Raw genomic sequence first — 72089 nt, 5'->3', positions numbered from 1 at the left:
GGGACCTTACCCCTTAGCTAGGCTCTAACCCCTAGTGCACCTAGTAGGCAGGCAGGATCACGTCCTGGCCGGAGAGACTATTATATGGCTCAAGAGAACGGATACGCGTGTCGGTATATTAACAGACGGAACCGTTTAATCGCTAGGACGGTATGCCGGTAAGACGTGCTTATAGAGCAAACAGGAGTTACTCAGGCGGAAAGGTTTTGGCTAGGCCTTAACCGTAGAAGGTGCACCTAAGGCTTTCTATATTGCAGGATGCAGCTACAACGCCCTTATAGGATTACGCCAGTAGGCATGTAAGACGGAAGTTGCGACCCCTGCAAATGGCAGCTTATGCCCGTGCCGGCAGAAACAATAAAGAAGGCGTAAAACTAGAGGCTATGGAAGGCTCCCAAGCCGTACAAAAGCATACCAACTCTAGGAGGAAACTCTTATATAGACCGCTGGGGGGCAGACTGGTACTTGGGCTAATCCCGTTATAAGATATCCAAAAGAACTGGTGAGAATCCCCGTGTTAGGTGGTAGCAAAGCCAACTACTTATAGAAAGCCCCCCTAGGCCTAAGGGCCTAGAGGTCTAGGACTGTTACTAGAAAACTGGGGTAGAGGCCTAGATAAGTAGGCATGTAGAACTCTACTATATAACTACCTGCCTAATTACAGGCCAAAAGGACCAACCTCTAGATACCTTCTCTATACGAAATAAAGTCAATCAACTATTTACATCAAAACTACAAGTAGAAAAACCCGTTTTAGCATCTATAGCTAGAACTAAAGGAAAATAAAATATTCTCCTTACGACTACGGAAGAGTATAATGCAGATTTCTTAGTCAAATATAAGGAAATCTGGCATAACTGCTTTACCTTTCAAAGAGAACAAAAACTAGAACCATGGGTTCAAATTATAGCCCATAGGGTTCCTACACTACCTTTCTTAGGAGAAGGAGGCTCTAAGCTTCTAAAAGAAGAAATTGAGACTTTTAATCCTATAAGGATACAAGGACTACCTAGATAGATCTCATTTAGTGTAAAAAGACACGATCCACAGACCAGATTTGGCTCTATAGTTTTTACTATAGAGAACGAAGAAAAAAGACAAGAAATCCTTAAGCAAAAAGAGATATCAATTGCAGGTACAGCTACTAAGGTAGTAAAATACCTCGAAGTCTCTCCTACTACGTAGTGTAATAGCTGCCAAAAATTTGGCCATACAGGAGACAGATGCTCTACTAGGGCCTGTAGATATTGTGCGGCTGCACATCTATCTAAAGACCACTGCTGTCCTACCTGCTTAATAAGCGGCAGGCCTTGCAAGCATACCACTCCTCTTTGCATTAATTGTAAAGAAAAACACTTTACTAATAGCAGAGACTGCGAGAATCTTAGAGCAGCTAAACTAGTACATAGTACTAGTGTAGAAGATTCTATAGAAGAATAAAATTAATAGGAGTCTAGAAGGAGGTAACTCCTACTAGGCTTTTAGGTTAAAAGATAGTAGAGAGCAAAAGGACAGAAATAAATTGCAAAAGGACAGGGACAGGGGTTAGGATTTCTTACAGTTTTTCTTACCATTTTCTCATTCCCTAGTAGTTGTAGTATCTTAGTATTTTTACTAGGAAACTATAAACTCCTAATTTAGGGGTTTATAAACTACTAGGACATAGCTACTAGTATATATTAAGCTGCCTAGAAAGGATTTATGTATATAGAACTATAGCGCCATAGCCCAGAGGCTGCATGCGCAGTATTGTACGTAGTATAATACAACGGATATAAAAAAAAAAAAAAAAAAAAACAACTAAGCTACGGACCGTAATTAATAAGAACACTGAAAAATCGACTATAGAGTGCCTATAAATTCTTATTAAAGACCTCCGGCACCTATAACACGGCCTTAACGCTAAGCTTTAAACAGACAACTTTCTATATAATAAACTTATTACGGCCTACTAGGAAGTAGAGCCCTATAAGTACGCCTACTACAAGCCTACAGATACCTTAGCTGGCCTTATTAATAATTTACGCTCCTCTATTATAATGTACGAAGTCTTAAACCCAACAGGTAGCACTTAAGCCTTTATTACGGATATTTAATATCTATAAATAGACTCAGACGTCTACTTTATGGACCGCCGCTACTGCTAGTAGCACCTATACTAACTAAGTCCTACCTGTAACCCCTATAGCAACCCCCGTATAAAAACATACCCCCGTAAATAAACTAGCCAGAAGTGCTTTATATACGGTAAGGAAGGATATTAGTCTATAAGGCATACCTAGGAAGAACGTAATAAGTCCAGGAAGAGACTTAATAGCTGTATTAACCAGTTTATTTTGGAATATAAAGGAGAGGAAGTAGAAGAGCCCCCTAATAAGTTAATAGAAGCCCTTATAATTAACTTTAACTTAGACGCTTAGGAATAAGAGACCTTAGAGACATTCCTAACCACTTTTAGACCTTTTACGGATAGCTAAGCCTTTAATATTACGACCGTATTAGCCGACCGTTCCTTCCTACACTTAGTTACGCCTAAAAACCATTCCATAAGTACCCCCGTTATGGACGTTATAGATTATAAGTAGGACCTATTTACATATATCACTACAGAACGCTATACCCCCAAGGAATTCTATAGTGTTATAATTAACATAAGTGCCTCTAAGAAGTCTACCGTAGGCTATAGACAATACCTTGCATATAGGACCACCACAAATAACAATACGGATATTAATATTACGTAAACTGGGGCCGTAAACGTCTAATTTAGCATCAGCTTAACCGCATTAATTAGATTAGTTAAAGTTAAGACTCTAATTAGCCTAGTTAACTTCTATATAGTAAAAGCGGACACCCCCTTCCTACTCTGTCTTATAGACATGGATAGGTTATAGGTTTACTACAATAATGTTACGGACACCTTAATAGGCCCTATAACTGCCCTAAGAAGTAAGCATATTACCCTACTAATTACACGACAATTTAGATACCCGTTCCTTATATAGGAAGAGACTTTACAGACCTATATTTAGGAATCTTTTAACTATAACCTATACTACCTTACCAGTACTAAGATCTACCGCCTATACCGCCGTTTTAGCTACCTATTAGCCGAAAAGCTGTATAGAGTCCTTAAACGCTTTGGATATGACAACGTTAATAGGAAGGCAGTTAACCACCTAACTAAATACTACTCCTTCTGCTAGAAATACGGACGTTTCCTAGGCCGATTTAAGTTCACCCTTTATAAAGACCTTAATTTTAACCACTTAGTATACGTAGACATTATATACATTAACGGCAGCCTAGTATTATATATAATTGACAAGGTAACCCACTATTAAGCCGCCCGTTAGTTGCAAAATATATCTATAAAATATACTTAGGACATTTTACGGACCTACTAGATTAATATATATCTTAGACCTCCTAAGTATATTACCTATAATACTAGTAGGAACTTTATTAGCAAGGAATTCTAATAGTATACTATAGCCATAGCTATTTTAACAAAAGCCGTTCTAGTTAAGGCGTACTAGTCTATTAGGCTTATTAAGCGAGCTTACCTAGCTCTATAGAGAGCTTACTAGATTATTACGGACGAGTGTAAGGACATCTAAAAGAAACTGGCTTTATAGATAGCCGTAAAAGCTATTAATAATACCGCTAGCCCTAATAGACTGGTACCTACCTTTTTAGTTTACGGAGCCTATCTAAGGATAAGCAAACTAGATCCTCCTACCCCGTCCGTTATAGACCGAGCAGCTATAATACAGAAGGCAATAGCCGAAATAGTTAAATTACGGGCTAAATAAACTATTAATAACGCCCTATACTATCGTAACGGACCTAATACAACCTTAGTATATAACCTCCTGCTTAACTCTAAAGTCCTTATATAGCGTAAAAGCAGCTGCTAAAATAAACCCTATTATCTACTAGCTATAGAAAACAAGACGTGCTGTGTATAGCTTCCTAGCGGGCTAACTAGCTTTAGAAGCACGTCTGTAAAACCCTACTTTCGGCCCAAAAACACCTATAACGTTAAGCTAGACGAACTAGAAGTAATTACTAAACCAGATAAACCAGAAGCGACTACTAAATTAAATAAACTAGAAGCACCCTTACCTACCCTAGAAGTCCCCTAGAAACCCACTAAACCTACTAAACCTACTATAAAGCGTGGNNNAGGACGCCCCTAAAAGCACNCTATAACNAAGAANNCNATAATANAGAATTACCTAACCTCCGCAGGAATACCCGTAAGGCAATCTCCGCCTATAGATATATTAGTTCTAGTATAGGAAACCCCATTTACGGACTTATAACGTAAAGAGATTAACGGACTACTTAAAAAGGGTGTCTTTACGGTTATAATAGAGAGAGACGTTCCACAAGGCGTCCGTATATTCAACTTATGCTTTATTAACAAAATTAAGCACCCTAGTACTAACAAAGCTTTTAAAAAATTAAGGCTTATTATATAAGCCTATAATAACCGAGGAAAGGACCTAGTCCTTACGCAATTGCCCACGATTTAACGAGTCAGTCAATAGATTATACTTGCACTTACGCCTGGACTACAGCAAAGCAAACCCGTAGTACTTTACCTACGGGATATCTCGTAAGCCTATGTGCAGTCTAATACCTACTTAAGTAGGGATATCTTTATACGGCCACCCCCTAAGCTTAACCTATAACTAGAAACAATCCTATAGGTTATAAAACCCCTTTACAGAGTACTAGAAGCCGGAAACTATTGGTTTAAGATATACCACCAATATTACGTTAGTAAGCTTAAAATAAAACAGTTAACCTATAACCTCTACCTCCTATACAGCCCATTAAACGGCCTTGGTATTGTTAGACTCTAAATAGATAATACCCTATTCCTAGCAGACCAAACCTTTACGGACGCTGAAGAAACTAAACTATAAAAGGCCAAGTTCTTAGCAAAGCTGTAAGAGCAGTTAACTGAGCAGAATCTAATTAAGTTTAATAAAGGCCTAATTACACAAAAAGGTAACCTAATTAAGCTGACTTAGGAACGCCAAGCTTAAAACCTAAAGCCTATTACAGTAAAGCCTACGGACCTCACTAGTTCCCGCGAAGAGACCTATAAAACCGTAAATACGAAGGACCAATACGCTGTATAGCGTGCAAGAGGCGCCTATATTGCCATAGTCTGTCAACCTAAATCTACCTACAATTTATCTTTTGCGGCCCAGGCAATAGACCTATAAGAGGAAAATGTTAAACAGCTTAACAAGCGCATTTAGTAGCAAATTAACAATACAGTAAGGGGACTTACTTTTATACCACTAGACCTAAATTCCCTTAGCTTACTAGCATTTACGGACGCCTCCTTTACTAATAATAAAGACCTATTATTACAAATCGGCTTTATAATTGTACTTACGGACCGTAATTAGGACGTAAATATACTGCATTAGTCTTTAATTAAGTATAAATAAGTAACCCGCAGTATACTAGCTTCTAAACTATATACACTAGCTTATAGATTTAATATAGCAGCCGCAATTAAATTAACGGTCTAGAAGATTCTATAACTAGAGTAGTTACCCCTAGTTTTATGCACTAATTTAAAGTCCCTTTATAACTGCCTAGTTAAACTAGGTACAATATAGAAGAAGAGGCTTATAGTCGACCTAATATGCTTACGTTAGGCCTATAAATGACATGAGATTATAGAGGTTAAATGGATCAGCAGCGGAGACAACCTAGCAGACGCTATAACTAAGGCAAAGCCGTATCAAGCTCTAAAAACCCTAATTAACATAAATAAGCTCAATCTAAAGGTTATAAAATAGGTGGAACATAACTAACGGAGCACTTACGGTTCATTTACGGCCCGTTAGAAGGCTGTATAGTTTACTTTACGGACCATAAGTAGGACTTACGGCCAGCTTAAAGCACCGTCTAGAAGGCAGCCTAGAAGACACCTTAGGAGGGATTTCCTATATATTTCTTTTATATTTTACGGTTCTATTAAAACAATTACGGAGGCCGTATACAGGTAGTTTCATTTTTCAAGTACCGCCAGTATATAATTACAGCCTGTTATACCAACCGCGTGCTTATGCGTTCGGTACACTAACTACACGTTTACGCGTTCGGTGCACCAACCACCCGCTTACGCGTCTGGTGCACCCCTAAAGCACTTACTAATTAGGGGGAGGTCTTATCAGTATATAGACCACGTAGTCTGCTTTAATATAAGAAACAGTCACTATCATCCAAAAGAGCATACGATACTATATGTATTTCGTGCCCCTAGATCTAACTTACTTATACTATTAAGTTAGTACGAACAAGGTATAATAAGTAAAGATATTAACCAAATTAATTAAACGGATATTATACCTCTAGTAAATAACTTAGAGATATTAGAAATCTTTAAGGACGAAAATAAAGAGGAGGGAGATAGTGTTACAGACGCTTTAAGTATAATATTATAACTACTTAGAAAAGAGTCGAAAGAAGCTAGTTAGTTAATTTAGGTATAGTCTAGAATAGAGCCAATAAAGCTATATAACGAGGAATGGTAACTAAGGTTATATAATATAATCTATATAATCTATATAATCTATAGGATTTATAATAGAGTAGATAGAGTATACATACCTTACGTACTAAGGGGATTTCTTAGAAGTACGGTTATGTATTTAAAGGACTATAGTCTCTACCCAAATAGTTCTCTCCTTTATAGTGAATCTTAGAATATAATTAGAGTTAATCTATTAGGCAACCACTCCACCAGTTATTATTACGTTGTTGACTTCTTGTTTACCTATATACCTAGCCTATTAATAAGTCTACCGTAGTTCCTGCTATAAGGCTTCGTTACACCTTAGGGTAAAAAAGGGACGCTAGGCGGATAATACAGCAACTATATATAAGATAGTAAAATAAACGGAACGCCTTATATTAAGACTTAAGATTATCTAAATCTAATGGCTTTAATAGGAAAATATAAACTAAGTATATAATAAGAATAATAAAAGAATATAAGGGTTACCAGAGACTTGTTAGGGAAACGCTAGTTAAACGTATAGCTCCTTTATTGTTAGTATATATATACTAGGAATATAAAAACTCCTTATTTAAAAAGGTATTATTATAAATGGCCTTATATATAACGTAAGGCTCTATAACTATAGACTTCGCCTAGAATACTATTATTACTGTGTATAATAGGGGCATACTTAATCTATATACGCAATATAGGTATGCTGCGGCCACTATATAGGCCCCTATAATATAAGATACTGCTTAAATTAAGACTAAATAAAATGCGTAAACTGCCACTAAAGCATATATAAGGCGTAGGAGAGAGAAGATTGTATTAAATATAGGAGATAGAAGGTTAGGGCTTAGCAGCTACGGGAATAACTATATACTAGGTTATATAAATAAAAATAACAGGTAATAAGCTAGGGGGGCATAGGTACCTTTCTAGCATTTCCTACCTTTAATACTAAGGGGCTAGGCTAGCTATCCTAAGCCTTAACGGGCTAGAAGCGACGCCACGCGATATTACTAGACTATATAGGAATATAAGGGTTATAAGGGATATAAAAGAGAGGACGCCCTATAGGAAGACCCTTATAGACAGCTATAGTAAGCTTAAGACCGGGATAATTAAGAATTAGACTTAATGTGGTAAATATAACATTTATAGCCGACTCTTAAAGGGTATATAGCTAATTAGTAAGAACAGGGGAAGAACTAAAGATAATAATAAATTTAGATATAAAAGTGCTAGTAAGAATATAAAATATAGGTATAGAAAGCTCTATATAAAATAAGTAGTAACTAAGGTGCAGATATAAGAGATAGAAGTCTTAAATATTCTAGAGAAAATAGAAATAAAAGAAGTAAGGAATAATAAAAAGGCGAAGGATCCTCGCTAGGGGTCTGCCACCTATCTATTATATAGTATAACTATAGTAATACAAACTACTATCTTACAAGGCCCTTACTAGACAGTCTAGACCTAAAGAAATACTATATCCTTACTATATAAGAGCCGTACTATAATACCTATATATAATTAATATACTGCCTCTAAGAATTCCAGCTCCTATATAAACTAAAAGTAGCCATACGCGTATACTTTATAATTAGTAAGACTATTAGCCTATCTTTATAGTTATAGCAGGCAGTTAATCTAAATATTATAGTTATAACAATCTAGATATATAGAGGACTGGTATAAATTATTAATATATATAACCTTAGGGTTAAAGGGGTCCTATAAATAGAGAACATTATATTAGTAATAAGCTTACTTAAAACTAAAGGCATAAAGTCTATCCTATTAGGAGATATAAACCTCTACTACCCGCGGTAGGAGGGTATCTACGTCGCTGCTAAATAATAGGTAAAGTGCTTATTAAAAGTTATAGACACCTAGGGCCTTAAGCTGGCTACCCTCCTTAGAGTAATTATATGGTAATAAGGATCCGCTAGAAGTATAATTAACTTTATATTTATAGACGAAGGCCTATACTAGAGACTTAAAAGGTGCAACCCTAAAGAAGAATAGGTACTTACCCTAGACTATATCCCTATCTAAATACAGCTAGACTTAGATATTAAGGCGTAACTAAATAGTAAAAGATACGCAATAAGGATGCTTAAGGCAGATAGTTTCCTTAATATAGTTAAATAATAACTCTAAGACCTAAAAGAAATCTACCCAATACCAAATAAGTAAGGCTTATTAGCTACCCCTAAGGAAATTAACTAAAGACTAGAAAGGATCTAGGCAGCAATTAAAAATAGGCTAAAAGAGTACTGCCCGGTCTTAAGACCGGGCCCCTATATACGATACGCTTAGTCTGCATAATATATAGTTCTTATAGCTAGCTAATAACAAGCAAAAAGGAAATACTTAAGTAGCTATAACCCTAAAGATAAGAGACAATATAAAGATATAAGAAACTAGTTAAAAAATACCCTAAAAAAAGAAGTAAGGAATAACTAGAGACAATTTATAAATAAGCATACTTTTAACCCGAGCCTCCCCTATAATAAGGGCCTGTGGGCTATAATAAAATAGGCAAAAAAAAGGTAGGGCGATTAGTAGAAGATCTATACCTACTACCCCTATAAAGAGCAGGGGAATTATAGGCTACTAATAATAATAATAAGAAGGTAAAGATCCTTATAAAAAGGTTTTTTCCCTAACCGGCTCTAGTAGACCTTAGTAATATTATAGGTAAAGCACTAGTAACTTGCCTATAGGTTAACAGTAATATAATAATAAAGGAAATAGCTAAAACTATTAGCCGCCTTTTAAATAATATAGCACTAGGTCTAGATGGGATTCTAAATAAGGCCTTAAAGACCTATGGACCATTTATAGCACCCTAGCTTACAGATATAGCTAGAGCATACTTTGCTATAGGCTATTACCTATAACTTAGAAGATCTATAATAACGGTTGTTCTATAAAAAGAAGGTAAAGCAAATTACTTAATCCCAGAAAGCTACCGCCCTATTGCCTTAGAAAACACCCTTAATAAGATCTTAGAAAAGGTAATAGCGGACTATATAACAGATATAGCTAAGGAATACACCCTACTACTATAGAGCTAAATAGGGGCAAGAAAGAACCGCTTAACACTATTAGCACTTACGCTACTCGCTACTACTATTAAATCTGCATAGGCGATATGAAGGGACTTTATAGTATTAATGCTTAGCCTAGATATTAGTAGCGCCTACAACAACGTACCCTATAAGCGTCTCCTATATATCCTTAGGGCAAAAGGCTTCTTAAAATAGATTATATAATTTGTCTAAGGGTTTATAGGTTTAAAAAAACATTACTAGTCTTTAGCGGATACCAGAGCCCCCCTATTACAGTTATAATAGGAATACTATAAGGATTACCCCTCTTACCTATACTTTTTCTTTTCTTTATAAGTAACCTACTTAATTTCTTTAAGGAAGGGGCGACCTAGGGGATAGGCTTTATTAATAATACAAACCTAATTATATACGGGCTATTAGCCGTAGAGAATTGCAGAATGCTAGAAAAAGCTTATAATACCTATATAAAATAGGCAAGATAATATAGAGTCCAATTCTTACTAGAGAAATACTAGCTAATCTATTTTATAAGAAAATGTAACTAATCTATAGATCTCTAGCATATAATCCGTATCTAAGGCTTTAGGGGTTAACTAGTTTAGGGCCTAAGGGTATTAGGAGTATAGGTAGACAGTAAGCTCTAGTGGAGCGTATATATAGCATAAGCGGTCTATAAGGGCTAAGTATAGTATATTGTATTATTTAGGATTATTAATTCTATATAGGGCCTATACTTCTAAAGGTTACGCCTATTATATATAGTAGTTATCCGGCCAACCATAACATATAGGTCCAGTATTTAGGCCATTAAAGAATCCAAAAAAGCCCCCCTAAGTTACTCCTTAAACTACTTTAAAAGGTCTAAACAGCCTACCTTTAGAGTATAATAGGCGGATATAAGCAAATGGCCACAGCACTGCTTAAGAAGGAAGCCAATATTCCCCCCCTATAACTATATATTAAAGCCGCTGCAATATAAAGAGCCTAAAATAAATATAACCTTAATGTTATAAATTATATTAAGATACGCCTAAATAAACTATAGAGGGACCTTAGGGCGCCCTATAAGAGAATAAACTAATAACCCTAAAGTAGGGAAGACATATTAGAGAAACAGGTAAAGAAAGTAGAAGAAAAATAGTGCTGCTTTAGGGCCTAGGCCCATATAGAGGAGAAAGGGAGACGCGTAAGAGGCTAGTAAAGATAATAGTAAGAGAAAGAAAGGAGCCAAAGCAAAGTATAAAAAAATGCTAGGAAACTATCTACTATAATATAATACTAGTTAGACCAATGCTAGAGAGGTATATAGGAGTTAAAGGTATAGAGGCTAACTAAGGTAAGAGGAACCTAAGCCGTAGTATAGTTAATGCTATAGGGGGTAAATACTTTAGGGCTTTAAGAAGGCCTAATAAAGGCAGAAAATATAATAGCGATACTCTTAAGAATAGGAATAATAGGACTAAAAGACTAGCTCTACCGGGTAGGTGTCTTAATAGGTAGCCTAAGATGTAAATATAGCTAGCTAAGACAGATACTAAAATATATAATACTATTATGCCCCTTATATACCAACTAAGAAGTAATGCTTTTAGTAGCTAGCACAGAGAACTATAATACACTGCTCTTAATATAAAAAGGCCTTAAGGCGGTTACCTAGTGGCTTATTAGCTAAAATATACTAAACCAGTTCTGGGTTATAAGGGAAATAGTAATAAAGGGTAGGGGGGTAAGTAACGGGCGCCCCCTAATAACTCTATAGTAGTAGAGTAAAGTTTATAATACTAGCGCATCTATAAACTTATTACGGTAGCAGTGGTTTCTAAGGGGGTTAAAAAGTAAGGTAGTAGGAGTACTATAGGTGACTTATAGGCGCCTTGTAGGCGCTTTATAGGCGAGTTCTAAAAGGCGGGGAGATAGATTATAGGGTTTTCTTAAATAGAGTTTTCTCCCTATATGTATATAAGGAGTAGTCTGCGTAGGCCCAATAGGGATCCAAATTAGACGTTAAGCAATAAATTATTATTATTATTTTATATATAAATTAAAGCTTAACTACTAGAGAAGCTCTAGCCCAAGGCCTTTAAAGTAGCAGCGTATATAATAAATAGGACATTGAGTAGACGGCTTAACTAGAAAACGCCTTTTAAAAAGCTTTAATTAGTAATAGGTCTCTTACTAACTAAACTAAATATAGCTTACCTACGCGCCTACGGCTGTAGAGCCTATTTACTTAAATATAACATTCTATATACTTGAAAACTTACTTCTAAAGCCTATATTAGGTATTTAGTAGGGTATAATTTAATAAACATTTTTTAAATATATATACTAAGCGAAAAGAAGGTAATTTAAATAAGAGACGTTACGTTTAATAAGCGACTTATCTATAATAATAGCAAGCTAAATCTTATAAATTTACTTTAAGAGAAAGCCAATTAAATGCTAGAAGTAATTAATATAATTAACCCTAATAGGACGCTTTAAGAAGACTTAAATAAGGATATAAATAAGGAAGATAAGATTTTTAATAAAATTTAGGTAAACACTAATAGAAATTAATAGGTGGATTTTAGTAGATAAGTTGTTAATTATAAGCAACTAGACGCTTAAGGTAATAACTTAATTATAGCAGATACCTTAAAGAACGATCCTCTACCTAGCCTTCCTATACTAGAATTAATGCTAGAACCTTAATTAAATCTAACTAATATAGGTTCCCTAAGCTCCTTAAGCACCCTAAGATCCTCTATACCCTCTACCCGTTAACGCCCTAGATTTAAATATATTAAAATTAATCCGGAGGAGCTAAAGGATAAGAATAGCGCAGCCGTTAATAAGGATAATATTATATAAAGCAAATAGTTAAAGAAGCCAGTTAAAAGATATAAAGCTTATTTAACTTACCTTAAAGAGGTAGATACCTTTTAACCGCTTTAAGCAGCCTTTTATATAGGGCTTAAATATTAAAGGAAAATACACCGCAATAAGCTTCTACTTTTACTTAAGAACTAAAAGGAGCTTATAAGATATTAGTATAAGGTAAAATTTCTAGCAGTTAGTATAAAGGAGTATACAGATCTAGACAATTATGGAATATTTAAAATTATAGATAAGACTTAATCTATTAAAACAGTACCTATTACCTAGGTATTTACTTATAAGATAAATACTAACGGATATTTTATAAAGTTTAAAGCTTAACTTTATATAAGAGTTAATCTATAAGGACATATATGCAGTAACTTTGGCAGCTAAAGTCTTTAGAGATCTTGTAGTAATTATTATAGCATTTAATTTAGACGTCTAGTAGGGTAACGCTATTAATACGTTTATAAACAGCCTAATTAATAAAATCGTCTATATTAAATATCTAAATAGATTTACTATTAAGGGCAAATGTTTACTACTACGTAGAGCTCTCTATAGACTTTAATAATCGCTATATCTTTAGTATAACGACTTTAGCAATTAACTCGTTAAATTAGGGTTAAAGCCCATTAGTGGTAAGCTGTATCTTTACTATAATAACTCACTAATCGTATTCTTCTATGTGGACAATATCTGCGTCGCTTTTACTAAAGAAAATTAATTAGAGCTCTAAAGCTTTAAGGAAGCACTAATAAAGAAGTATAAGATAAAGGATTTAGGTAAACTATCCTAGTTTCTAGGAATTTAAGTCTTAAGAGATAGGAGTTAGAGGAAGCTATAGCTCTATTAAGACTCCTATATTAAGAAGATTGCTAATATATTTCACCTAACTAATATACGCTTAGTTAGTATATCTATAAGCACTAATAAGCTCCTACCTAACCTAGAGGAAGCTTTAAAGCAGAAGATCTACGTCTACTAAAGGATAGTCGGATTACTACTCTATATGACCTATATTATAAGACCTAATGCAACTAAAGCTTTAGGCAAGCTATTAGAGTTTCCACGTAATCCCTTACCTCTATATAACGCCACAGCTTAACAAGCAATTACCTACCTATGTTAGCATAAGACCCTTATAATTAAATACTTAGGTTAGAATATAGGAAGCTAAGCTTTTATAGGAGTAAGCGACGCGGTATTTAAAGATGATTTAATAAGCAGACGTAGTATAGAAGGATACTTATTTACCCTATTTGGAGGGGCAATTAATTAGCGCTCTACTAAGTAGATAATAGTAATAAAGTTAAGTATAAAGGTAGAGCTTACGGCTCTGTCTTATATAGGAACGGAGTTAATCTAGTAGAGTTGCTTCTTTAAGGAAATTAAATTGTCCTTAGATAAGGAATAAATAATTAGCTGCGATAATTTATAAACAATTAGACTTCTTATAAAGGACAGATAAGAGCTTACTATAAAGCTTTAATACGTTAATATATACCACCACTAGCTTTGCTAAGAAGTACGCAATAGCCGAATTAAAATTAATTAGACGCCTATAGCTGCTATAGTTATAAACGGCTTAATAAAGGCCCTACTGCGTTAAAAGCATAAGGCGTTCGTTTAATAGTTAAATCTTATTAATATTAAGGATCTAATTTAATTTAATTTAATTTAAATAATATTAGGTAAGGTAACTATAAAGAATTTCCTTTAAAACTTAACACCAAATTACCTATTATAACTTTTTGTTCTATTTTTCTATCTAGCTGCTTAGTCTTAATTAAGCAGCTAGGGGAGTATATTAACCGTTAAGGTTACTCTCAGGTACTACTTTATGACTTACCACCCTGTTCTTATATATCTTACTACTATCTCAGTCAGCGACTCGGTTAACGACTTAGTTAATAACTTAGTCAATAACTTGGTTAACAACTTAGTCTCTAACACGGTAACCAAATTAGTCTACTACCCTTTTTCTTATGTATTTATAGAGGCTCTAGAGCCACATTTAATAGACAGAGTTCTTCTTAGTAACTTGTTCGTCCGACAGCTTCCTAGCCCGCCAATACCTCTATTTAAAAGCTCATCTCCTACTCTATATATTGCATTCGTAATGGAGCCTAACTGTGCCCTACAAACGTCTCTATAAACCTGCACGAACGTATATATAAACGCCTGCACAAACACCTATATAAAGCTCTGCTTAAAGCTTTATACAAAGCCGTTTACGAGGCCTTTAAAAACAAGCCTAAATACAAGGTCTATATAGGGACGCTCTCTACTTAAAGCTCTGCTCCGCTTAAAGCTCTGCTTAAAGCTCTGCTAAAGCTCTACTTAAAGCTCTATATAAGGCTCTACTTAAAGCTCTATCGAAGCTCTACTTAAAGCTCTGCTTAAAGCCCCGCATAACGCTCTGCTTAAAGCTCTACTTAAGGCTCTATACGGAGCTCTACTTAAAAGCTCTACGTAAGGCTCTGCTTAAAGCTCTACTTAAAGCCTAATACGGAGCTCTAAAACTCTCCTAATACGCAGCACTAATATACTAAGAAGTCTCTATAGTTGTCTATATAAACGGCACTATAAATGGCTTTATAAACGTCTATACAATTAATTAATTAATTAGTCACCCACATAAACGCCTATATAAATGTCTACACGTTTACACGTTTGTAATCTACTTGTCTATACGCCTATATATAGCTCTATATAAGGCTCTGCATAAAGCTCTATATAAAACTCTATATAAAGCTCTATATAAAGCTCTATATAAAGCTCTGCACAAAGCTCTATATAAAGCTCTACTAAAGCTTTCCCCCTACTGCGAAGTAAATCTATACCTACTAGTATAATTAGGTGAGCTGTTTGTAATAGGGTATAAGAGGTACCTTAGGAAGTTTTAGAGTAAATAGAGGTGTAGTGGTGGAGTATAGTCGCTATATTGATAAGGCTAGTCGGGCATAGCCAGGTTTAAAAACTCGTCTTTAAACTTTAAGGCTATACTTCATCCCCTAATACGTTAATTAGCTAGTTAAATTTACTAGGATATACTAATAGAGGATATTGTAATTTAATTGTATTGGGAACTGTAGCTATAGCCACTATATTAACCCCGTTATAGTTACTTAAAGTTAGTATACATTAAGAATCACGCCCGGTTTGTAGTAAACACGCGCCTATAATCTTTTAGACACTTTGTAGAGGAATTTTAGGGTTATAGGGGGGCTAGGGGGTAGCGCGACATTCTATTGGCTTAGGAGTTCACATAAGTTAGTAGAGTAGGACCATGCAACGCCATAAATTCCTTAGAGAAGCGGCTGAGGCACCTAAGATAAGACATCCTTACCTCTACACAATGGAGCCTTTAAGCCTATAGCCACGTGCTAACCCAACCCTCCATTTATAAAGAATTTTCTATATATTTACCGCTTAAGTCAAGCTCGTTCTTATAATGCCTAGCGGTAGATTAAAAAGTTAACTAAGATACGGAGGTCGCTGTTATAAGTTTTTAAACCTTCCTAATTAGGAAATTATCATTTACCGCCTAATGGCAAAATACTTCTACACCTTAATTGCCTCCGTTACCAGACAACTTTGCTAATAATAGGCTTTTATTAGCTCGTAACTAGGGCTTAGGCCCTGGCTATAAAGGCTATAAAAGCAACCCTTAACTATATCGAAAATATCACTTAAATTAAGCGTTGTACTTTGCAATATATCTTCTTAAAAGCCCGCAGCCGTAGCTAAAACCCTATCTCTTATCCTCTAATTCTTAACGGCTATATTATTAATACTTCTTATACCGGAAGAAAGATTAAAATTACCTACAAGTTTAAACTATAAATAATTAAGAAAGCTACCTCCAATTAATATAGAAAAGAAAAGTCTTCCGCGTATATTAGTGCTAAATATAGCTACTCTGTAAAAACTATCTAGTAAGTTCTTCGCCGCTATAAATATCGCAAGATAAAGCTAATAAGAAAGCCCTGCCTTTTACTAGAGATAAAAAAAAGCTTATCTATAGTTCGCCTTATAGTATTAATACTAGATAATTAAGAATTAAAAAAATATTATCTAAACCAATTGTAACGGAACCTTATAGCAGGTACTACGATAGGCTTATTATTAGGCTAGGTATATAGGTAATATAAGTTAAAGTTAACAACGTAATAATAACTAGTGGAGTAGTTGCCCAATAGATTAACTCTAATTATATTCTGAGAATTACTATAAGGAAGGAACTATCTAGGTAGGGACTATAGTCCTTTAAATACACAACCGTACTCCTATAAAATCCTTCTTATATATAATATACATGCGCTCTATTTACTCTATTACGGATTATATAGATCCTATAGATTATACAGATTATATTATATAACCTTAGTTACTATTCCTCATTATATAGTTCTACCGGCTCTATTTTAGACTATGCCTAAATTAACTAACTAGCTTCTTCTAACTCTTCTCTAAGTAGTTATAATATTATACTTAAAGCGTCCGTAATACTATCTCCCTCCTCTTAATTTTTATCTTTAAAGATTCCTAATATCTTTAAGTTATTTACTAGAGGTATAATATCCGTCTAATTAATTTAGTTAATATTATTGCTTATTATACCTAAAGTAATTTCTCTATCTTCTACGGCTCGTTATACCCGCACTATTGCTGCGATATTATCTCTTAGTGAGATTATACCGTCTCCGTATTCTTGTTATTTAAAAAAGGGGTTAATCTATATTATATTAGCGAGTTTATCTTTATAACAACTATCTTTTTACTTAAAGTATACTTAAGTAAATATTTATTTATCCTATAATATTCGCTCCATCTTTAATACTAAATATATATAACCTATTACTCTTAATAGTTGTCTAGTTCCCTAATTAATTTATCTTAGGGTCTTATATTTAATCTACTGCTACACGGCTAGATAATAAACTATCTTTTACTCTAGCGAAGTTGCGCCATTCTTATAACGCAGAACGGGAGGCTGCTAATACTTAGTAACGGGCCGTCGAGTCTCGTCTTGCGGCATCCACTCGGTTAATCTATCTTAAGAAGGTTTATAAGAAGGTCCGTTTTAAGGAGTAGAAACTTATAGAATAGGGTTTATAAAAACTTAGTAATAAAAAAACTAATCCTTTTCTAGCCGAGAAGGAAATAGATCTAAGTAATTCGGTAACTGCTCTTCTTAGGTCCCCCTTAGGTGACTTATTTTTTTAGTAATCCTTTTTTATTAATACTACCTAACCTAATTTCTTCTAATACTCCTATACCTTTCCTATAGCATTCTTTAAATTCTCTAGTAGCTCCTAGGTAGTCTTAATATAGCCTATCCACTTAACTTTATACTATATTTTATTATTGACGTCCTTATAACTAACAATCTTTAAAACTTACTATTTATCTTTCTCTTACCCTCTATACGTGTCTACTTTATAGACTAATAGCTTAACATTCCTATATACTGGCTCTAGCATTGCAATATGCTATATAGGGTAGATCTTTATCTTAGCTAGTAGGTTTAACTTAAACGTAACTAGTAAAATCCTTTAAATAATTTTAAAGGGTCCTAGTCTGACGTAGTCTAATTTCTTACTTAGTCGTTAACTCTTAAAACTTTTATATAGTAGCCATACTTTATCTCCCTCCTTAAGATCTAGTCCCTTAGATCTCTTATACGTTTTTTGCTAATTCTATAAAGTTTATATAAAGATTTATTAACGTCTTTATTCTCTCTTTAGCTGTGCTACTTATTTTCTTTACTTGTTATAGTAATAATAATATTCTTAGCTTATACCCGTAATTTGCCTTAAATAGTAATATACCTATTTCTTCTTAAGGTGTTATATTATATATAAACTATATAACTAGTAATAGTAATACCTAATTATTCTATACGTAATTAATATAGTGCCTTAAATACTGCTCTAGTATCTAATTTAGTCTTTCTATTTAACCGTCTGTCTGCGGATAATATATAGTAGAAGTTACTACTTTAACTCCTTATTCCGCTAAGAATACCTCCTAAAATGCTACTACGAATCTTAAATCTCTATCTAATATAATCTTATTTAGTGCTCCGTATCTTACGAACACTTCCTTAATATAAATCCTAGCAATATCTTCCGCTAAGATTTCTTCTATATACGCTATAAAGTATCCCCACTTTATAAGCTTGTCTACTATTACTAAGATTATATTTTAATTATATCCAGTAATAAAATCCTTTAACTTTAGTAACTTAATAATAAAGTCCCATAATATAACCTCCTATGGTCTCTTTAGTATTTTAATAGGTTATAGCCCTCTATATAGCTTATGCCTTATTAGTTTATTTCTTTAATAATCTAGATATTTCTTTATAACTTTTTATGCTAAGCCCTAGATTCTATTAATAATATACTCCTCCTAAAGTCTTAATACTAAGCCCATAGCTCCATTATGTCCTTAAGTTATTCCCTTATAAAAAATCTTTCATAAATTATTCTGCTATACTTCTTAGGATATACTTTACTTTACAATTTTCGTATATATCCGTTTATAGATCTTTTAGTTATACTTTTAGAATTCTTTATACCTAAAAGCTTTCTAGTAACTTATAAACTCTATCTAGTTCTTCTTAAGTTACTATAATTTTTAGGTAATTATACCTAATTAATCCGTCTATATCTTTTTGTAGTAAAGCCCCTAATAGCTTCTTATTACTTTATAGTTTAGCTTTTTAACTTAGAGCGTCCGCTCGCGTGTTATCTATACCCTTAGTATACTAAATCTTAAAATAGTATTCTATAAGCATTTCTGCCTATCTAACCTGTCTTTAGTTAAGTTCCTTTATTATTAGGAATCCTATTAGGTTCTTATAATCCGTTTTAACTATAAATAGTTTCTCTATACTTTATAAGAATGCTCTTTATTTCTTTAGTGCTATAACTATACCTAATAACTCCTTATTATAAATGTTATAGTTTAACTCTAATAGTGTTATCTTTTAACTATAGTATGCCACTAAGTGCTATCTATTTTAATATTTCTGTATAAATTATATCCTTAGTATATAGTTTAATATATCTATTTCTATAACCGTCTCTAGACCTAGTTAATAAATTTTAAGAACTGGCTCCTAGGTAAACAACTCTTTAACTTTTTTAAATAGCTCTTACTATTTCTCTCCCTATACCTATAGTTCTTCTTTCTTTATTAACCGCGTAAATAGTTTAATATCCTTTAACTACTACGCTATAAACCTTTTATAGTAATTACAAAACCCTAAAAATAATCTTAACTGCGTAATGTTCTCTAGTTCTTACTAATTTACTATAGCCTTAATCTTCTTTAGATCTATACTAAGTTGGCCTAGTTTAATAATAAATTTAACAAAATTGGTCTTTCTAGTAAAGAACTCGCATTTCTTAATTACTACTAGTATCTATTCTTTCTATAGTTTCCTTAAGACCCATTTAATATATTCCCCGTATTCTTCCTTAGTTATTAAGTAAATAATAATATCGTCAAGGTATATTATAATAAACTTATCTAAGTGTTCTCCTAATATATTATTAATACGCTTTTAAAACGTTGCTAGTGCATTTATAAGCCTAAATTATATAACTAATAGTTTATATAGTCCTTCCTTTAATTTAAAGGCTGCCTTCTATTTGTCGCCCTTTTTAATCCTAATCTAATAGTACGCCTATCTCAGATCTATCTTTATAAAGATTTATACGTTACCTATCCTATCTTAGATTTCGCTAATTAAGGGTAAAAGATATCTATCCTTTTTAGTGATGCTGTTTAACTATCTATAGTCAATATACAGCCTTAGTTTGCCGTTCTTCTTTAGTATAAATAGTACTAGATAACCTGCTAATAACTATAATGGTCTAATATATCCCTTTTATAAATTTTCCTAAATAAACTCTTTTAATACTCTACCTTCTTCTTCGGTAAGCTTATAGATTAAAAAGAACCTTAGACTTATTCCTAGTTCCAATTCTATTTTATAGTCCTATACTATATACTTTAATAGCTTCTTACTTTCCGGCGACTATAGTTTCTTACTATATTTATAGTATCTCTTTAGTATATAGCTTAGTCCTTTTTCTATCTCTTTATAGGTTGCTCCTACTTAGTACTATACCAACTTGGCTTATTATCGCATTTTATAGCGTTAAGTATCCTTAATATTAACCTGACCTATAACCTAATCGATCTTTAGATTGTATTCCTATAACTAAGGCATTCCTAGTACTGCCTTATTATTCCCTAATAGTAATATATCGAAAGATATCTTAATTTATCTCCCTTTAATGGTTAACTAAATAGGTCCTGTTTTAAGATTAATAATGCCTCCTCCGTAGGCTATCGGATCTCCTAAAATTATTATTAATAAATAAGGGTGCTCCTTTTTCCTATATAGTAATCCTATTTTTTTTAACTGCTGCTAGTAAGATATAGTTCCTTATTACTCCACTATTTATTAATACTTTAAACTATTAATCTTGCTACTTAACTCGCAAATTTAGGTATTGACCTTAAATTTCTTTAAGGGTCTAAGGCTCTACTACTGGCTCCCTCTAGTCCCATAGGCCTCTACTTTTCCCAACTATTAGCTGCTTAATCCTATTTATACTTAGTCTAACTTTAGCTAATACTTAATTTACTTTTTATCTTTAATATACTATAGATACGTATTCTCTAGGCATTTCTACCACTATTATCCATCTAGGTATTCTTCCGTAAGGAATCTTTCTAGCTAAAGTATTAAGTTTCCTAACTCCTAAACTTCTACTAGATGCTAGCTATATATATACTTAGCATTTTAGTACTTCTATTCTTCCGTTATCTAATATATTCTTATAAGGTATTTCTTATACTTATCCTTAGGTGCTCTATATATATTATATATATTATCTACGTATACAATTTATGCCAATATATAATATGCTTAATATCTTAGGTTAACTCTTAGCTTGTCTTTATTCTTAAGTTTAAACCTATATTATATTAATCTAAACCTTATAACTTTATTCGCAGGTACTAAGATACGTTTCTTACTTCTCTAGTCCTCTAAACGCTCCTCTAGATCTTTTAACGTTATAATTAAGGCCCCCTTAATATAACTTATTGCCTTTTCCGTAATAGGGTAGTCCTAGATAACTTTTTCATCCAACTATATATAGAAATCTTCCCACTTATCGTTATGCCTTTGCCTATACTACTTTTAGTATAGCTGCTAGAGTGTATACGGCTCGTCCGTAAGGAAGTATCTTTTTATTACTATATTATAATAGCCTTTTATATATTGTTCTTCGAACCTAGTTAAAATCCCTAGATCCTCTTCATTTTCCAGTTTAGTAAGCCACTTAGCTCTTAGTGTGCCCGTTCTAGGCCTATTAGTAACTTTTTATATAGGTGCTCTATCCCTTATACGACCTAGTGTGCTAGATCTCTTATCTAGTTTCTACTCTTACTATGCGATAATTCTTTGCCTAAATTCTTCTATAGTTTCTTTTAGTTTACGTCTTATAAGTAGATCCTTAAAGTTTTCCTGCTTCTTAATCTCGATATTAACTTTTCGATTCTTAGGCTAAACACTTTATTTACCTAGTAAGTCCTCTAGGTCTATGTATCTATCTCCTAGTCTAGCTGCTATTTACGCCACAGATTCTCTAATCTTGTTAATAGTCCTTATTTATATCTTGAAGTCTTAGTTCTATAGGATTCTTAATCCTAAGCTTGCTTTTAACTTAAGCTTTACTCCTACCTTAGTCTAACTAAGCTTAGGTATTCTTATCTCATCTTAAGAGTTTTAAATCTTACTTATCTCGTCCTAAGAGTCTTATGCCTATAGGAAACTCTATCCCAAGCTTATTTATATATCTTTAAACTAAGCTACTACCCTACTCTATCGGTTTCTGTCCGTTATAGGTCCTTAGGTATACCTTATCTCGTCTTAAGAATCTTAGTTATCTCTTATCTTATCTTAAGAGTCTTAAGCCTTTAGCCTCTTGCCTTTATTAAGTGCCAAAGTAGTTTATTACCCTACTTCTCTTACATCTTGCGAAGCGATAAACATCGTATCTAGTAGGGTCTTAATCCCTACTAATGTTCCCTATTCTATAGTGGAATTATCCTTTACCTCTTATATAACATCTTTAAGGTCTACATACTCCTAATAAGCTGCTTTTATTACCTTATTATTATAGAATATTTCGCCTACGTTAAATTTATCGTCCTTAATATCTAATCTGCGAACTAGTTTATTAGTTCCCCTATACTCTAAGGATTTTAGCTCCTATAGCTAATAGCTTACGCTATACTTAGCGTTTTTATAAATTTGGCATATATTATTATAATAGAACGTAAAACTTCTAATTAAATATTCTTTTGTTCCTTATAGTACACTATTATCCCTCTATACGTATATATCTTTTACTATTAGTCTAGTTCCCTTTATTATATAGTAACTCTAACTATCTCTATAATCTCTTATAAAGTAACCTTATTTTCCGCAATTTATATAAGCTCTATCTTTAAACCATTAACTTTGCTATAAAGTCCGCCTAAACGTCTTCTACTATTAAGATCCCTGGTTTAGCCTCTACTTCTTAATCCTATAATTACTAGATCCTTAACCTCTAGGTTTTTATAGTTTCTTACTCCATCTCTTATAGGCTTCTTTAGTACTACTTAGGTCTATTAGCTCTACGCCATACTATAGTTTCTAACTTAGCTTTAGTCGATGCGTACTTTACGCCTTATATAATTATAGAACTCTATCCTAACCTCTCTTAGCCTGTTCCCTTTAGTAGATCTAATTATTAATCTTAATCGCTTAATCTATTAGCTCTTTTAGGGTGTCCGTATCTTCTATTAGGATAATTACATCCTAGACTTTAGCCTTAAGTCCTTATTTATACTGTACCATAAGCGCCTTATTATTTCACTTAACTTACATTACTAACGTCTGGAACTGTATAGTATACTTAATTGCTAAGGTTCGTTGCGTAATGTCTTAGAGTTTCCTTTCCGCTATAGTTACCGCCTCTAGGTCTCTAAATATTTATATAAGTCGCTCCGTAAACTCTTCCTAGCTTAAGAACATAAACCGTACCTCCTAATTGGTGGTAGTTATTCCATTTGCCTATATTTCCGTAAGGTAAGGCTTAAACTATTTAAGTGCTCTTCCTAATAGAAACAGTCCTATATATACTATTCGATCCATAGATATAGGTAACTTTACTCCTTCCTGTGTAACTTTAAAGTGCATTTATATAAGAAACCCCTTAAGCTTTAATCTCTCTCCTAAGTACCTCTTAATTGACAGTAACTTAATCTTTACTACTTCTATCCTATTAACCCTTTCTTCCAACGCTATATTGTTTATTATTAACTAGTTAACTATCTCTTATAGTTGTCTAACCGTTACTAGTTGCTAAGAGTTAGTGTCTGCTATGCTGGTGTCACCTCCTAACCTCAAAGTAGTTGCCGCCGTTAATGGCGTCGTAGTGGCTGCTTTTGGTAGCATATTGTTCGACTTTTTATACTTAATACCATAACTAGGTAGTAATTGTGTAACGGAACCTTATAGCAGGTACTACAATAAGCTCGTTATTAGGCTAGGTGTATAGGTAATATAAGTTAAAGTTAACAACGTAATAATAACTGGTAGAGTAATTGCCTAATAGATTAACTCTAATTATATTCTAAGAATCACTATAAGGAAGGAACTATCTAGGTAGGGACTGTGGTCCTTTAAATACACAACCGTACTCCTATAAAATCCTTCTTATACATAATATACGTGCGCTCTATTTACTCTATTACGGATTATATAGATCCTATAGATTATATAGATCACATTATATGACCTTGGTTACCATTCCTCGTTATATAGTTCTACCGGCTCCATCCTAAACCGTGCCTAAATTAACTAACTAGCTTCTTCCGACTCTTCTCTAAGTAGTTATAACATCGTACTTAAAGCGTCCGTAACACCAATTAAATTAAGATAGTTTTAGGCTATTAAAGAGGTAGCTATTCGTGGTCTGTGTAGCTTCGCCTTGACCACCTACCTAAAGGGTAGGTAGTGGACATCTAAATTGCCAGGACACCTTAATCGCCACTATTAATCCTACTAAAATTTAAAAATTTTATACCTTAATATCTTAACAACCACTAAATAATAAATTCTAATAATTTGGATTTAGGCTTTTATATATACCCTATAGCTTCTATTAAAAGTATATAATAAATAGTTTAGTAGTTTTAAAGATATAGTATTTTGGCCTCATTTAAGCCTCATTTTAGCCCCCAAATTTTAGTATCTTAAAAACTACTAAACTATTTATTTTATAACTTTAATAGAAGCTATAGAGTATATATAAAAGCCTAAATCCAAATTATTAAAATTTATTATTTAGTGGTTGTTAAGATATTAAGGTGTAAAATTTTAAAATTTTGGTGGGGTTAATAGTAGCGATTAAGGTGTCCTGGTGATTTAGATATCCACCACCCACCCTTTGGGTGGGTGGTTAAGGCGAAGCTACGCAGGCCACGGATATAAGCTTTAGCGCCTAGCTAGTAAGAAGGTAAATAAAAAGGTAATTTAGCCGCGCTTTTCTAAAGAAACAGAGTTTATATTTTAGGGCGCTTTCTTATATAATTGGAAGTTACCCTACTATATAGAAGCTAGAGACTATAGTATAAAAGGAGACCGTAAAGCGTAAGCTTAAAGTAATTAATAATGCAATTAAGCTAGAGCTTTATAAAGCTTAAGAACTTAATACTAGTATATAATAACTTAGGCTTCGCAATAAGCTAGGTAGAAAGCCTTAGTTCTATATAATAAAAGTAAATAGCGCCTTTAAATAAACTAATAAAAAAGGTAGTATTAATTAATACCACTATCTAATAACAACCCCCCTACTAATCCTTATTTCTTTTAGTATTAAATATTATTATTTAAGAGAACAAGGCTCTATTTTACGCATTATATTATTAATAGATTTACTTTAACGCAGTATACCTTTAGCGTCTTATTTAGCTTGGTAATTTACCTAATTTAAATATAATTAAGCTAGCTTAGATATATCTTAAACAAATTACTATAAAGGATAGAGCACTAAAGTCTTAAGTAAAAGCTAAATAGGTATAGCAGCAGGCTTAAGAGAAGCTTAAGTAGTGGTAAATTTAAGCTTAGATTGTCACGGGACGGGGCAGTGGCTACAAGACGTATGTATTCGAGGAGTCTACAAGACGTTGCGCGATCGATCGTAAGGGTCGAGGGCGTAAGGAGGTGATATACCTACGCGTAGCTGACATAAGCTGTACGCGAGGTGTACGCGAGAGCACGGGGCTCTCCTATGGAGGCCCCTGCGGTGGGGTTCCGTGACATAGATTAAGCAAATACCATAAGATATTTAAAAGGTAATTCGCTATAAAGATGGCAATAACTACGTTAAAGGCGCTGCTAACTCTACTTGTAATTAGAAGGCTTTAAAGCGCATAGCGCGATGTTAACGCGATATAATTGCTTATATGCAACAGCAGGTGCTTTTAGGGCTTAATTAAGTTAATCCTGCAGATCCTTTACTAAGAAAACCGCAGGAACTAGAGCTTCTAAAGCGTATATAAATAGGACCTTAGCTTTTAAACAAACTCCTAGATCTAGAGCCTTTATATAATAATCCTAAGCCAACGCAGCGCCGCTAACGTTAAGCTAAATAGGCGCCTACCTAACTAAAACCTTCCTCCTAAAAGCCTTCCTCCTAAAAGCATCCTCTTAAGCCTCTACCGCCCATTAAGCCTTCTCCTTCTCCTTAGCCGTAAAAGCCTTAAAATTAACTAAGTATAAAGGGTAGAAATACTAAGAAGGTAATATTTAAAGTCAGCTTTATAGAGCCTTAAATTAGGCAGCCGTAGAATAGGTATAACGGCGCTAGAGCGCGTTACCTACCAAATTCTGCCCAAGTTCTGCTATATTTTACCACCTACTACTATTTTATATTATCGCGTACTGTCGCGTACTATCGCGTACTATCTAGTACTATTTTCTACTATTAGCTTGCCTACTACTAGCGCCTTAGCGGCTCGCGCTACTTATTTATTTATACTAGCCCTAGTGACCCCCTTTCCTTTTCCTTAGCTTAGTATCTTTATAAAATAGAATTCTATAAGCTTTAGTTTAGAGGCATTTATATAAGCCGTTATATTATACTAAGCTTACCCTATCCTACCTAGGAATGCCTTAATAATATCCTATTCTAAAAGAAACTTTGTCTATAATAACGCGTTAATATACTATACTTAGACACTAAAATAACTCTATATTACCTAGGAAGGCCTAGATAATATCCTACCTTATAAGCTAGATAGGACTAAACCTATACCCCTAGAATTAAAACTAAAGCGTATAATACCGATAAACCTTAGGAAGCCAATAATAGTACCTAAAGCAAGCTTATTTAAGAGAGCTACTTTTACCTAAGAGGAACCTAAGATCTAATTAGGATTAAAAATTAAAGATAATAATAATGTTATAGACGTACGCGAGCAGATTTACGCCCTTATAGCTAATTAGGAAGCTAATTATTTAAAGGTAAGGAATATATAAGAGACCCTATAAGAGATCCTAGAAAGCCTTACAGCCCTATAAAATAGCTTAGCTTTCCCTTTTTAAAGCCTTAGCTAACCTATTTACTTTACTAAATATAATATATTAGGGAGTACGGATATAATAATAAAGCAATTAAAGTCCGTTAAGCTCCCTAACCCCCTACTACTATTTAATGGGATAGACCCTACCTTTAAAAATTAGAGGATTTAAGTATAAGGAAAGCTCCGTGTTAACTATAACTATTTCGTTTCTAAAAAAGCTAAAATACTCTACCTCTTTAGTTAAACTACTAGGGACGCCTAACGGCACCTTTAAGCCAAGTTTAAGGATAAGTCCCCTATTTAATTTATATCTATTAATAAGATAATACGGCACCTAGCGGCTATTTATATTAACCCAAATAAAGTACAGGACGCCTAGTATAACTATAATCGCCTAATAATAAAACTAAACTAACCCTTTATTAAATTTTAGACTTAATTCCTATACCTTACAGGAGAAGGCTAGGTTCCCCTTAAGAACTACTAATTAGACCTATATAATTGGCTAATAATTTAGCTATAAGAGAAGATTGCTATAACCTTAAACAACCTACTAACTTATAATAGACTCGCAGCTTATTACCTATTATTAGACTTAGAACTAAAGCGGATTAAAGCCCATCCTAATTAGTAGAAGTAACTCTATAGTAATTAGAACTCGCTAGCTATACCTATAGAAGCTAGAGTAGGAAGATAAGCTATAACTACTCTTATACTAAAAGCGGTTATAACTATATACTAGTAAGTAACGCCTAACTAATTATATATTACGCTATTAACTAGTATTCGCCGCAATACTCCAATTAACCCTACCTTAGCTATATGCTATAACTGTAATAAAAAGGGTTATTTTGCCTTATCTTACCTAGAGCTAAAGGATATAAGCAATATTAAGGAGATAGAGGTAGGAGAAATATCTAATGAGTTAAGAAAAGAAGAACCCTAGGGAAAGACTCCCCCCTAGGGTACCCGATTAATCTTAAAAAGATTAATCTTAGTTAGTTAATAGGTGGAAAGTATTTTATAGTTCTATATATAGTATCTTAAAATGGATATAGAGTTAATATAACTACCCTAATTAACACTAAAGTAAATAGCTTTGCCTTTATAAATACTACTTATATAAATAATATTGCCAAGTTTTTAAATACAGAAGCTATCCGACTAGAGAAGCCTATTTAGGTAAAAGGCTATAATAGATAAGCCGGTTAGCCGGTTACCTACGTCTTAAAGTTATATATTGCTCTTAACGGACAACGCTAATATAGTATCCCTTTTTATATCCTAAACTTAGGGTCTTATAATATAATCCTTAAACAAAAATAGATATCCTATTTTAATATTTAGCTAAATATATAATAAAAACAGTTTATTTAGCCGGAGGATAGACTAAAATTGCCCTCTTTTATTAGGGAAATCTAAACTAACCGTAAGACACAAGCCGTAAGGGCTAACCCTACCTACTAGTAGGATGCCTAGGCCTATAACCTAGCCTTTACTTAAGAAAACGCCCGCCATAAAGCTAGAAAGAACTCTATACTAATAAAGATACTCTCCTAAAGTGCTATATTTAAGGAAGACTTTATATACAGAAGCGGGACAGATAGTAACGTAAATAATATCCAAATCGCGTAAATCTAATTAGTATAGAAAAGAACGCATTAATAGGATATAAGGGATAACCTCTAAAAGATACAATAGGAGCTAAAAGGAATAATAATAACACTAATACCCTAGAAGTTTATAAAGTTATATACGCCCCTATTATTATACAACCCCCTTACCGTAGACATCGCCGCAATTAGCGCTATAGCGTTCTACTTTAATATATACTAGAAGGATAACGAGGTCTTTATAACGAACCTATATAAGATTAACTAAATTATTAATAATAGAGAGGAAGAGCTAGCTAAGGAAACTAATAAGAAACTAGTTAAACACCTTCTTTTTACTATTTATATAAATTACAAAAATGCATTCTTAAAGGCGGCTTTAGATAAGTTACCCCCTTACTAGATATATAATTATAAGATTTAATTAAAAGCTAATAACTCGCTAAGTTATAGCCCCCTCTACTAATAATTAATAGATAAGCTAAAAGTAATAAAGCAGTACTTAATTAATAACCTAGATAAAGGGGTTATCGAGCTAAGTTAAGCCCCTTTTACTTCTCTTATCCTATTTATAAAAAAGCCTAATAGAGGCCTTCGCTTTTATATTAACTATTAAAAGCTAAACGCTATTACTTAAAAGGATTAGTATCCTATTTCTTTAATTAATAAAACCCTTACACGTCTAAGCTAGGTAAAGATCTTTACTAAACTTAATATCTGTTAAGCTTTCTACTAAATTAGGATAGACCCCGTATCTAATGTTAGGTAAAACCTAAGTAAATAGTTATATAGCCGTAAGGTATAGGCGACCCTAGGGTAACCTAGGGATGACTTACCTGTAAGGCACGTGCTCTATACGTGCCTAGGGAAAACCCTTCCTACCTCGTATATAGACTCCTCCTTTTCCCTTAAGGATTCGTCTCTATCTATACAATATACCTATTGTTCTATTATTAAACTCCCTATTTATATTCTTACCTTATATTCAAATCCTTACTAATTCCCTTAGAAGGATATCCGGTTTAATTTTTCTATAATACCTCTAAAAAGAAAACCGACGCCTACACCCGATAGTAATACGCTGGCGATATAACTATAGAACGCCTTAAGATCTAGTGTAGACGAAACCGCTAGAAGCATACTAGTAGTATCTAAGCCATTTTCTAAATCTTAAAACGATTAGATATTTATAAACGCTAAAGACTAGTTTAACTTATATACCTAGGCTTAACAGAAGCTTAGTAAGGTTACTAGCGTCCTACCTAATACTGCTAATATAAAGGAGCTAGATAAGCTGGCTAAAAAAATAGCTAACTTACGGAGCATTATTGATTTGATAAAGCCCTCTTATTACCTCTTTAGTAAAGAGTATAAGTTATATAGCGAACGCATACACTAAACAAATCTTAATGTCCTAGTTAAGAAGTTACTACCCAATATTAGCGGTACTACTTAACAGTATTTTAACTGGTGGATTGCCGCAGTTAAGAACCAATTTAAGGTTAATAACGCTAACTATAACTATAAGCGACGCACACGCTAGGCCATTAAAGGTCTTATAAAAAAGAAGACAATTACCTAACTAGTTTATTACCGGTTAGGCACTAAGGATAAGGGTCCTTTACTATAGGATGAATTTAAGACTATAGTCTAAGACTAGATTAGGAACCCTATAGTAAGACGCTTTAATAATACTATAATATACTATACGGCTATTATAAAGGAGAACTAGAGGTTTAATATCTTCTTAGCCCGTATATATAGCTTAGAGGACCTCTTCTTATATACCCCTTTTATTAATCCTAAATAATAGGTAGACTTTTGGTTCTTATATCTTCTAGCCTACCTATAAGTAGAGCTCTTTTTCTAGAACTTCGCCTAATGGGTAAAAACCGCTAAAGATTTTTTTAACGAAATCCGCCGTATAGAGTAATTACTCGATACTATAAAGCTCGCGAAAGATTACGTAAGTAGTAGCGGTAAATTATCGCGTATAAAGCGCGGTTATAGTATAGGCTTTATAGACTTAGGCTTAGGAAACAGAACCTAAAAAGGGCAACGCTTTTCTAAGTAAACTTTTAGGGAGACCACCTAAAAGCCAGATGGCTTAGGAGACCCTTTAGACGCTAGTGCTATACAGGCAAGTTAAAGGACCGTAGGCGGCCACTATAAGAAATACTAAAAGTAGGCTAATAGAGAGAAGTTAGCTCGGCCTTTAGAAAACCTAAAGCCTTAGTAGCGTATCTCTCTTAACTGCAACTAGGGCCTAATATAGAGGGAGAGAAGAAACGTATTATAGTATACGTTGTGATAAATACGCCCTAGGGCGAAGTCCGTCTATATACCTTATATAATAATAGGTGCTAAATTAACCTTATTAATTAAGATATCGTCTATAGGTTTAACCTGCCTATATACTACGCGCTATATTTACATAAACCTATTATATATTTCCTTAATAGCAACTAGATAATAATCTGGGATACTTATAATCTAACGGTTACTACTAGCGACTCCTAGGGTACCCCTCGCACTATTAGCCCACAGACCTTTTAGGGCGGCTTATTTAATAGTTATAATATAGTTCTTAAATAGGATTGGCTTACGGAAGCAGATCTATTAATTAGCTTCTATTTTAAACAGTTTATCTAGGGTACTTTAGATCCTAAACGCCTTTAGATAGTTACCCTTAACGCTCTCCTAGTAGATATTAAGGCTGGCGAAATAGTCTATTCGCTATAGCTAGAAGACTTCTTTTCTACGCCGGTTATAAATATAATAGAGGACCTATTATTACTAGTAGTAAGTACCTATATAGATCCTTTAGATATAGAGATACCGGTTATAAATATAGTAGAGGACCTATCGTTACTAGTAGTGAGTACCTATAGAGACCCTCCGGTGCCAGCGCAGATCACCTATATATAAGGGGGAGGTGATTAAAACCCTAAAACTATTAAGTATACTATAGTAGAGCTATATATACTCTCTATATAAGTATACCTACGAAACGCATATTAGCTATACCCTTCTCTTTACTAGCTCCTAGAAGTATACTACTACGTAATAGTTGCTTTAACCTCCGTGGCCCCTAGCCTACTAGATATATATAAGAAGGAAATTAATATCTTCTTTAATAAACTAGTAAGCATACTACCGCAGAACTCTAAATACGACTATACGATCGACTTAGAAGAAGGTAAGACGCTACCGTAAATACCCCTCTATAACCTCTTATAAAAAGAGTTATAGATCTTACGGGAGTACCTAGATAGTGCTCTTAAGAAGGGCTAGATTAGGCCCAGCAAGTCGCCTACTAGAGCGCCCATCCTCTTTATACTAAAAGCAGACGGTATAATGCGGCTATGCGTTAACTATAGACGCCTAAATAAGATTATAATTAAAAATCGGTACCCCCTACCGCTAGTCGGCGAACTCTTTAATAGGCTTAGCTATATAAAGATATTTATAAAGCTAGATCTTTATAATACGTACTATAGAATTTATATTAAAAAGGGAGACGAATAAAAAACTGTATTTAAGATATACTACGGGCACTTTAAGTACCTAGTAATGCCCTTTAGTTTTACTAACGCCCTTATAACTTTCTAGAGCTATATTTATAAAGCTCTAAAAACCCTAGTGGATACTATCTATATAGTTTACCTAGATAATATTCTCATCTACTTAAATAACGAGGATAAGCACGTCAAGTACGTTAAGTAGGTACTGCGACAGCTCCGCGCTTAGGGCCTATACGCTAAACTGTTAAAATGCATTTTTTATACTAAGAACGTTAAGTTCCTAGGCTTTATTATTACCCCTAGGGGTATTATAATAGACCCTAACTGCGTAAAAGCTATTAAGGAATGGCCTAAGCCTAAGTCCTATAGGGATATCTAGGTCTTCCTTAGCTTTACTAACTTCTATAGGCGATTTATCTAGAACTACTCGGATACCGCATACCCCCTATATGCATATCTTGTATAGGTATATTACAACCCAATATTAGATACGGAGAAGAAGAAGAAGCGTAAGTTAAAAGGGCCTACTAAATAGTATTAACCCTAGTCCTGGCCCAATAACGTATAGTAGGCGTTCTATAAGCTACGTGCTATATTTATATAAGCTCCTCTACTTCGCCACTTTAACCCTAATTTACCCCTAATAGTAATTACTAACGCTTTTAATTATACCTATAGTAGTATACTTCTACAGCCTTTAGGGTAGAAAGATTAACTCTACTAGCACCTAATCGCTTATTGTAGTTAGAAGCTTACTAGCTTAGAAGTATAGTATAATATATATAATAAAGAACTACTCGCTATAGTATAATGCTTTGAAACGTGGCGCTATTACCTTAAATACGCCGCGTATATAACGCGCGTGCTCTGCGATTACAATAATTTTAGGTACTTTATAACCACTAAAAGCTTATCTGCTTACTAGGCCTAGTATATTAAGAAACTAGCTAAGTTTAATTTTAAGATTAAATATAAGCTAGGTAAAGTAAATCCCGCTAATACACTATCCTGGCGCCCGGATTATGCTAAAGGCTTTAAAAATAGTAGTAAGAGGACGCTCCTTAATACTATACTATTTATATTATAGTAAAAGTTGCGGGTTATAGGCCTTATGGGCGGCCCTAGTGCTACTATACTAAACTAGTAAGTAGTATACGTATAGTATGCGAGCGACCTTTATAAACTTAGCGCTGGCGGACTAGAGCGTCCTACTATTCTCTTTAAGACTACCTTAACTAGCCTAATAGCGCTTAACCCTAGAGAAGACCCCTTAGCCTAGGCTATAGTCCCCCGTAATAACCTAGTAAGTCACCTATATATTATACGTTACTTTGCTAGCACTAACTTTACGCAAAGTCTCGTACTATAGCAAGAGGTAGTAGTAGCTACTTTAGCCAAAACGGCGTTTATAGAACACCCTCTTAAGTCACTAGTTAATTTTATTTATAGAGTATAAAAAAGGGACGCCTTTATACGCTTTATATATAATTAGTTAACCTAAAAATAAGTTCCCACTAGTAATAAGGACTATACCCTTAATAATTAAGGACTCCTAAAGTAAAATAATAAGGTCTAGATGCTAAATTATATACTATTATAATAGGAGATCCTTAAGCAAAATTATAACGATCCTATAGGCGGCTACTATGGTTTTAACTATACCTTTAAGGTAATTACGTAAAAGTATACTTAGAACGGCCTTACCTAGGACCTCTATAAATACCTAGATAATTATAATGCCTACTAATGCTCTAAATCGCGCCGCTATAAACCCTATAGTAAGCTATAGCCTCTCTAGGCCCCCACCCAAGCCTAGCGGCATTATTTACTTAACTTTATTATAGATCTCCTAGAGTCTAAGACTCTTAATAGCGTAGAGTATAACTCTATTCTTATCCTTATAGACCGTTTTATAAAGCTAGTACGCTACTATCTAGTGCGTAAGATAATTAATGCTACGCAACTCATAGAACTCTTATTTAGAGTCTTTATATAAATAGGGCCTCCAGATAATATTATCTCTAATAGGGGTAGTGTATTTATAAGTAAGTACTAGAGCACTATATACTACTATCTCCACGTTTAATATAAACTTAGTACTATATTTTACCCGCAGATAGATAGTTAGACGGAGTATTAGAACTAGGAGCTTAATATATACCTATATATATTTACGAACTAAGAACAGTCTAATTAGGCCTCCCTACTTAAAGAAGTAGCCTTTACCTATAATTCTAAGGTCTATACTATAATAAAGCGTTCCCCTATTAAGCTTGCCTATAGCTAGCTACTAAACGTTTTAGATAGAGTTCTAGACAGCGTCTAAGACGCCTAGTAAGGTAGGGAGGGGTCCAAGTTAACAAATGTCCAACTTATAGAGACGTACTTATAACGCCTACGCCTTATATATAAGGCAGCGGCGGCGTTAATAATGTATACCTAAAAGCTTTAGGTAAAATACTACAATCGTTACCATCTAGCTAAGCATTTCGCCGTTAGTAAACGAGTCCTACTCTCCTCTAAGAATATCTGCACAAAACGTCCTTATAAAAAGCTTAACTATAAGTTTATAGGACTGTTTTAGATCCTAGAGCGTATAGGGTAGTAAGTATATAAGCTAGAGCTTCTACCTACTATAATATAGCTCTACCTAGTCTTTTATATCTCCCTACTAGAGCCTTATAGGTTACGCCCTAGGTTTTAACCCCCGGCAGTAAAAGAGCTTAAAAAAGGCAGCTAGGAAGTAGAAGTAATTATCGCCTACTAAGATTAAACTAGATAACTATAGTACCTTATTAAATAGCTAGGATAGCTAAATAAGTATAATAAATAGAAATACGAGATAGAACTTAAGAATTATTAATAACTGCTAGATAAGTACCGTAAGCGGAACACCCTAGCCTTATAGCTGAAGCGCAGGCGAAAAGTAAGCGCCGCTATTAAAATATAACCTGCATTAAAGCAGAGTAAAGAACGTTCTAAGGGATTAAAGAATAAGCAATAATTGCTATAAGAACTGCGGCGTATATATAGGGTGAAGTTTTAATTTATTAATATCCTATATAAGCCACACTCTAACGTAACCCAATAATGCTAGTAACTTATAGGTAAGGCTATAGTATATACTAGTAACAAAGCTTAATTTAAAAAGTACCCTTTCTAAACCTAGTCCGTTATTCTATGCTAGCTAAGTAGATTACTTATATATTAGAGAATAGGCCCGTTTATAACTAAGGTCTATTTAACTAGGGTCTATAACCTACTAGTAACCCGCTAGTAGTAACCTATACTAATAACTTATACTATTCTATGCATATAATATATAGATAACGCATAAGGCTAAAGCATAGGTTAGCGGCGGATTTAACGGGTATATAGCCTTACCGTCCTAAACCTAGCTATATATAAGTAACCTATAACCTACCCGCGAAGTATATACACCGCTACACCAGTATAGTATAAGGCTAAAGCAGGGTTAGCGGCGGGTTTAATAGGCATATAGCCTTACCGTCTATAAATCTAGCTGTATGCGAATAACCTATAACTAACTCGCAAGGTACTAGCGACCTACTTATATAAGTAAGCTTTTAGAATATTTCTAGTCTACCGAATTCAGGCGACGGTATTAAGCTCCACTAGCTCTACCTATTAAATAGACTAATTAAGATTTTCTATACCGGGCATATAAAATTACTACTAGCTTGGTTAAATGCGGGGGAGTTTTAATAAGGCAAATCTAACTAATTAGATAACTTTAACCGCCGGTTAAAGTTCCTTAATATCTTCGCGCCGCGTATATATACTACCCGTCTCTCTATACATAAAATTAAAACGCTCTTTCCCCTTTAAATTTTCCCCTTACTAAGGTTTTTTATAGGGTTTTATTAAGGCTTAAGTATATAAAGGATTGGGGACGACCCTTTTTAAAGAGGGGGGTATTATTAGGTAAAACCTAAGTAGATAGTTATATAGCCGTAAGGTATAGGCGACCCTGGGGTAACCTAGGGGTGACTTGCCCGTAAGGTATGTGCTCTATATATACCTAGGGAAAACCCTTCCTACCTTATATATAGACTCCTCCTTTTCCCTTAAGGATTTGTCTCTATCTATATAATATACCTATTGTTCTATTATTGGACTCCCTATTTATATCCTCACCTTATATCTAAAGATTTAATAACGTTCCGTACCTATTATGGTTCCTATAAATATAAAGTTCTTCCTTTTAGACTAATAAACGGACTAGCTATGTACTAAAGGTATATAAATAACGTTCTTTTTAATTACCTAGACGAATTCTATACGGTATACTTAAATAACATTCTTATATACTTAGATAATAAACTTAAATATTAAGTTTATATTAAGAAGGTCCTAGAGAGACTATAAAACGCAAGCTTATAAGTTAATATTAAGAAATATAAGTTTAGGGTAAAATATATAAAGTACCTTAGGTTTATCGCGACTATAAAAGGAATCAAGGTTAACCCTAAGAAGGTAAAGGCAATCTATAACTAGAAGCCCCCTTATATAGTAAAAGGGATATAGTCCTTTTTTAGGTTTTATAATTTCTATCACTAGTTTATCTATAACTATAGAATTATAGCGAGGCCTCTTATGCGACTTACCCGGAAAGACACGCCTTTTATCTTTAATAATAACTATATAGAAGCCTTTAGAGAGTTAAAAAATCAGCTTATCTCCTCTTTAATCCTTTATTACTATAACCTAGATTTTAAGTTAATGCTAAAAACGGACGCTTCTAATAGAGTTATAGCGGGAATCCTATTATAGCTATATCCAGACAGTAAATAATACCCTATTGCCTTTTTTTAAAAAAAATAATAATTAACCTAGCTAAATATAACTACAAGGTATATAATAAAGAAATGCTAGCTATTATCTAATTACTATCCTAATAGCGTGTAGAGCTTAAAGGTACGAACTCCTAGATTAAGATATATATAGATTATAAAGCCCTAAAGTACTTTATAACTATAAAGCAGCTTACTAAATAATAAGCTTACTAGGCCAAAATACTCTCCTAATTCTTTTTTATAATTATATATTGTTCTAGTAAGTAAAACTCTTAGGCTAATATATTAACCTAAAGGGAATAAGATATAGAACCCTAAAATAAGCTAAAAGCCTAATACCGGACGCGCGCCCTCCTTTACCCTAAATAGCTTAACCTATAAATCCTTAAGGAGCTAAACTCTAAGCAGAATGATTTAGTACCTATAAAAGAAGTCTTAAATAAACTAATAGGGCTAATTAATCGCATCCTAACCGTAAACCGCATAGCCGACTCCCTAAAGGCCCTCCGCGACTAAGCCATAAAAAGTAACTCTAATTTAGAAATAAAAGAAGGACTACTTTTATACTAAGAACGGCTTATAGTTCTAGATGTTAATAACCTATAAATAAAGCTAATCTATAAAGCCCACTGTTAAGTCTCTATAGTATACCCTAGTTAAAATAAGACCTACTAACTACTAATACCCCGTTATTACTAGTGAGGACTTTTATTAAATATAGATTAATTTATTAAAAACTACTACGCCTATAGACACGCAGATGCCCCTAGGGATTAAACTCCTAGGTAGCTACGACTGCTGCTAGTCCTAAAACGCCCTTAGCAATATATTATAATAGACTTTAAGTCATTTCTAAAGGACGCATATGGCTATAATGCGGCCTTTATTATAATTAACCGACTATATAAGCAATCCGTCTCCCTCCCTTATTTTAAGACCATAACGGCAAAAGATATGGCCTACCTCTATATTAATAACATCTATTAATTCTATGGCGCCCCTAAATTAATTATCTCTAACTATAGTCCCTAATTTATATCAGATTTCTAGAATAAATTCTACCGTATCCTTAGGATTAAGATTAAGCTCTCTACTACATTTCACCCTTAAACTAATAGCTAAACTAAGATTATAAACTAGTACCTTAACTAGCGACTACGTCCCTTTATAGACTACTATTGGGATAACTAGTTAGAACTACTACCTATAATAGACTACACGTAGCTTACCCTCCCCTATAAAATATAGGGATATTATTATTTAAACTGCTTTACGGGTATACACTATAAACGTCCTTTAATTGGGATAGGCCTACTAAACCCGCTACGGCCCGTAAATGCCTTAGCTATAAAGAGGCCCGGGCATTTACTAAGAGAATATACGGAGCCTAGGAGACTGCTTAAACAATTATAAAAAAGGTATAAGAAAAGAAGAAGTTTAATATAAACTAATATTGTTATAAGGTAGACTTCTAAGTAGGAAATAAGGTATAGGTGTTAATAAAGAACTAGAAAACCTAGAGGCCGAGCTATCCCTTAGCACGTCAGGGTCCAACGAGTAAGTGGTCCGTGCGGGAACACCGTTTTCAAAACAACGCACATCTATATAGATTTTAGCAATCAAATACCTACCGCAATGCCTTCTAATCGTGCTAGAATTTCTGCAGAAAGGATAAGTGCCAGTAACCTCATATTGAGCGACTCAACTTTAAAGAATAAGCTTATATATCAAAATACTATGGAGTTTGGCCTCTATCAAAAGCTTCGTATTCCTAAGTACGGGCGTTAAATGCAGCTTGATTGATTGGCTGGATCTTATCGATAACAGTTGGACCCGAATTGACGTGCTAAGGGATAAGCTAGACTACTAAATAGCTAGCCTATACGAGATTCTTTAAAGAGTAGGACACTCTTTTAAGGTTAAGCTACTAAAGTTAATAAGGATCCACCCCGTTTTCTCCCTAGACCGACTATAAAAGGCTACGGATAATCTACTACCTAGGCAGTATAACAACCCCCTACTACTAATCTAGATTATAAAGGACGAGGAATAGGAAGTTAAAGAAATCCTAGCAGTAAAAAAGGACTATAATGTCTTAAAATACTATATAAGCTAGGTAGGCTATAACAAAGACCTAGAATAGTACCCCGTATCTAATTTTACGTACTCTCCTTATAAGCTACGGGACTTTTATATAGCCTACCTTAACCTCCCTAGACTACTATGTAAATTAAACAACTAGATTAAATGCTGGGAAGAGGGGTTAGATAACTATGACAATTTAGATAATAATAGGGAGCTTAGACAACGCCTAAGGGCAGGCTTTTTTAGGAGGGGGGGGTAATGTAACGGCGCTAGAGCGCGTCACCTGCCAAATTCTGCCCAAGTTCTGCCATATTCTGCCACCTGTTACTGTCTTATATTGCCGCGTACTATCGCGTACTATCGCGTACTGTCTAGTACTGTTTTCTACTGTTAGCTCGCCTACTACTAGCGCCTTAGCGGCTCGCGCTACTTATTTATTTACACCAGCCCTAGCGACCCCCTTTCCTTCTCCTTAGCTTAGTATCTTTATAAGATAGCATTCTACAAGCTTCGGTTCAGAGGCATTTGTACGAGCCGTCACAATAGGCAGCGGCAAGAGCAGCAGCGGCAGAAGGATTAACGCGAAGCAATAAATATCAGTGGCACACAATTAATTAATCTACAAGGAAGCTAGTAAGGCAAAAGGACTCTACTGCTGCCTCTACGGAGCCTCCAGATAAGGGCGGGACCTCTACTAGCAGCTGTCGACCTAAATCGGAGGTACTTGTTACCGTTTTACTATTAACTTAGTCACCGACTCGGTCACCGACTTAGTCTACTTCCTTATGTATATATAGCCTCATTTTCTTTTATAGATTAATCAACACATAAGTTCTTCTTTCCTAAAATCTGCGCACGGACTTCCGATCGACAGCAGCTTAATTAACAGAGGGAGGTCAATAGAGCCACCCACGGATTATTCTACGGAGCCTCTAGAGGAAGACGACAGCGACGAGAGGTAGATTCTCAACCAGAGGAGCTCATAGATTCGGTAGAGAAACCAGTACAGGGTAGGATTGTACGGTCGCGTAGAGCTCGCAACGTTCAAAATACATGGCTAATTAATTGATAAACCAATCGCATTAATATCGCATTTTATTTAAAGCCTTTTGGGCAGTTTTTGATGAATTTGTGATATTTTAGGCTAGTTTCCTAATTAGGAAGGTGCAAGAACTTAGCGACCTCCGTACTCAAGTCACAAAAGATGTCGGCAGCCGGCGACGCGTTTCCCCTGCTCATAATTGTTCATCTCCAACTCTCGACAACCACCAACTCTGCGACCACACACGTCCTGAATTGACCGACATCTGGCTCAACTGTCGAATATTGTGCTCAATTGTCGAACACTGTCTCCAATTCAAGACTGCTCAATATGGATAAATGCGCATACGATGTGTCGCCAGTTGTGCGTCCACATCCACTGTCTACACCTCCACAGAGCCCGTGTGATGCCGGCTGCAGATACCAACAATCCCACCCGAGCCATCTCAGCACCATCTGAGCATGCCGACACCACAAGCAATGTCAATGGCATTCCAGGTCGGACTATACTATGGCGCCTCATCATTCCCACATCCTACAGCTACCATCATCTCCATTTTGTCTCATCTGAACCCTCCCAACGTGTTGCCGAAACACTCAATGCTCTGATCGTCTCGTATAATGCAGAAATAAGAATGTGGACGAGGCTGGTCGCCAGTATGTTCACCGTCATTGTCATTGGGGACGGAATAATATCAGAGGTACGTTCTCGCAAGACGAGCTATTCGCTGAGGCTGACATTTCAGGTCTGCCAATGCGGTCTCGAGAACCAAAACGGACAAATCAAAGTCACGCTGGCATCCTTCCAAGAAGACTCGGCCCTTACGTCCTTATGGACACGACCGGAAATGAGAGTGAACGCAGCAAGCTTCTTCCGCACGTATCGCAAATTCTTGTACCTCGCGAGCACCGACGTTGATGGCAAAGCAGACACCAAAGCAGATACCAAAGCAGAGTGCAAGGCAGAGGGGAAATCAGAGGGCAAAGCAGAGATCCACGCGTGTGTGGTGCTACGCAGAATTTCACTGGCCAAAGTCATATATTTCATGGCTTCGGCAATCCTGATCAGCGTAGCCGTTGGTGCAACTGTGGGCGGCACTACAAAGAGTTACGACAATGGTGTCAAGACAACAGAAACTCTCGTAGCAGTCCTTGCTGTAGTGGAAGCGTTACTTCTGTCTAACGGTAGCTGTCGATGGTCGTGACTGAAATGATAGATACTATTGGTCTGAGAGACTTTCGCAAGGTTTCTTAGGCGACCCGACTTGTTTTGTATGCAGAGCAGTCACCTTCTTCAACGAAATTGTTAAAGCTACCCACGTAAGGTCTAGGGCTGCATATAGGCTTAAAATAATTGCAAGAACCAGCTCTATAATCGATTAACTTTTGGGCCTTATATATACACCCGTTGCGACGTCTGTTGCGACGTCTGTTGTAACATCCGTTGCCTAAATTTGTATGGGGATATATATAATCTTTAACAAAGTTAATAAAGCTACCCACGTAAGGCCTAGGGCTGCATATAGGCTTAAAATAATCGTAAGAACTAGCTTTATAATTAATTAACTTTTAGGCTTTATATATATACCCATTACAACGTTATAGCTAAGTCTGACGTCCTTAACAACCGGTTTTTTTTTTGGCGAAAATGATCTTGACTTTGGGTAGCCGCGGGCTAGTTTAAACCCAATATTTTATAATATCGGGTCGTCTCTCTAATCGATCAACTTTTGGTAGTATTTTATGCCGTTGTGGTTGAGCAATTTAACCACGAATATAGGGAAAATCGTAAAATAGGCTGACGAGGTCTATAAGTGCTACGAAACCCGCTCAGACGTGATTCCGGTGGTTTCGCACAAACGTAGTTAGTCGGCTTGCGGACCGATTGAAAATCCGCACCAGCGGAATCACGTCTGAGCTTGCTGAGGTAACTCGCCAACTGTTCAGCTCGCTCCCATGGCATCCTTGGCTGCCCCAGCTACGACAGTCACGTTGTCATCGGCTGCCGGGCCATCTCCAAGTCAGGCTGGAAGGCCGGGAGCAGGCAGATTGGGCGCGCCAACTCGTGGGGACTCGACAGCATTGGCGAGGCTCGGCTGGTTAGTCTGTTCACGCGGAACTCCAATGGTTCAGGATTTGCGGGTAGAAAGTCAATTATCTCGTCCGTGAATCAATGAAACTCCCATTCAAAGTTTGCATTCAGGACATCCTGCAAGGGGTCGAGAAGTTTCAAAGCATTGTCATCGTCAAGATCGTGCCAGGTGTCCTTGGCCAAACTCATTTGCGATAGAATGTCGACTTCTCTGCTCGAGCTTGATGGCTGATCCAGTGTTGGACGACTCCCCTGATTGGCGGCTGAAACTTTGATGGCTTTTCGAGATCTTGAGGCTTCCGGAGAAGCAGGTCGCTTCTGGCTACCATTTGGCGGACGGGTTTGATCAGCTTGTTCACGGAGAGAAGTAGTATTCTCGGCGGCAGGAAGTGCGGTGGGAGGAGTAAAATCGTTAACGCTAAGGTCAAACGGCGGTCCGGTGGAGTGAATAGCGCCAAAAGCGGTGCTCGTTGCAATGGGCAAGCCTGGCTGAGGATACGTTGCATTGAAGCACGGAGCCGGAGAAGGCTCAAAGGCGTTGAGAGAGCCCTGAACGTTGCCAGTGGGTATCGAATGCGCTGTACCATGCATGAGTTGACTGCCTTGAATCACTTGATGCATGACATTCATGGACTCCAAAACGCTGTTGAAGTGGCGATCCTTCTCCGCAAGTTTGGCAGTAAGCGAAGCAATTATCGATTCCTGCCGCTTGATGACTTCATTCAGGTCAGACGGCTCGCTGGTTGATTCGGCGCACATGCGGTGCAATTCGTTTGAGCTCTGCGCTGCAGGCTCTGACGAGGTGCGAGCTTCGAGATAGTCTGTTTGACTAGTGAGCAGAGACACAATCTTTGAGCAGAAGTTCGAACGTACACGGACTATATTCGGCGCCCGAGTGACCGTGAATGGCCTCAAAAAGTTTGTACCATCTGAACTCATCCCTGCTGCGCTTTCCCTTCTCCGGAGGTTGATTGCATTGCCTGCTTCTGCTATGGCTCGAGAAAACTGTGGAATGATGAAGCTTTCCATCGTCGGACGGTGTCTTTGGAAAGGTTTGGTAACAGCGCGTGCAGTGGCTAACAGATTCATTGTGGCGTGTCTTGGCTGACGAGTCCGGAAATATTACAAAACATTCTCCACAGATAATAATGTCGTGGTCTTTGTCATAGTGTTTACTGTAAGATTATAAGCAAACACCCACAGAATAACTCGAGGGTTGTACGTACATCAAGTCACAGATGTGCTTCCAGTGGCTAAGCTCGCATTTATGCAACCGACGATCTTGTGCTCGAACGCCGTACTGGCGTGGATCTTCGAGAAAGTATGAGCATATCCAGCAATCAGCAGTCGGTGGGCGATATATTCGCCTTCCATTCCCGCTCCCGCCGTCAGGAGGGCCGCCAGGATATCCATTCGGGGCTGCTCCTCCACTTGAAGACCCGCCATTTCCAGCAGAGGCACCACCACCTTGACTAGAGAAGCTGCCGCTGCTAGAGGTGCTGGAGCCGGCAGGAGTGGAAGAGCCGTTCGAGAAAGCATTCGGAGAACCAGATCCGTTGGAGTTTGCAGAGACCAAATCGGTACTCGGCAATTCGATGACCCTCCTTGGGAATGAACGAGGAAAGTTTTTATCTTTGGAGCTGTCCTTGAAAACGGAAACGAAATCTCCGTACTTCTCAGTGAGATCGTTCCAGCAGTCGACGACCGCACAAGAATCGCAGGCAGCCAAATAGCAGAGAGAAGCATTCTTGAACCGAAGGGTTTCCGAAATAGCCGACAGAGGGATCTCGGCGCGAGTGCCACGGCGTTGCACTAAACTGGATGAGTCGAGTGGAGTTGCGGCATGGGGAGGCGTAATGTCGTCGCCAACATGTTCTTTCGAATCCTCCAGTCTAGATATCTCGGCATGTTCGTCTTTGAAATTTTCAGAAACGTCTCTGAAAATATCTAAAAAGTCGAAATATTGAACCGGCGCGTATCCCACTGACGACTCCGATCGAGATCGCTCGAAGTAATAGTCTGAATCATAAATTCTTGCGACATCCACCGTGAAGGCGTCCGATCGAACAGAAGGAGTTCGATAGATCGAGTAATAGCCTAAATCAGGGTAATCCCATTTGGCTTCTTCATAAGCACTCTCCAAGTCTTCGTTTTGCTTGCGCTCCTCTACGCTAGAACGCAGAACATAGCAAACAGCTTGCCATCCAGTGTTTACTTCTGAAGACCAATCCGATGAAAAGGTACTACCAATCCGCTGTGCCAGGTCGGAAGCAGTAATTTCCTCATGTTGGTCGCAACTGTCACATGTCTGTTCATGGGCAAGTGCTGATGCCGAGATTTCCGCAGTTAGGGTAGGATCTGCCCCATTTGCAAGCAAACAGAGCAGACACGCAAGTATCCCAAAAAGATCCTCTCCCTCAAACCCACATGACCCTAGATAGGCTGCGGTCAATACTAGAGTGTGTAAAGGGCGGGGCTGAAGCTTGATACCACACTGCAAACACCGTTTTACGAATAGCCCGCTTGGAGTATCAATTGGCGGCGAGAAGTCGAACCCAAACAACACACGGATGCAGTGACATATGGTTTGAATGGAAGTATGACAGAATTTGTGTTTCCAACTTTTTGGTATCGTTGGCTTGCCTCGCTCGAGCCGCCTGCGGAAACATGTTGAGCCTGAATCCCACCGGCCACAAATGTCAATCCCGACTCCGACAAAGTTTTTCTCATTTTTCCAAGAATCCTCAACATGCCCTGGAGTTATATATGTATGCGACTTGAGGATTGTAATCATGAAATTGTCCAAAACGGTATGGCCGAGTCTATTCTCATAAGTCTTTTGTAAGATGCGTCCAGTCACAGCCCGAAGCATAAGCTCTTCGAAAACTTCGCAACAGGTACCAGCACCATCCAGATAACTCGCAGCGAGATGGAATGGGTAAAGATTCTCAAGGTCGACATCTAGATCTTCATCTTCAATGCTCTCGAGTTGTTCCCTGAGTAGTTCCGCGTTGTGGCCCAATATGCTGAAGCCGACGGCTTCAGCCAGAAGTTCTTCAGGGGATTTTTCTGCCGCAGCAGCAATGTGGCCAACTGCTACTGGCAGATCTTTGACTTTGACGCTACTGAAATCATTATTTTCAAGGCTATTCCTTAGTCTGTCCTGAAATTCTGGCTTCTCCCAACCATCTGGCCACTTTGGCCAGTACGAGGACCTGTTGAAAGTTCAATGTAATATTCCAGAGGTACGGCGATCGCATCACTTACACACTATTCTTGAAAGCCAAGCTTGGCCCTGGAGACAGATTCATCCCGTCATTTTCGCGCTTCTGCACCAATCCCGGAGCTTGGATCTGTCGCCAAGCGTTCTTCAAATGCCGCCGCAATTTCGCATTGACATTCTGTCCCAAGTGTTCCACCACTGCTGGTCTATCATTTCCCCGCTGAAGCTTTTTGCAGATGAGATCTTTCTTTGCTGACGTGAGAATCTTCGTTAACTGCCATTTTCGGTTGATTTGATATTTGTATTGTGCCTCTCTATCCATTCATTAAAATTTAGCAACACACAGGCCAAGCACAGGGTTCACGGAAAGACAGGCTATGCTCACGAGGCATCAAATCCATGTCGTGTCTTGATAACCTGCATAAGCTCCGAGAGTTTGACCTTATGATTGATGTATTGATCTACGATGAATGGCTTCAAGAGTTCCCATTTGTTCTGGAGTGGCACGTCCGGAGGTAAAGGTCCAGGTGGAAACGGAGTATTGGATAACGACATAACCTCTCAGAAAGCAACTCTCAGTAAACGTGAGTCGACTTAAGTAGAAAAGAATTGGCAATGAAGATAGATAGTGAAGTCTGACTGTCCCCACTGTTCGTAAAAGTTACCCTAGAGTGAGAGGGGAATGTAAATACAAACGAAAGCGTGGAGTCGGTGTGGGAGGCTGACCGGAAGCCTTGGCACAGAAGGCGTCGAGGCAAACAAAAGTAAACTGGCCAATAATTGACGGCACAGATGGTTGCATGATTACGCGTAGCAGGTCTGAGGGGGCATTGGACGCCATATGAAGGTACGCACCCTAGCATTTGGGTTGACAAAAATTGAGGCGGCAAATCGCGTGAAGCGGTATTTTCATACCTATGTCTCTCTGGCCGCATCTGTCGAGACTACATCTATTAATCTAAAAGCTACCATAAGATGACATGGGATGTTGTTAATCACTCCGGGAAGACAGAATAAAGGATCGATCGTACTATATCTCATGGTCAAGCCTGCTGGAGGCTTTTTGTGTAACTAATACCTTCTCTGGCGCTGTTTAGACCCCTACTGTAACTAGATGTAGCAATGGAACGGGTTCCTTATTTATCCTGGTGGCATAATAGTTGAGTCTAGCTACCAGCTGCTGAAGGACGAGGAACGGCCTGTAGCCTCAGGTGGATTGATCGAGAGGGATTTTGAGGCATCAGACTGCGGTGAGCAGTGCAGAGCCTCCATAATGGATCAAGGGCGTCTTGTAAATTAGATACACCAAGTTTCCCGTATGTGTCACAACTGTTGGGATGAAAATTGGTTCTATCTCTGAGATGCGTCCTTCACTGCCGAAGATGACGATGTTCGCCTCGTTGAAATGCCATCCCTATGCAGCCTAGCGTAACTGTATCACTGACTAATGATACAGTCCCAATTCAATAAAGTAGCCAACGACATAGCACTATCATCATGCCTTATTCAACTAGAAGCTTCTCTGAACCTTGCTTTGGTCGCACTGCGCGGCTGAGGATCACATCTCTCATATTCTATATGCAGCAGACTAGGACTTTTAGGACTCTGAAGCCAGACATGCAGGCATAGGCAAGTGATTTGCTAATTCGAGAGGAATTAGACCTTCTATACCAGCAACTCGCAGACTCAATTTAGAATAGCGCAAATTGCCAGCCCCAAACTCCCCAAAACCCAATGCTACAAACCCCCCTCCACCACCCCTCCTCCCTCACCGCGGATACTCCCCCAAATGCGCCTCCACCCCGGGGACCCTCCACCCCTCCAACCACTCCAACACCTCCCTCACACCCCGCAACACCTTCCTCCCACCCCCCTCCCCTCAAAACAAGAACACATACCGCCAGCCCCACTCCCCAGCCCCTCCCCCTTCTCCCCAAGCCCTCCACGCCCTCCCCCTCACGACACCAAACCATCCACACTTCACACCCCGACCCCCACCCCGTCTTCTACCCCGCTGCTACCTCTACATCACCCAGCACCGGCTCGAGCAGCTCGCGCAGCCGCGGAAGGGAGGGCGCGACGGCGTGCTCGCGAAGCGCGGCTGCGGAGGGAGTGAGGGGGCTGACGAAAGGCAAGACGCAGTGGGCGCGGCGCCAGGAGGGGAGGCCGGCGAGGAGGAGGGCGGACGTGGCGGCGTGCAGGGCGAGGAAGTCTGGGGGGAGGAAGGGGGCGGGGGATGGGGGTGAGGAGGACGACGCAGGGGAGGGGTTTCGGAGTTGCTGGCGGATTGCTGCTTCGATGAGGGCGGTGTAGGCTGCGTGGGCGCTGGTGGGTAGGGCGATCGACGGCGCTGGGGGGAGCTGCGAGTGCTGCTTTGGCGGCATCGAGGGGCCTTTGGGGTGCCGGGACTGGGCTTGTTCGGCTTGCCTTTCGGGCAGCGAAGGCGGGGTGGGAGGTGCACTGCTAGTTCGTAATGTGGCTTTTGTGGGTAGGTGCCGTCGAGGCCGCAGTGCTCGACTAGAAACGGCTAGAAGTCTATAATGTCGGCCGGCTCTATGATTCCCGTGTCGGCTGGGCTCTTTTCTTTGAGGCCTAGAAGTCTCTCGAGGTGCTTGGTCGGCGCTGTGCGGATTCTGGGGGCATCTCATGAGCGAGGGATGTGCTAGTTAGCAATCAAGTCGTCGAGGTGTGCGTACAGGGTGGCGTAGTTGTGGTCGAGGACGGAGTTGTAGTATCGTGTAAACGCTAACAGGACTTCATCTTCAATAGGCAGGTCTAGAGAACCGGTTGGAGGGTCATCGGTCTCGATGCTATTGAGGATGAGGGTTGAAGGATCATTCTCGAGATCAGAGATTTTGCGGATGTTGGAGGTTTCAGGTCCCACGTCAGCCTCTTGTAATTCCGGCGAGGTGGAGTAACTACGTTTATGTTTGATATGTGTAAGTTGTGGCTTTTTCTTTGCGGCTTAACTTGGCCTTAGAGTAGGTGAGTTGTGAGGTGAGACTGATGGGTCCGAGTAGCGAATACGTTTGGCCGTGCTGTAATCTGGTGGATTCTACAATGAGTTGGGCGGTGGACGGCGCTTCCGCTTTGTCGAACTCTTATGTTGGTACAAAGGCTCTGGCTCTGACACCAGAGTGGTTGAGTAGCTGTACTTGGGTACCGGAGGTTTCGTTGCTGAACGGAGTCCTCGCCTCAGTAGGCTATGTCGAGTGGGACGGGAGGAATGGCAGAGGTAAGAGCTTGAAATGCAAAGTAGATATCAAAATTGAAGGGGTAAGAGTATCGTTAGTCCAGTCTGAGATTTTATTGCGACGAGTACGTTGCTAGTAATGAAGTGTCATATATGGGCAATTCTGGTGAAACTGACCAATAGCGCATTTACGAGGACCAAATGTGAATGGCGTGTTGCTTGCGGTAGAGGTGTGAATTAGTTTGTAGTGAATAGAACGAACAATAGACAATAAGAAATGACCGTCTAGTCACCGCTCACTAAATTCTTGGCCTGCTTGGTATTTTGAGATCTGAAACGTTCCAGATTCTCTTTGGGCCTTTCTTTCTTTCCTTCTCCATAGCAGAATTAACACAACCTAGTCAGCCGTGACAGACTCCATCAATTGCTACCATGCCTGGCATGCCCTCGAGAAGGTTCAGCATTGGCGAAAGCTCAAGCTATCGTCGCCGATGGATAGCTAGTCATATAAGATCCAAGAGTACTGATGAATCTCTCCAGGCTGACCTTTCATCGTCGTTGATACAGCATCACATGAGGCACCGGGTCAAGTCCGCCTTAGAAACAGATCTTTCCATCATGCCAATACAGGCCTCGCACATATTCAGTCAAAACACTCGTCTCAGCTCGCAACCGACGAAGCTGTTGATATCTCCCGAGCCTGGCTTTCCGAACCACTCCTGGTCCCTGATTTAGAGCTATCGCGAATTTTGGAGATTGAGGAATCTACGAAATGTTCAGCTCCACTAGTTTCGGGATCTGTCTGCTACTTCAGGTCCTGGACGTTGTACGCGTGGCGGCTACGCCAAATAGTGGCTGGCTTAATCTTTAAAGGCTTTCCTGATGTCGACCTGAATCGAAGTTCCTTACTACCATCGTAATACCGTCTGACGACCTAGATCGTCTATACGAACTATGTCTTAGTTGTCTCTTAACTTATGACTAAATGTCTCATCGAATGTCTCATTACCTATTTTCTATTACCTATTTAGACCTACCTAATATATATAAGAGAGCTTCTAGAGCCCTTTTTAATAGACAGAGTTCTTATTCTTAATTATCCGTTTAATAGTTATAAGCCTAGGCTATTTACTATATTATCTTTAATTTAAAGCCTTTATTTCTATTATTATCTTAATTATAGATACTTATAATAACTTCTTAATAAAAAACCCCTCTTGTTATTATATTATCCGTTATCCTTATACGTCTAAATAATTAGGATAAATAGACTAAGATTATTAAGTTAAAAGCAAATAATAATTGTTTTTAGAAGTATATTAATATATTAATACCTAGGACCGATTTACTATAGCTTAAAGAACTTATTTAAGCCTTACTTAAGGATGCTAATAGCTAGGGAAAGATAAAGCTCGTAAAGCTAGATATAAAAAAAGAAGGAGCTCTATATACTTAAAGCCAACTATAAAAATAATATAAAGCTATATAGAAAATAGCTATTAGCTTTTAATATATTATATAGCTATATCCTAGGCTTTATTTTAAATACTTACCTTATTTATATATTTAAATATACCACTACCTATAATATTTTAGTATCTTTTAAGTAGAGAATTACTCTAACTAATAGCGCCTAAAAGTTTTAAGTTGCTACCTAGTATATAAAGCTTAAGAGGGCGCCTTAAAACCAGAACTTTAAGGTCTAATTATAGGAGTAAAGATGGTATATACTAAGTATAAGGAGCTAGACCTACCTAAGGTAAATAGTAATTATTTAGTAAAAGACTTTATATATATAGTTAAGTTAATTATACTAAGCTAGTTAAAATATTAGAAGAATTAGCTTAAAAGGCGTAAGTAGAAAAAGAAGACGCTTTCTACCTTTTTTAAACTAGTTAAAATATACTAAAGCCACTATTATATAGAGCTTGCCTAAAAGGGTAAAACCCTATAAAAAGGATCCTTTAGAGTTACCTTTAAGGATAAGTTACTAAATTTAAAGCCTAAATTAGGGCCTTAATTATTAGCAGATAGGTAAAAGAAGAAAAGGCAACTACTACTAGAGTACCTATATAAAAAACATTACTACTATAATAAATACTAGTATATAATAGAGTTAATTCCTTACCTATCTGTTATAGGACACCCCTATAATACCTTATATACGTCTACCTATTTTTACTAACTTAGCAACTAAAGACCGACTACAAGACGGCAATCTAATAGCAATCTGTGGTAATCTAACGGTAACCTGCCGTATTTTACTATATTTTACTAGGTTTTACTAAGTTTTACTAAATCCTGCTAAGTTCTGCTAAGACCACCACCTAAATCCTATTCTACTCTATATACGTATTAATTAAGCAACTAAGTCCATAATATATACCCTTTCTTTTTAATTTCCTACCTTCTTTCTTTATATAACGTCTTAACCTCCTTATATAGTTTATATATATAGCTTAATAATATCTACTTTACTATATATTATCGCCGCTTATACTTACTCCGTAATACTACATTACATTAACTACTTATACTACTATTAATATATAGAATAAACCTAAAACTCCTATAACGGCCGCTAGTATTATATCCGCACTTTAAAAATAATTAGTAGGGATATAGAAGTCCTTTATAGACACCCTTATATAAAACTAAGCTATTTTAAATTAAGAATAAGCTAAATAAGAAGTATAACACTAGTAATTAATTAAGGACCTCTAAGAAGAAATCCGTACCCTTAAGATGCCTACACTAGGACCTTAAGACCGAACGCTATCTCTAGAGATAAATACGTAGAATATAAGCTCCGAACCTATAGTAGTCTCTTACTCTAAGCTAACTACTATACTATAACGATTTAAATAATTACTAAATCCTCTAGTATTTACTAGTAAATAATAAGAGCTTTAATTAAGCTAACTAGTAACGCTAACCGCTACTTAACTAAAGCTAACAAACTCTGTTACGCCCTAAGTTAACTAGGAAGAAAGATAGTTAACCTTATTAAACCTCTTTAGCCGAACTTAGTATAAAGCATAGTTATACTTCTTAAAGCTATATATAGTAACCCGAACTACTAAACTACTACTTAAAGAAAAATAAACTATATAGCTAAAGGAACGAAAAGTTTCCTAGTATACTTTTTTTTAAATTTAACTGTTATATAAAGGAAGCTAGCTAGAACAACTCTATACTAATTAACAGCCTTATTAAATCCCTAAGCCCTAAACTAAAAACTTCCCTAATAGGCGTAGACCTACTAGGAGCCCTTAATGCCTACGTAAACGTTATTAATAAACGGTATAATAATATACTACGCCTAATACCAAAACACGATCCTTAATATAATATAACAGCCCTATAAATATCTACTAAGTTATCTTAGCTTAAGCGCCCTAACGCTATAGATATTAATACTAGGACCCTAGGATATACCCTACTAGGGTCCTCTAAATAAGAATAACGCATTAAGCTAGGCCTCTACTTTAAATATAAAAGTAACTTCTACCTCTTTAATTACTACTTCGTCTCTATGCCTAAATATAATTTATAAACGGCTAATACTAGTAACCGTCTACCGTATTAATCTTCTGGTTACTGTTCCTAATCTTTACCTAGTTTTAGCCCTATAATTAGTAAGCACTACTTATAAGGGCGAAGCTATAACTAATGTTCTATATAAACCCCTTCCTACTTGCCACTAAAAAGCACGTCTTAAAGTTAAGTCGCTCTCTAAAACGGCTCTGCCTTAGGATCTTGTTAAATACTTTAGATATTATAAACTTTAACTTTTAGGATTATAGCATAACCGTTAACTATTATCTTTAGTAGAATAATTAATAGGCTAGTACTTGGGTCCTGATTAATACAGGAGCTAATAGTATAGGATTTATTAATAAGATCTTTGCGTAAAATAATAGTTTTACCCTAACCCCCCTTAACTAGTATATTAACGTATTTAGATTTAATAGTAAACGTACAGTCTTAGGCTAAATTATTTATATAGTATACCTAAGACTCTAATACCTAAACTACAAAGAACTGATTAAGCTTTTTATTACTACTCTAAGTTGCCTAATAATCCTTAAATAACCCTAGATAAAGCTATATAAGGTAACTATTAATTAAAATAACCTTAAGCTTCTATTTACCGCCTCCCGTTATAGGCGAAAGTGCCTTATAACTCGCTACTTAGACCTTAAACTAAAATCTAAAAATTTCACTAAGATTTACTAGTTTAAAATTTCTATAAACGTCTACCCTATATCTAAGAAGTCCACCTAATTTTACTAGTCTAAGAATTTTACCAAATTCTACTAATATAAGGCTTCTACTAATATCTATTAAGGATCTAAAAATTTTACTAAACCCTATAAATAGACCCTAAGTACTATACTACCCCGCGCTAAATAAAAGCTTAAGCTTACTATATAAAAATACTAGAAGGACTAGTACTTTACTATAAAGAGTATACTTAAAGAACCTAAACCTAAATCTAATATTAACTCCGTACCTAGTACCGAACCTAAAATTAAGTAAGGAACTATATAAGAAACTATAGACGACTAGAGCCTGCTTAACGCCTTAGATATCCACATAATTAGAGCTACCTCGCTAGTGCGACTCGCTAAGAAACCTAAATATATAATCTTTACTATTACTATAGCTAATATTAAAAAGGCCTTAGCACCGAAGAAGTATATTAACCCTGCTATAAAGGTACTAGTAAAGTACTATAACCGCCTAAAGGTATTCTTATAGAAGGAAGCCGATAAGCTATTAGAACACTAATTATATAACTAGAAGATTGTACTTAAAGAAGGAAAGCAGCCTAGATTTAGACCCCTATACGGGATGTTCTAAAATAAACTCTAAGTGCTATAGAAGTATCTAGACAATAACTTAAGTAAAGGATTTATTAGAGTAAGCTTTTTACCTATAGCCGTATTAGTAATCTTTATTAAGAAACTAGGCGGCGGACTATACTTCTATATAAACTACTAAGCTCTTAACGCCGTTACTGTTAAGAACTAATATCTAATCCCGCTGATATAAGAGACGTTAAACTAATTAAGTAAGGCTCGCTTTTATATAAAGCTTAATATTATCTCTATATTTAACCGCCTCCGTATTATAAAAGGAGATAAATAGCTTACTATATTTCGTACTTAATAATACCCTTTAGCCTTATAAACGCTCTAAGCTCGTTTTAATATTACGTAAATAATACACTACGTCCCTACCTAGATATCTTTTATACTGCTTATATTAATAATATCCTAATATATATTAATAATATCCTAATATATAGTAATAACTTAACTAAATACCGGAAATATATATATTTTATTTTATAAGCCCTATAAGGAGCTAGTCTATAATTAGATATAGATAAATACAAATTCTATAAAATAGAAGTCCTATACCTTAGGCTTCTTATTTTTATAAATAGTATATAAATAGACTTAAAGAAAGTTAAAGTAATTATAAACTAGTAAAATCTTAAGAACGTTAAGGATATAAGAGCCTTTATAAGATTTGATAATTTCTACTAACGGTTTATTAATAAATTCTCCGCCCTATTTTTACCCCTTATAGCTCTAATCTAAAAAGATAAAGCTTTTATCTTTAATAAGGAATATAAAAAGGCCTTTACTTACCTAAAATATGAGGTAAGAATGTAGATAGGGAGTCTAATAATAGAATAATAGGTATATTGTATAGACAGAGACGAATCCTTAAGGGAAAAGGAGGAGTCTGTATGCAAAGTAGGAAGGGTTTTCCCTAGATATATATAGAGTACATACCTTACGGGCGAGTCACCCCTAGGTTGCCCTAGGGTCGCCTATACCTTACGGCTATATAACTATCTACTTAGGTTTTACCTAATAATGCCCCCCCCTTTAAAAAGGGTCGTCCCTAATCCTTTATATACTTAAGCCTTAATAAAACCCCATAAAAAACCTTAGTAAGGAAAAAATTTAGAGCGAAAAAAGCGTTTTAATTTTGCGTATAGAGAGACGGGTAGTATATATACGTGGCGTAAAGATATTAAGGAACTTTAACTGGCGGTTAAAGTTGTTTAATTAGTTAGATTTGCCTTACTAAGACTCCCCCGCATTTAACTAAGCTAGTAGTGATTTTATATGCCTAGTATAGAAAACCTAATTAGTCTATTTAACAGGTAGAGCTAGTGGAGCTTAATACCGTCACCTAAATTTAGTAGACTAGAAATATTCTAAAGCTTACTTATGTAGGTAAGTTGCTAGTACCTTATAGGTAGGTTATAGGTTATTTATATGCAGCCAGATTCGTAGATAGTAAGGCTATATACCTATTAAATCCGCCATTAACCCTACTTTAGCCTTACGCTATACCGGTATAGCGCCGTATATACTTTATGGGTAGGTTATAGGTTATTTATATACAGCCAGATTAGGACGGTAAGGCTATATACCCGTTAGACCCGCCGCTAACCTATATTTTAGCCTTATATATTATCTGCGTAGTATATACGTGGAATAGTGTAAGTTATTAGTATAGGTTACCACTAGTGAGTTACTAGTAGGTTATAAACCCTAGTTAAATAGACCCCGGTTATAAATAGGCCTATTCTCTAATATATAAATAATCTGCTTAGCTAGTATAGAGTAACGGACTAGGTCTAGGAAGGGTGCTTTTTAAATTAAGCTTTATTGCCGGTATACGCTGTAGCCTTACCTATAAGTTATAGTAATCATTACTTATTCTTTAATCCCTTTAGATATCCTCTATTCCGCTTTAATATAGGTTATATTTTAATAGCGGCGCTTGCTTTTTACCTGCGCTTTAGCTATAAGGCTAGGGTGTTCCGCTTACAGTACTTATCTAATAGTTATTAACAATTCTTAAGTTCTGTGTTATATTTCCACCCACTATACCCATCTAGCCATCCCAGCTATTTAATAAGGTACTGTGGTTATCCAGTATAATCTTAGTGGGTAATAATTGCTTTTACTTCCTAGCTGCCTTTTTTAAGCTCTTTTACTGCTGGGGGTTAAAACCTAAGGCGTAACCTATAAGGCTCTAGTAGGGAGATATAGAAGACTAGGTAGAGTTATACTATAGTAGATAGGAGCTCTAGCTTATATACTTGCTGCCCTATACGCTCTAAGATCTAAAACGGTCCTATAAACTTATAGTTAAGCTTTTTATAGGGACGTTTTGTGTGGATGTTCTTAGAGAGTAGGACTCGTTTATTAACGGCAAAGTGCTTAGCTAGGTGGTGACGATTATAGTATTTTGCCTAAAGCTTTTAGGTATATATTATTAACGCCGCCGCTACTTTATATATAAGGCGTAGGCGTTATAGGTACGTCTCTATAAGTTAGATATTTATTAACTTAGACTCCTCCCTACCTTATTAGGTATCTTAAACGCTATCTAGGACTCTATTTAGGATATTTAGTAGCTAGCTATAGGCAAGCTTAATAGGGGAACGCTTTATTATAGTATAGACCTTAGAGTTATAGGTAAAAGCTACTTCTTTAAGTAGGGAGGCCTAATTAAACTATTCTTAGTTCGTAAATATATATAGGTATACCTTAAGCTTCTAGTTCTAACGCTCTATCTAACTATCTATCTGCGGGTAGAATGCGGTATTAAGTTTATATTAAACGTGGAGATAGTAGCATATAGTGCTCTAGTACTCGCTTATAAATACACTACCCCTATTAGAAACAATATTATCTAAAGGTCCTATTTGCGTAAAGACTTTAAATAAGAGTTCTATAAGTTATATAGCATTAATTATCTTACGCACTAGATAGTAGCGTATTAGCTTTATAAAACGGTCTATAAAAATAAGGACGAAGTTATATTCTATGCTATTAGGAGTCTTAGACTCTAAGAAATCCATAATAAAGTTAAGTAAATAATGCCGCTAGGCTTAGGTAGGGGCTTAAAAAGGCTATAACTTACTATAGAGTTTATAGCGGCGCGATTTGGAGCGTTAGTAGATATTATAATTATCTAGGTATTTACAGAGGTCCTAGGTAAGGCCGTTCTAAGTATACTTTTATACGATTACCTTAAAACTATAGTTAAAACTATAGTGGCCGCCTATAGGATTGTTATAGTTCCGCTTAAGGATCTCCTATTATAGTAGTATACAATTTAGCACCTAGACCTTATTATTTTGCCTTAAAAGTCCTTAATTATTAAGGGTATAGTCCTTATTACTAGTAGGAACTCGTTTTTAGGTTAACTAATTATATATAGAGCGTATAAAGGCGTCCCTTTTTTATACTCTATAAATAAAATTAACTAGTAACTTAGGGGGTTATTCTATAAACGCCGTTTTAGCTAAAGTAGCTACTACTACTTTTTGCTATAGTATAAGACTCTACGTAAAGTCGGTATTAGTAAAGTAACGTATAATATATAGGTAACTTACTGGGTTATTATAGGGGACCGTAACCTAAGCTAAGGGGTCTTCCCTAGGGTTAAGCGCTATTAGGTTAGTTAAAGTAGTCTTAAAGAGAATAGTAGGACGCTCTAGTCCGCTGGCGCCAAGTTCGCAAAGGTCGCTCGTATACTGCACGTATGCTACTCGCTAGTTTAGTATAGTAGTACTAGGGCCGCCTATAAGGCCTATAACCTGCAACTTTTACTATAATATAGGCAGCATAGTATTAAGAATTATCCTCTTACTACTATCTTTAAAGCCTTTAGTATAATCCGGGCGCTAAAATAGTATATTAGCGGGATTTGCTTTACCTAGCTTATATTTAATCTTAAAATTAAACTTAGCTAGTTCCTTAGTATACTAGGCCTAGCGAGTAGATAAGCTCTTAGTAGTTATAAAGTACCTAAAATTATTATAATTGTAAAGCACGCGCGTTATATACGCGGCGTATTTAAGGTAATGGCGCCATATTTTAAAGTATTGCACTATAGCAAGTAGTTCTTTATTATACGTATTATACTGTACTTTTAGGCTAGTAAGCTTCTAACTATAATAAGCGATTAGGTACCAGTGGAGTTAATTTCCCTACCCTAAAGGCTATAGAAGTATACCACTATAGGCATAATTAGAAGCGTTAGTAATTACTATTAGGGGTAAATTAGGGTTAAAATGGCGAAGTAGAGAAGCCTATATAAACACAGCGCGTAGCTTATAAAACGCCTACTACGCGTTATTAGGCCAGGACTAGGGTTAATACCATTTAGTAGGCCCTTTTAACTTACGCTTTTTCTTCTTCTCCCTATCTAACATTAGGTCGCGATATGCCTATATAAGATATATATATAGGGGGTATGCGGTATCTAAGTAGTTTTAGATAAATTGCCTATAAAAGTTAGCAAAGCTAAGGAAGACCTAGATGTCTCTATAGGACTTAGGCTTAGGCCATTCCTTAATAGCTTTTACGCGGTTAGGGTCTATTATAATACCCCTAGGGGTGATAATAAAGCCTAGGAACTTAATGTTCTTAGTATAAAAGATATATTTTAATAGTTTAGCGTATAGGCCCTAAGCGCGGAGCTGTTGTAGTACCTACTTAATATGCTTAACGTGCTTATCCTTATTATTTAAGTAGATAAGAATATTATCTAGGTAAACTACGTAAATAGTATCTACTAGGGTTTCTAGAGCTTTATAAATATAGCTCTAAAAAGTAATAGGGGCGTTAGTAAGACTAAAGGGCATTACTAGGTACTTAAAGTGACTATAGTGTATCTTAAATACGGTCTTTTATTTATCTCCCTTTTTAATATAAATTCTATAGTACGTATTATAAAGATTTAGCTTTATAAATATTTTTATATAGCTAAGCCTATTAAAGAGCTTGCCGACTAGTAGTAGGGGGTACCAATTTTTAATTGTAATCTTATTTAGGCGTTTATAGTTAACGTATAGCTATATTATACCGTTTGCTTTTGGTATAAAGAAGATAGGCGCTCTAGTAGGCAACTTACTGGGCCTAATCCAGCCCTTTTTAAGAGCACTGTTTGGGTACTCTTATAAGATTTATAACTCTTTTTATAAGAGGTTATAGAGGGGCATTTACAATAGCGTCTTACCTTTTTCTAAGTTAATCGCATGGTCGTACTTAGAGTTCTATAGTAGCATACTTACTAGCTTATTAGAGAAGATATTAATTTCCTCCTTATATACCTCTAGTAGGCTAGGGGCTATAAAGGTTAAAGTAACTATTATATAGTAGTGTACTTCTAGGAGCTAGTAGAGAAAAGGGTTTAGCTAATATGCGTTTTGTAGGTATACTTATATAAATAGTATATATAGCTCTACTATAGTATACTTAATAGTTTTAGGGTTTTAATTACCTCCCCCTTGCGTATAGGTAATCTGCGCTAGCACTAAAGAGTCTCTATAGGTACTTACTGCCAGTAACAGCAGGTCCTCTATTATATTTATAACCGGTATCTTTATATCTAGAGGGTCTATATAGGTACTTACTACTAGTAATAATAGGTCCTCTATTATATTTGCGACTGGTGTAAAGAAGGAGTCTTTTTTTATTTTTATTTTAATCCGTTATATTATACTACGTACAATACTACGCATGCAGCCTCTAGGCTATAGCGCTATAGTCCTATATACATAAATCCCTTAGGGCAGCTTAATATATACTAGTAACTATATCCTAGTAGTTTATAAGCCCCTAAACTAGGTTTATAGTTCCTTAGTAAAATACTAAGTTATAAGCAACTACTAGGGAATAAGAAAGCGGTAAAAAACTATAAGAAAATTAAGAAATCCTAACGCCTATCCCTATTCTTTTGTGATTTATTTCTATCCTTTTACTTACTAATATCTCTTTACTAGGAGCCTAGTAGGAGTTACCTCCTTCTATAGATCCTACTGTTATTAGCCACTTTCTAGTAGCTATCTCTGTCCTACTTAGAAATAGAAAAAGCGCCTCTCTTCCTTTTTGTGTACAAAATAGCTTTTTTAGAGAGAGGGAAGAGCCTAGTTTCTTTTGCATTTCTCTTCTTTCTTCTCTATATAGGTTATAGTCTAGTAGTAGGTGCCTAGGGGTTTATAGTGCTCTACATTCCCTAAAGCATCTACCATCTTCGTCTTCCCCCCCTATTACTTTAAAGAAGGATTTAAAATAGCCTTTTCCTAGCTTAGCTGAAAGAAAGCTAATTATAGCCTTTTAGGATATTTATCCTTAGGGGCTTTAAGAGAAAAGGAATAGCTTCCTTTACAGATCCTAGTATAGTGTTTTCCTTTATTCTTATTCTGTTGCCAGTTATTTTTCCACTATTCTAGTATCTTTTCTCTTGCTGCTCTCCCTATATAGGCTAGGGAGGTATAAGAAGATTGTAGTTTTCTTCTAAAAAGGCCCCTTTTAGCTAGCTTATCTGCTATTTCGTTCCTATAGATTCCTAGATGGCCAGGAACCCAGTAAAAGTTAATAGAGATCCCCTTACTAGCTAGATAGGAGCAGCTTTGCGTAATTTTAAAGACTAGTTCTTGCCCCCCTGTAAGAGAATTAAGCTGTAATCTCTTAATAGCCGCTTAGCTATCTATAAAGATATAAACTTGTTTCTCTTCTAGTCTTTATTATTTTAGGTATTCTAGGGCCCTATAAACTGCATAGATCTCTACGTTTATAATTTCCATATAGGGTCCTAGATTCTAGTTTGTTGCATATTTAATCCTATTTCTCTCCCCTATTTTATATATAGCAGCTACATTAAATTTATTGTCTTTAGAGCTATCTGTATAGTATATATCTACTAAGTCCCACTCTAGGGATTCTTATAAATTTTTTACTAGTTTTAGGTGTTCTTGTGCAGCTTCTTCCTTACTATCTTTTAAGATAGAAAAGGATGCAGAAATAGGAGGAGACCACGGTTTTTGCCAATCTAAAGAAGTTCTCTATTTTCCAGTTTTAAATTAGCTGCTGAACTCTAGAGGCTAGAGATAGTAGCTATGTCTTTAGCTGTAAGAGGTACTTTATAGTAGAGTTTTTAGGGCTAGAACTAGAGCTAGAATTAGCTGCTAATTCGTCCCTATCTTTGTTGATCTCTTCTATATAGACCTTCTTAATTACGTAGTTTTCCTTAAATTTTAGGATTCTTAATACGTAGTTATTGCAAAGCTTTTTAAATATAATTTTAGGAGGAGGAATAGAGGCTTCAATCTCTATAGCTTGGCTAGGAGATCCTCTAAACGCTCCTAGAACTAGTTTTAGGGCCTTATTTTATAGAGATTGGTACCTATCTAGTAGGTAGTCTCTAGATTTGCTTTTCCACCAGCATTATACTCCGTAGTCTGCTATAGTAGTAACGCATGCTATATAGAGCTATTATAGGGCTTATAGAGATAGACCTCTTTACATATTACCCAGTCTTCTAATTAGATAGAAGGCTGCCTTTACTTTAGAGATTTGTATTTCTATATATTATTTAAAAGTAAGCTTAGAGTTTAGGAATACCCCTAGCCACCTAACTAGGGGTTTAGGGGGTATTTCTACGTCTCCTAGCTTTAGCCCTTCTTTTATAGTAGTACGTTTACTATAGAAGTGTATAAGCTCTGTTTTACTAACATTAAAACTAATAGCAGCTTCTTTGGCTTTAGCCATTAGCTCTAGCGCTATTTTCTCTAGCTTTTTATAATTAGATTTAGCTGAATTTAAGGTAACCGTAATTGCAAAATCGTCTATATAGCTAAGAGAATAGGCTCCTTCTGTCTATATGCTGCAGATATTGCGTATATATAGTAGAAATAAGATAGGGGATATAGGCGATCCCTATAGTATCCCTGTTTCTAGTTCTACTTTTTCTTATATTTGCCTATTAAAGGAAAGTAGTTACCTATTATATAAACGCTATAGGTAATCCTAGTTCCTTACAGATAGATAGAAGCTAGTTTTTAAAGATATAGTTAAAGGCCCCTTTTACGTCTAGGAATAATGTAGTAGCTATCCTTTGTCTAGCTTTTTTCCTACTATTTTTAGATTGGATATTATTTAGAAATAGTAAGACTGCGTCTATTACGGATCGCTGCCTTCTTCCTTCTAATTAAGAATCTTAAAGTAAGCTAGTAGTACTAGCTAGATATCCTAATCTAGTAGCAAAGATCTTTTCTAGGGTCTTTCCTAGGCAGTTTAGTAAGGAGATAGGTCTATAGGACTTTAGTAAGGAATAGTCCTCCTTATTTGCTTTAGGTAGAATAACTCCTTAAGCTTCTCTCTAAACCTTTAGCTAATAGCCTAGGATAAATAAAATCCTATAGATTCTATATAGAAGATCTTCTATAATAGGGTAGGCCTTTTATAAAATTGTAAAAGATATCCCATCTGGTCCTAGAGCCTTTTTATTAGAGCTAGAGAAAATTGCTTATTTAACTTCTATTTTCTCTAGTTCTGGCCATTTCTATTTATTGTCTATTATATAGTCCTTCCACTTTATAGGGCTAGTAGAAGGGGGGGGTTTTGGGAATAGAGTAGTTATAAAAGCTTTATACTGGTCTTTAAAGCTTTCTACTAATCTAGTAGTCCTATCCTTGCTATACTATAGACTAGGGATTATTCGCAATGTTTTCTCCTTTGTGTATCTTAGGGCAGTAAAGACCTCCTTCCCTTATGCTTTTTCTAGAAAGCTATTTTAGCAGCTAGTCTTAGCTTCTCTTATTGCGTAAAAGTATTGATTTTTAGCTTCTTTATAGGCTTCTAGTCTAGAACTTTTAGTAGGCTATTCCTCTTAAAGTCTTCCTAGTTTTGCTATTTTTTGTCTTTTCTTTAGAAGCTCCTTATTCCACTATAGTTTAGAGAATTTATAGGTTCTAGATCTAGGGATAGCTTTCTTTACTACTAGCTTTATATAGCTAGTAAGATCTATTACTAGATTGTCTACTAGTGTACTTAAGCTTCTATCCCTAGGCCTATAAAAATCTTCTAGAGAGGCTAGGGGACCTTTTTCTCCTATCTCTATATAGGGGTTTTCTCCTACTAGTTCCTCTAGTACTAAAAGTTTTACTTCTAGTTCTAGCTTTAGAACTTACTCTTTTAAAGAAGTAAAGAAAAGCTCCCAATTTGCCTTTTTTATAGAGAAAGGAGTTTCTTAAAGGGGGTTTAGGTATCTTTACGTCTCTCTAGTAAATAGAGAGAATGCTATAGTCTTATAATCAGATCCTGTTTCTTTTATTATAGTCCAATTATCCCAGGTATTTTCTTGAAAGTTTCCTAAGTAGAAGGCTAGGTCTATAATAGACTTTTCCCTTATATTGGATCTATAGAAGGTCCCTTCCTGTTCGTCTAAATTTAGTAATTAGTAGTTATATTTGTCTAGCCAGTCTACTAGTTCTTTAGCCTCTCTAGTCAGATTCCTCGCTAGCGCGTTCCACCGTGTATAGTGTAGGTTATAGTCTCCTATTAGTATAAAAGGGAGGTCTATTTCTAGTTCTAAAATAGCCTTAAAGATAGTACTCGTGCTATTTCTTTGGGTTCTAGAGTTCTTATCTAGTTATCTCTTGTTATAGACATTAAATAATAAAAATCTCTCAAGTTGGCCGTAGATTTCTAATGCTATAATATTTGTGTCTTTGCAGATATCCTCCCTATTTCTATATTATAGAATACTAGAACTAGTTTTCCTTATATAGATAGCTACTTTAGGGCGAATAGCTAGATTACTAGGGAGAATAAGGTTAAATATAGGATGTGGAATAGAGAAGTAGGATCCTTTTTGTCTATCTTTCTAGGTACTAGGTTCTTGTACTAGAATAATATTTGTTTTTCTCCTAAATCCTATTTCTAGTAGGGTTTGCTGTACTTTTTATCTTTTTCCTACATTATGTTGTATAAAGGAGATTTCTCCTCTAGCTTTAGAAACTAGAGAGATCTCTTCTTCTTCCTATATAGAACCTTCTAAGCTTATACTTATTGATGTACTAGTTTAGCTGCTTTAAGAGACTCGCAGTCTTTACTATTAGTAAAGTGGTTTTCTTTACAATTGCTGCAAGGAGGGGTAGTATACTCGCAAGGTCTACCTATTATATTATAAATAGAACAGGAGTGGTCTTTAGATAGATATACTGCTGCACAGAATTAACAGGCCCTAGTAGAGCACCTATCTCCTATATGGCCAAATTTTTGGCAACTTGTACACTATATAGTAGGAGAGACTTTTAGGTATTTAACTACCTTAGCAGCTACCCCTGCAATTAGGATTTCCTTTTACTTAAGGATTTCTTGTCTTTTCTCCTCGTTTTCTATAGTAAAGACTATAGAGCCGAACCTAGCTTGTAGATTATATCTCTTTTCCCTAGAAGAGATCTATCTAGGTAGTCCCTGTATCCTAATAGGATTAAAGGTCTCTATTTCCTCTTTTAGGAGTTTAGAGCCTCCTTTTCCTAGAAAAGGGGGGATAAGAACGCTATAAGCTACTACCTAAACCCAAGGTTCTAGTTTTTGTTCTCTTTTAAAGGAGAAGCAGCTTAACTAGATTTCTTTATATTTTACTAGAAAATCTACATTATATTCTTCTGTAGTTATAAGGAAAATATTCTGCTTTTCTTTAGTTCTGGCTATAGAAGCTATAACTGGCTTCTCTATTTACAGTTTAGATATAAACTGCTAATTAATTGTATTTTGTATAGAGAAGATATCCAAAGACTGGTCCTTTTTGTCTGTAACTAGGACTAGTCCCTTTTCTTATAGCTACTTCTTTTTCCCTCTAGTAGAGGTAGGGCTAGTTAAACTAGTAGTGCCGCTTACTGCTTTACTTATAGTAGGGGGAACTAAGGTAGAGGAAGGAGATGAAGACGAACTAGAAGAAGGAGGAGGAGTAAAAGTAGAAGTAGAGAGGCCCTTCTTTAGCTTCTCTGCGTAGGTTTTTGGGGCTACCTCCTTACGGAGGGCTCTTACTTCTTCTACTAGTCCTTTTAGGACATCTCTTTCCTTCCTTTCTTTTTCTTTTATAAAGGGATTTTCTCCTACTAAAACGCTCTGTATGTAATCCCCTAGTAGTTTAACTTGCTCTCTTTTTTCTTCTTCCTCTTTTAGCCCTATATAGGCCTGGTTTAGGTTATCTAGAGCCGTTTATAGGTGATATCTTAGAGAGAGAGAGGAAGGAGGTATACTAGCCGTAATAGGCTTGGGTATTAATGTCTTTCTTCTTTAGTTTTAGCTCTCTTTTATAGAAGCAGATTGCATATACTGTCTTTTTCTTATATTCTTTTTTTCTACGTCTTTCCTAAATGGGCAGGGGGAAGACGGAAGAGAAGAAGAAGAGGTAGATAAGCGTTCATCGTCACTTATCTCTGTATTTCCGCCTCTAAGAGGCCTTTATTTAGGCCTAGAAGGCCTTATTATCTTATAGGGGGGGTTCCTAGTTTTTATAGTAGATAATAACCTCCTTAGGTCTCTTATCTCCTAGTATAGAGGTAAAAAGCTAAGTAAAAAGCCTTTTTAATTTTTACTATCCTTCTACGTCCTTTTTCCTTACTAACCCTACTAGAGAGTTTCTGGGGAAATTAGACTAAAAGGTAGTAGAAAAACTAGAGAAAAAGACTATAATAGTTATTTTCTTCTTTATTAGAAGTAGAAAAAACTACTAGAAAAAAGGACTTGTTAGGCTTTTTCTAGCAGAAAAGCCCGAAAAGGCAATCCTTCTCTTTCTAAGGAAAATCTAACTAAAGGAGATATAGAAAAGTACCTACACCCCCTATTTTATTAGGCTTTTACTTTATTAGAAGAAAAACCTAGGAAAAGTCTATATTTGGTTTTGGTGTTCCTATCCCTATCTTGCCTATTTCGCTTATAAGCTAGGACCACCCCTTTAAAAAAATTTCTTAGGGGTAAGGGGGTAAAAAGGTAAATAAGTCCACCTCTAGCTTATTAGGCAGTAGGAATTAGGTCTTAAAAGTTGGAAAATCAATTGTTTTTAATAGGAAGATGGGTATGCGTAAGTTTTGACATGCGGCGCTACCTTTTAGTAAGATTGCATATGTGGTAAAGGTTAAGAAGAAGTCTTCTAGCTATAGCGAATAGACTATTTTGCTAGCCTTAATATTTACTAGGAGAGTATTAAGGGTAACTATTTAGAGGCGTCTAGAGTCTAAAGTACCCTAGATAAACTATTTAGAATAAAAGCTAATTAATAGATCTGCTTCCGCGAGCCAATCCTATCTAAGAACTATATTATAACTATTAAATAAGTCGCCCTAAAAGGTCTGCGGGCCAATAGTGCGAGAGGTACCCTAGGAGTCGCTAGTAGTAACTATTAGATTATAAGCATCCTAGATTATTATCTAGTTGCTATTAAGGAAATATATAATAGGTTTATATAAATATAGCGCGTAGTATATAGGCAGGTTAAACCTATAGACGATATCTTAATTAATAATGTTAATTTAGCACCTATGATTATATAAAGTATATAGGCGGACTTCGCCCTAAGGCGTATCTATCGCGATATATACTATAATGCGTTTCTTCTCTCCCTCTATATTAGGCCCTAGTTATAGTTAAAAGAGATACGCTACTAGGGCTTTAGGTTTTCCAAAGCCTAAGCTAACTTCTCTTTATTAGCCTACTTCTAGTGTTCCTTATAGTGGCCGCCTGCGGTCCTTTAACTCGCCTATATAGTACTAGCGTCTAGGGGGTCCCCTAAGCTATCTAGCTTTTAGATAGTCTCCCTGGGAGTTTACTTAGAAAAGTGTTACCCTTTTTAGGTTCTGTTCCCTAAGCCTAACTCTATAAAGCCTATACTGCGGCCGCGCTTTATACGCGATAATTTGCTACTACTACTTACGTAATCTTTCGCGAGCTTTATAGTATTAAGCAATTGCTCTATACAGCGGATTTTATTAAAGAGGTCTTTAGCAGTTCTTACCTATTAGGTAAAGTTCTGGCGGAAGAGCTCTGCTTATAGGTGGGCTGGAAGATATAAGAACTAAAAGTCTACCTATTATTTAGGATTAATAAAAGGGGTATATAAGAAGAGGTCCTCTAAGCTACGTATATAGGCTAGGAAGATATTAAACCTCTAGTTCTCCTTTATAACAGCCGTATAATATATTATAGCGTTATTAAAGCGTCTTACTATAGGGTTCCTAATCTAGTCTTAGACTATAGTCTTAAACTCGTCCTATAGTAAAGGACCCTTATCCTTAATACCTAACCGGCAATAAACTAGTTAGGCGATTATCTTCTCTTTTATAAGACCTTTAATGGCCTAGCGTATACGTCGCTTATAGTTATAGTTAGCGTTATTAACCTTAAATCGGTTCTTAACTGCGGCGATCCACCAGTTAAAATGCTATTAAATAGTACCGCCAATATTAAATAGTGACTTCTTAACTAGGGCGTTAAGATTTATTTAGCGTATGCGTTCGCTATATAACTTATACTCTTTACTATAGAGGTAATAGAAGGGCTTTATTAAATCGATAATACTCTATAAGTTGGCTATTTTCTTAGCTAGCTTATTTAGCTCCTTTATATTAGCGGTATTAGGTAGAATGCTAGTAACCTTACTAAGTTTCTATTAAGCCTAGGTATATAAGTTAAACTAGTCTCTAGCGTTCGTAGATATCTAATTATTTTAAGATTTAGAAAATGGCTTAAATGCTACTAGTATACTTCTAGCGGTTTCGTCTACACTAAATCCTAAGGCATTTTGCGGTCGTATTGCTAGCGTATTACCATTAGGTGTAGGCGTTGGTTTTCTTTTTAGAGGCATTATAGAAAAATTAAACCGGCTATCCTCCTAAGGGGATTAGTAAGGATTTAAATGTAAGGTAAGAATATAGATAGGGAGTCCAATAATAGAATAATAGGTATATTGTATAGACAGAGACGAATCCTTAAGGGAAAAGGAGGAGTCTATGTGTAAGGTAGGAAGGGTTTTCCCTAGGTATATATAGAGCACGTACCTTACGGCTATATAACTATCTACTTAGGTTTTACCTAATATAAAGGTTATATTTATTACTGTACCTATACTCTAATACTTTAACCTAAAATAAATAAGTGTTATAGAAGCCAACTTATCTAATTATGTTACTAGAGGCATTCTGTCTTAATATAATAAAGAAGGAGTATTGCACCCTATAGCATACTTCTTAAAGCAATTAAGCCTTACTAAATGCAATTATAAGATCTATAATAAAGAATTACTAGCCATTATTAGATGCTCTAAGTAATGGTAACCTAAACTAGAAGGCGCCGGATTTCTAATTAAGGTCCTTAACGACTATAAGAACCTATAGTACTTTATAACCACAAAATAGCTAAGTTATTATTAGGCCCGCTAGTTAAAATATCTATTTTATTTCTGATTTTAATTATATACCGCCTAGGTATTTAAGATTAAAAGCCTAATACCTTAACCTAATGCTCGTAAGACATACTAGCCCTAAAAGAAGCGCGCTTTTACTAAAATTAGACCCTACTTTGCCCTAAACTATTTAACCTTTCTACTAAAGATCTTACGGTATACGTCCTTAAAATAACTAATTGATTAATTAAATAGATTATAGTTAATAACTATCTAAATAACGAGTTTATTTAAGAGACGCTTAAGCTAATATAAGATAGTATTAGACGCTCTAAAAAATTTTCTCTAAGTAAATGTAAAGCCTATAGAAACTGCTTATATTACTAGAACCGCTTAGTTATACCTAACTATAATAAACTTAAGCTTAAGCTCCTTAAATATATATATAATCTACTAGTAGCCGGCTACCTAAGCTAAGGAAAAACCCTGGAACTGCTTTAATAAGAATACTATTAGCTGAATATGTATAATATAATATAAAGGTAGGTCTCTAGCTGTTATATCTACTAACGAGCTAAAGCTTTACGTAAGGTGTATAATGGCCTTTTAAAGCCACTACCTATTCTAAGCCAAAGATAAAAGGACATTTTAATTAACTTTATTATTGACCTCCCCGTAAGTAAGGGCTGTATAAATATTATAGTAGTTATAGACTAACTATCTAAGATAAGACACTTAATCGCCTGCCCTAATATATTAATACTTGCTATTACCTAACTGTTCCTAGATTATATATAGAAACTGTTAGGGCACTGAGCAGGCTGATGGAATGATACATATGATACTCTATGAGGAAGAATCTCAGGGGCTCGAAGGCCCCGAGAAGGTATCTACACGATGGCCCGCGCGCTGTCACGTGACACGCCGCTGAGCTCAAAGAGACTGCCCCAAGTACCCCCCCCCTACTAACACACCCCCCCAGGCTCTATAAGCTCTAGCGAATAAGAAACTCCTCCGGGATGACTATATCATGCTCCATAAGGTTGTGGTTAATAGGTAGGGGTAGTATAAGTAGTAAGAAATGAAATTGGGAAAAATGGAAAAATTTTAAATATCGACGACGCTCGATCGCCCGTCTCCTATGCTGAAAAGTAGTATTAGTAAGCTTTTAAAATTTGGAACTGAGTCGATTGGCATTAATTCCGAGGTTCCGCTGGTCGTAGTATGATTTCCTAATTAGGCCTAGTTGACCTAGGAGACTTTGGTGACTCCGACACCCATCTTAAACGCCTTATGGGCGACCTTTGGTAGAGCCTTTGTTAAGCCGTCTGCTGGCTGGTCTACGCCTGGTATATAGTGTAGTTTAATCCTACCCTGTTCGATATCATCCTTAATCTTGCAGAGCTTAATATCCGTATGGCGCTCTTTTAGCACCGGTCGTTTGCCCTTGGTAAGTGCTTGTACGTTCGCACTGTCCGTGTAGATCTAAACTGGAGCTAGATCCGTGCCGTTGTAGCTAAGGGCTCTTAGGAAGGTCGTGATTTTGATTGCTTCTTGTGCTGCCGATTTAATCGCTAGGTACTCTGCCACCGTGGAGGACGTCGCTACTATTGATTGCTTCTTTAAGGCCCATTTGATTGGAGCTTTAGTTAGTTTAATAAACCAGCCCTAAGTCGATTTGTGGTTATCTAGGTTATTACCGTGAGCTATATTGATGTATACCTCTAGGTTAAGTCTCCCGGGGTTATACTGCTTGCCGCCATATATTATTCTATAGTCTTTTATGCCTTAGATGTATCTAAATACTCTCTTAACGTACGCTTAATGTTCATTAGGTGGGTTAGCTAAATATCGCGATAGCTTTCCTGTAGCCGTAGATAGGTCTGGCCTCGTCTAATATAAGAGCCAGGTAAAGGATCTAATGGCTTTTAGATACCACTTCTTATAGGCCTTATCTATAAGGTCTTCTAGATAGCGCTTTCTTAATTAAAGGCCAGTAGCCATTAGTGTCGCTTTTAGGTTAATTCTAGTAAGCTTAAAGGACTTAAGGATCCTCGCCATATAGGCGTCCTACACAATCGCGATCTTTTAATTGACTTGGTCGCGTACTATATAAATCCCTAGAAAGAATTAAAGCTCTCCTAGGTCCTTAATCTTATATCGTTTCTATAGGAGCTCCTTAAGGGCCTTAATAACTAATATTGTCGCCGCCGCAATTATAATATCATCTACGTATAAGCAGAGATAGGCGTCCTAGTGTTTGCGGTGTTAAAATACACAAGGATCTTCGTTAATTGGGTCAAATCCTATTATCTTTAGATACTCCGTTAGGGTGTTATACTATAGCAGAGGTGCCTATTTAAGGCTATATATCGCCTTTAGTAATAGACAAACTAACGTATAGTCGTTATTTTTAAATCCTTTTAGCTGTTGTACGTAGATCGAGTGCTTTCTTATAAAGCTGTTTAGGAAGGCCGTAATAATATTAATCTAGTAAGCCTTAAGGTCATGTACCGCGATTAACGCCAGTAGTATCCTACACGTAGTTAAGGTTACTACCGCGGCATACGTACTGTTGTAGTTAATATTCGCTACTTAGTGGTTACCGTATATAACCTACCTTGCCTTATACCGGATCACCTCTTTAAATGCGTTATATTTAAGGTCGAAGACGAACTTTAATAGTAGTACTCGTGCGCCTTTTAGTCTTTTAACTAGTTAATACATCTTAGCCTTTTGGTGTTAAGTCATTTTAACCATTAGCGCTTAACGCTAGTAAGGAGCTTTTAGTAACTGTAAAGCCTCCTTTAATATTCGTGGTATTTTAATCTTGTACGGAGCTTCTGGATAAGGTTCCTAAGGAGCCAGCTGCATCTATATATAGGATAAGAATGTGATCGCCATATGAGAGACCTTCTTCTTTTAGCTACGAGTATTTACTCTAATAGGAAGCTTCTCTAGTTTAGAAGCCTCTGTCTCTATACCCCCCTTAAGCTATTAGTTAATTCGGTAAACTCTATTATTATCTAAATTAACGTTGTCTTAATCGTTATAGTCTTTATCATCGCTTTTAGCAATTAATAGTATTATGCTCTCCCTACCTACTAGGAGTAAGTTAGCAGTTAACTACCGGGCTGCCTTCTTAAAGGCTTACAACGCCTTAGCTGCGTCCTTTATAGTAGGTGTATTAGTTATTTAAAATATAGTAGCGTACTATCGCATGTCTCTATATAGGTTAGTCGCCTTCTTAAAAACTAGCGCTAACGCTAAGGAGTTCCCTAACTTTATTAATAGGCTCTAACTTAATAACTAATTCGACTAAGTCGATGGGCCTAGTTCTGGTAAAGAAGACAACTATAGTATCGCCCCTTTTAGGCCTAGTTCTCCTAGTACTAAGTTAGGAGTATAGGGTCCTTCTAGTTTATCTATACGGTATTCCTTTTCTTTTAGTGCTTTTATAGTAGGGTAGGTGACTATAGTAACTACAGTAGTAGTTAGACCTTGTGGTTCTAATAGTAGTTCTAGCTCTAGCTCCTACACAGTGAGCTTATTCTTTAGTGTGGCGATCGGTAGATCTTAAGCTTCATTAAATGTTACGTCGCGCAATTATATAATCTTGTTCTCAGCTAGTATCTAAACACGATAGATATAACCGTTATTACCTTTATAACCAACTAGATATTCTTTCTTAGCTCGTAAAGCTAGCTTCCTTAATTGTACGCTCTCTGGTCCTTTAATATAGATATAGGTAGTTATACCATAACGTCGTAGATATGATATATTTAGTATACGCATTTTAAACGGCTAGTTATAGTACTTAGCGTTAATTTAAAATAGTGATCTAGTCTCTTTTCCGTAAGGTATTCTATTCTAAATTTAAATCGCTATCTTACAAGCTTTATTCTATAGGTATTCTAGTAAATTAGCCTTAATTATTATTAATCTAGCCATGCCTAATATAATGCCTCTAATGCGTTTGGGTGTTCTATTCTACTTAGAGGTATAAAAAGCTATACGCAGTACGTTTATACCTATTGATTTGGCGTATTTAGTAAGCTCTTTAATACTAAATTCTCTACCGCCGTTAATTATAAGCGAGCCGATATATC

The 72089-nt window shown here is 36.1% G+C and overlaps 4 protein-coding genes across 4 annotated transcripts; 1 reads left to right on the top strand and 3 right to left on the bottom strand.

Moving 5' to 3' along the window:
• Nucleotides 1-40458: 40458 nt before the first annotated feature.
• Nucleotides 40459-41623, top strand: K441DRAFT_656241 (uncharacterized protein). The gene is made up of 2 exons (XM_067647984.1): nucleotides 40459-40934; nucleotides 40980-41623. The coding sequence occupies exons 1-2, from the start codon at nucleotides 40584-40586 to the stop codon at nucleotides 41436-41438; spliced, it is 810 nt and encodes a 269-aa protein (XP_067506426.1). The 5' UTR covers nucleotides 40459-40583; the 3' UTR covers nucleotides 41439-41623.
• Nucleotides 41624-42300: 677 nt separating this feature from the next.
• K441DRAFT_25599 (uncharacterized protein) lies at nucleotides 42301-43541 on the bottom strand. Its single transcript, XM_067640801.1, has one exon. It carries the CDS (start codon nucleotides 43412-43414, stop codon nucleotides 42404-42406), a length of 1011 nt encoding a protein of 336 aa, XP_067506425.1. The 5' UTR covers nucleotides 43415-43541; the 3' UTR covers nucleotides 42301-42403.
• Nucleotides 43542-44806: 1265 nt separating this feature from the next.
• Nucleotides 44807-45655, bottom strand: K441DRAFT_631661 (uncharacterized protein; the record flags this gene model as incomplete). The annotated part of the gene is made up of 2 exons (XM_067646322.1): nucleotides 45593-45655; nucleotides 44807-45540 (listed from the first exon to the last, which is right to left on the bottom strand). Coding segments are annotated over exons 1-2 (777 nt in total), but the record flags the coding sequence as incomplete, so codon positions are not given.
• Nucleotides 45656-47084: 1429 nt separating this feature from the next.
• On the bottom strand, nucleotides 47085-49121 carry K441DRAFT_712256 (uncharacterized protein; the record flags this gene model as incomplete). Its single annotated transcript, XM_067653916.1, has 3 exons — nucleotides 47085-48065; nucleotides 48245-48466; nucleotides 49042-49121. 3 exons carry the CDS (start codon nucleotides 49119-49121, stop codon nucleotides 47555-47557), a joined length of 813 nt encoding a protein of 270 aa, XP_067506423.1. The 3' UTR covers nucleotides 47085-47554.
• Between the last annotated feature and the right edge of the window lie 22968 nt (nucleotides 49122-72089).

The sequence above is a fragment of the Cenococcum geophilum genome, assembly GCF_001692895.1.
Source record: "Cenococcum geophilum 1.58 unplaced genomic scaffold K441scaffold_11, whole genome shotgun sequence".
Taxonomy (NCBI): domain Eukaryota; kingdom Fungi; phylum Ascomycota; class Dothideomycetes; order Gloniales; family Gloniaceae; genus Cenococcum; species Cenococcum geophilum.
This window is presented reverse-complemented; position numbering and strand designations above follow the sequence as displayed.

Bases quoted from the DNA above. Each gene is read 5' to 3' on its own strand.
- K441DRAFT_656241 (XM_067647984.1), top strand. From the start codon at position 40,584: ATGTGTCGCCAGTTGTGCGTCCACATCCACTGTCTACACCTCCACAGA. The intron at 40,935-40,979 runs GTACGTTCTCGC...CTGACATTTCAG, and splicing joins GGGACGGAATAATATCAGAG to GTCTGCCAATGCGGTCTCGA.
- K441DRAFT_25599 (XM_067640801.1), bottom strand. From the start codon at position 43,414: ATGAATCTGTTAGCCACTGCACGCGCTGTTACCAAACCTTTCCAAAGA.